The sequence below is a fragment of the Nyctibius grandis genome, chromosome 5 (assembly GCF_013368605.1).
Source record: "Nyctibius grandis isolate bNycGra1 chromosome 5, bNycGra1.pri, whole genome shotgun sequence".
NCBI lineage: Eukaryota > Metazoa > Chordata > Aves > Nyctibiiformes > Nyctibiidae > Nyctibius > Nyctibius grandis.
Genome location: NC_090662.1, coordinates 90,615,291 through 90,678,147, shown reverse-complemented (window position 1 = coordinate 90,678,147; position 62,857 = coordinate 90,615,291). Strand labels below are relative to the sequence as shown.

Sequence of the window (62,857 nt, the reverse complement as noted above, 5' to 3'; positions counted from 1 at the left end):
GCCAGCGAGGCTGGAGGTGCACAAGAAGCTGGGAGGGGACATGGCCAGGACAGCTGACCCCAAAGGGCTATTCCATGCCATGTGACATCATGCTGAACTTGCTGAACGATAAAACTGGGAGGAATTGGCCAGGGGGCTGTGGCAGCTGCTCAGAGACTGGCTGGGCATCAGTCAGCGGATGCTGCGCAATTGCATTGTGCATCACCAGTTTTGTATATTCTTTTTATCATTATTATTATTTTCCTTTCCTTTTCTGTCCTATTAAACTGTCTTTATCTCAACCCACGAGTTTTAACTTTTTTTCAGATTCTCTCCCCCATCCCACTGCGGGGGGGAGTGAGCGAACAGCTGTGTGGTGTTTAGCTGCCCGCTGGGTTAAACCACACCTGAAAACAGGAGTATTCTGGTCTACCTCCCCGTCTCAGCGACCTGCGCTGACTGCAGAAGACCTGAGACTTGTGTTTCCCAAACCAGAGCTACCCGGAGCAGAGTTACTCCTGCACAGTAAGCAGCACCTGAACCATCTTGTTTCCTGGTTTGGTGTGCGACACGCCCCTGCCCGCTCACACTGCTTTCATATTACACCACATGCATTTATAAGCTACTTATTATCCTTCATCAGTAGTGGCTTCATTACAAGGCCACCACTTCAAACACCTCTCTAGCCCACAGTTCCTAGAGAGCTTGCTGCTAATGGCGGCCATTACCATCCAGCGTCCTAATCCATCAAAACCAAACCACTTAGCGGAGTGTTTGCATCCTTTGTCACCCTTGCATTGTGCCCAAAGCCCCTTTTCAAGTTCAGACCACATCCTCCATTTGTTCTGTTAGTTGAGCACCCAGCTGATATCTGGATAAACCCCAGCTGAAGAAATTTGTTCTCCTGACACAGCCTTCTCACCCACTGGATGATGGCACAGCGTCTCCTGTTACAGAGTCCGTACCAGACACACAACCAGCGTCTTCCAGAATTTACTTCCTCTGTGTTTAATGAGGGAAGCCCTGGGAACATCGTCTAAGATAATCTGGGGATTGAGATCCAGACTGTGGCATTGGTACCACAAACCATCTGAGCCATAGTCAGGGTAAGAACTTACCTCTGTTTTTTTCTGTGAAAAATGGGAACCCGAGCACCCCTTCCCATAGAAAAGCAAAGACTTACTCAATGCTAACTCACTTGAACAGAAGACTTAACACCAGTTTCTGTGCTGATGGCTTTGACAGGGTCCCCGTACAATTACGAGGTGAGAATGGCATTGCTCTTCACCCACACAGTCCTCTGAATGGTTTTAATAATGAACCCCTAGAAGAGCTTTGGCTTCATAACTACAAGAACAAAAATGCTCCATCGGTCCTCATACAAGTTATCTATGTGAGGAAAACATTTCATGTTTCAGGTGAAAAGCTTAAACACTCCTGAACAGCAGAGAACAAGCCAGAAGAGACTCAAGCTCATCAATCTCCAGGCCGTGCCAATGGAGTTGATAAAGGGGAGCTTCAGTATGGATCATCTCCTCACAGTTACCTGTGGACACTACAAAGTGTAGTAATTGTTTTGGAGTCTAACATTATTTTGGTAATAGCAGCTGGAGTTTCTGGCAACAAGGTGATCCAAGGTGAAAGTGACCCACCGCGGGGCAACTTATCAGGATATCTGGAGAACTGTATGGGGTTTGCGTGGCAAGCTTTTGGTAGCGGGAAGGGCTACAGGGGTGGCTTCTGTGAGAAGATGCTAGAAGCTTCCCCCATATCTGAAAGAGCCAATTCCAGCCAGCGACAAGACGGACCCACTGCTGGCCAAGGCCAAGCCCATCAGTGACGGTGGTAGCACCTCTGTGATAACATAGTTGAGGAGAAAAAACCTGTGCAACAGCAGCTTGGAGAGAAGAGTGAAAATATGTGAGAGAAACAACTCTGCAGCCACCAAGGTCAGAGAAGAAGGAGTGGAGGAGCTGCTCCAAGTGCCGGAGCAGAGGTTCCCCTGCAGCCTGTGGTGCAGACCATGGTGAGGCAGGTTGTTCCCCTGCAGCCCATGGAAGTTAATGGTGGAGCAGATATCCACATGCAGCCCATGGAGGACCCCATGCTGGAGCAGGTGGGGATGTCCGAAGAAGGCTGTGACCCCATGGAAAGCCCACTCTGTAGCAGATTGCTGGCAGGACTTGTGACCCCGTGGAGCAGCCTGTTCCTGAAGGACTGCAACCCACGGAAGGGACCCACGCTGGAGCAGTTTGTGAAGAACTGCAGCCTGTGGGAAGGACTCACATTGGAGAAGTTTGTGGTGGATGTCTCCCGTGGGAGGGACCCCACACTGGAGCAGGAGAAGAGTGTGATGAGTCCTCCCCTTGAGAAGGAAGGAGCGGCAGAAACAACGTGTGATGAACTGACCACAACTCCCATTCCCCGTCCCCCTGCGCTGCTCAGGGGGAGGAGGTAGAGAACTTGGGAGTAAAGCTGAGCCCAGGAAGAAGGGAGGGGTGGGGGGAAGGTGTTTTAAGATTTAATTTTTATTTCTCATTATCCTACTCTGATTTGATTGGCAATAAATTAAATTAATTTTTCCTTAAGTCGAGTCTATTTTGCTCACGACATTAACTGCTGAGTGATCTCCCTGTCCTTATCTTGACCCACGAGCCTTTTGTTATATTTTCTCTCCCATGTCCAGCTGAGGAGGGGAGTGACAGAGCGGCTTTCCTGGGCAGCTGGCGTCCAGCCAGGGTCAGCCCACCGCAAAAACCGATCCACTTTCTTGGATGCACGTGGTTTGTCCTGATGACTTATTTTCTCAGCCGTGCTGCCCAACAGCCACAGTGAGAGTTCGCCTTCTATAACCTCCACCTCTCCTCATTTAGAAGACAACTGATGAAGTAAATGATGCAACAAATTGTGAATAAATGTCCACCCTCTTGTGAGGGCATGACCAAAGGGGCAGATATTTTTCACAGCCACTAGAAAGCTTAGTAACCCTTTGCAAGTATATTAGGTACATTTCAAGCCTGACTTAGGCAGAATGTCACTTATCAACACTGTTCAGGATTGTTACGTGAAAAAGCTGTACTGCATTCGTCATTTAGAATAAAAGCAGAGCTGAGAGAGAAAGAATAACTAAAGAGACCAACTGCTGCAGTTTACTTTGGAGGTGGCAGCAAGGCAAAGAGTATTTGTTTCAATGACCTTTATTTAATTCCATATCATACAAGTGGGACCTGAATCCCCAAACTTCCCATCATCAACATAATGGAGAAGCCCCACTGCACAAAAGGAAGGGAGAATTTTGGAGCCAGAAGACAGGCTAGATCAAGCCATTTCTCTCCATGTGGTCAGAAATTCTTCCTCCTTCACACAATGTGCTTCCCAGACCAGCAGGTTTACCCCGGGAATAAGAGAGACAAAGCTAGCTCTAAACACTCCTCCCTCCTCCTCCTCTCCCCAGTAAAAGAGGCTGCTCAATGCCAGTAGTGGAATGGTTAAAGATAGGGAGTACAATAGGTTTTCAGTCTCTCAACCAGCCCACTAGATTAAGATGTGGCCTGGTTACTCCCTCTCTCCTGAAAAAGATCCAGGAAAATCAAAGACCTAGAATGCCGAAGACTTACCTCCTTTCCTTCCCCCATCCCACAGCCTTGTTCTCTAAGCAGAGAGGAGGCAATGAACTCTGAGGAGGCTGAAGGAAAGCCAAGGAAAATCAGGGGCTACCTGAATCCCTGGGAATCTGGTGGCTACCCTGGTGCCCTCACTCATTCCCTTTGAGGTTCAGAGACCTGTTTGGAATAGTACACAGAGAGGGCCTCCCTTAGGGATTCGGAAGCCACCAGGGATACAGAACACACAGGAACCGCCGTGAAGGTACACACCATTCAGGGATGGCCCAAACCACAAACAGGGCAAGACTCCCCCCAGCCAAGGCCCCAAGGGCTGGGGGAGCTGGGACGAGGCCCTGGCAGGGGGAAGAGAGCTCCTGCAGCAGTACTGAGGGCTCACGGGATTTTACTTCTTCTTCCTCTCCTGGGAACAGCGAGGGCAGAACCTGGTAGAAAGTGAAGTAAAAAGCCAGCATTTAGGGCATGACACGAACCCCAAACATACAGTCCCAAATGACCTTTTCCAAGGTCTCTGACAAAGCCTTAATTCAAATTTTCCTTTTTAAGAGGTCTTCTAAGTGTGTACAGTACTCTCCCTTCTGCCACCCAGGACCTCCCCTTTCCAAAGACCAATGGGCCCTCCGCGTTGCTTGTTCACTCACCATTTTCCTCTTGGTTTGGTTGTCAGACCCACACAGGCAAAATGAAACCATTCAATGGAACACTGTGGGGATGGAGAGCAGTCAGTTAAAGAGTTCTCTTTTGAAATCATTGCTTCTGGGCTACCGGAGTTTCCCAACATTTTATCACGAACTCCTAAACCCCTACCAGCCATCAGGGAATGGAGGCTCACACCCAACCTACACATTGTTAGCAAGGAGAACTCCCCTTCTCCCTTGCTAAGTGCGGTGGCAAGAGAACAACCTGTCATTTTAAGGAAAACCCTAAAGAAAGAGGCACTTAACAGGTCATGGCAAGCCACCCTCTGCCCTTCCAAACTTCCTGAGGTAAGCCCTCTTCTTGTCACTGTTTGCTGCATCAGACCCCACCCAAGCAGGACAAGACTTTCCATGCAAGACACTCTCCACTCCCTTCTCCCCCACTTCCATCAAGTGCTGGCTCTTACGTCTGGGTTGTCGCAGCCGATCATCTCGCCATAGGAGACTTGGTGGCAGAGGCAGTAAGTAGGCTCATTGGGGTCCACGGGCATATCCAATACATCCGAAGGGTGCACGTTTCCAAAGGTGACTGAAGGCATCCCATACTCTGTGCTACTGCAGGACAGGAATAAAGTAGGTCAGCAAAATAACTGGCTTCAAGTCCCTTCACGTCTCCCAAGACAATGCCCTTGTTTGCCAGAGACGGCCTCTTCTCTTTTTTCAAGCACACACCTCCAGCTCCACTGAAGTGACCTGCTTTCCCTTTCATACCACACTCCCTTGAAAGAATTAAAAGGTCTCCTTCCTCTTGCTTGCCAAGAAGGGACAGTGGACACACTGTCTAGTCTGGGTGGGGATCAGATCCTTCGCAGGGAAGTCTGGCTAGGCCTCCCTTGGTCTGATTTGTCGCGCTGTTCCTCATTCCCGCAAATTTCTTAAACACTTACGTGCGGACAAGCTTCAATTTCTTTTGGGCAGTTTTTGGTGCTTCCTCATCAGAATTCTTCCCTTTAGAGCGAGCACGGGCAGCTTTCTTCTCTTTTTGGGCTCGGCCCTCTGGTAAAAAGAGAAAAAGGTGTTGCATCTGCCACCCCATCAAAATAGACACCTGATACTAACAACCTCTCCAGCACTAAAATAGACTTCTACTTAGGAGTGTATATTGGCTTTGGGCCACACACCCCATCTTAATTTTATCTAGCGTCCTTGAATATGCTCACACAAGAAGAGCCCAGGTCACCATCTTTTTACCTGTCCTTCAGATTCCAGCGTAACAGTCTTTGATCTGTACCACTCCAGTGCCTGCCTTCATCCCCACCACTGCCATAGTCACTTGGCTGCCTCCTGCATCAATCTGCAGCCCAGTGGTGGTACTCACTCTTCTTGCCCTTGCTGGAAGAACTGTCATAGTCACTCGACTCTATCTGCTTCTCCTTCAGGTCTGCTTCAAAGCGAGCAAGGTCTGTGTCCAGCCGACGGATGTGCTTATCAACCTGCAAAGACGACAGAGACCAGGAGTTACCACAGAACAGAGCCCAAGAGGGCAAAGAGGAGAAGGCACGGGGCTTGCACTAAGAGCTGAGAAGCAAGAGTGGGTAGGGCCTAAAAAGAGATCAGGGCCTTCCAAGGTTGGGGGCTTTAGTACAGTCTTTCATACAATAAGCACTGGACACTTCCCTTCATACCATCTCGTAGGTCTGCATAGCCAGCTGAACCTTGTCATCCCCAAACTCCTTGCATTTCCCATAGGCCTCCTGGATTTGCTTGAGAAGCCGCAGTTTTTCCTCCGAAGACAAAGTCCGTGCATTGCTGATATACTCTGTGGCCAACTTATCAATCTCCGCCTTGAGGTCTGAAACAAGTTTACCGTTAGATACATAAATACACATACATACACACACACGAGTGCCCTCCATTAAGAGAGGCTGAAGGATCAGTGCAGCTGTAGGCTTCCTCCCCTGCCCCGAGATCCCCGTGATAAAGGCAAAGGAAAGACAAGCTGATCAAGCTGCATATTCCCTGTCTCATCAACAAAACCATCTCTAATCCTCACCTTCCGTCCTCTGATCCAGATCTCGCATGAGCTGGAAGTTTCTCTGCAATTCAAACGGCAGGTTCTCAATACCTGCAGGGAAAGGAGGATACATGGAGAAGTCAGGTTCCTGCCCGTGATGCCAAGGCAGGAGCAAAGCTAACTGAGAGCACACGTGCACCCCTCCAGCGATTCCCAAGGCCCTTTCCTGGTGCACGTTAGCGTGCTTGCATTTGTTGTCAACTCCAAAGGAGACAGACTATAAAAACATGATAGATTCAATCCAGGAGCATGGTTCTATAATACATACTAGTTAACAGAAAACTGCTGCCATGCAGATAGGCCTACATTAAGAAAGCAGAAAACCAAAATTTGTAATGAAGTCGGTCATTATAATACAACATATCCATCTAAGAACTCCATTCAGTAATGAAAAAATAGTACAAGAGCTGCTAAATAATGCCATTTAGTTATTTCTATACAAGGATGTAAAAATTAAAGCTGATCAGATGCTAATTCACTGAAAACTAAGTCCGTTTTAGTGCATCCATTTTACATATAGGGGAGAGGAGACACACTGGGCAGAGCCAAAGATCAAGTCTGACACAGGACGGGGAGCAGTGAACAGCAGTCTTAACCCCTGTCACGTGTTCCTTGTTCTGCCTTCTGCACTGTAATCTCAGTGTGGTCTGTCCACTATACATTGTGAATAATAAATATTTGTAGGGCTCTGAATCAGCAATGTGAAGCTGATAGTCAATTAATTTCCAATGCACTCTGCTACTCATCCCCTAGGCATCACCAGATGCTCAACTGACAAAGCTGATAAAAACAATTCCCATTTTTCCATGCCTGTCTAATCAAACTGAGATCTAGCGTCACTGCATTAACCTGAATTCCAGGCTTGATTATTGTCACCTTTATACCCAATTTTAATAAAAATGCCAACTCTCTTGCAGTTAAAAAACAAAAACAAAAAAAAAAAGGTGGGGGGAAAAGCTCTTCAAAACCACACCATAAGCATGTCTGCTTCCTGAACCCACTCTCCAACACATAGGGAGTGTAAATGAAGCTGTGTCTACCCATCACCAACACTGTCTAACACGTCAGTCCCGGCAGCTGTCTCTATTTTCACTGCCACATGTGTCTACAGCAGAGACATCTCCCCGAAAAGCAATCAGCCGGCACGGGAGGTCTGTATGCAACGGGCAGGTTTTAACAAGTGCTACACACGGGCCATGAAATTAATTCCTGTATGAGGTAAAAACAGCTGTGGGCCTCACGGTGCTCAGATGATGTTCCTTTAACTTATTTTTTCGCACAAACAGAATTTTTTCACACAAACAAACAGTAAGTTACATACAGAATCCTTAGAAGTAATCAAGCTGTTGCTTCAATGGATTTCTGTGGCCATTTCTAATTTAAATCTCTGAGAAATGCTCAGACAGGAGGTGTCCTTAAGTGCCCCGATACGAAATCACACTGCACATACACATCACCCCCTGCATTCACGGACAGTTAACAGTGCAAAATCAGATTCTCAATAAATTACTAAGCAGCAAAATTAAGGCTGTCTGCACATTCCTAAATTTGATACTTCCACGTTTGTCCGGCATGACAGACTTCACACAAGGTTCAAGCAGCCGCTACCAGATTACATCCCTACAGCTCAACAAAGCATCTCAGATGACAATGGGGACACAATGCTGAAAATTATCATTGCTTACAAAGGGAATTTATGGCAGGGATGAAATCCAGAATGGGAATCTCAAGACTACGCCATTTTCCTTCCCGCAATCCCCAGCCTCGTCAACTCCAAACCTTTCTATTTGAACAGCAAATGAAACCTGGGTCACGCTGCAGCACGCTACTTTTCATTCCTCTCTAAAGCATCCCCTGCAGAAGACAAGACACATCCTCCAGAGGAAAACAGTGTCTGTCCTTGCACTGCACACAATATGTCAAATTTACACCGAGTTTATTAATCCTGGAAGATCACGACTTCTAAATTCTTGACTTTGTAGTTTTAAAAAACATTAATGTAATTTCTTTTTCTCTTCCAAAACCGCAAGTTGGTAAAAGCCCAAATTCCACCGCATACAGTCAGTTTTCCCTCAGCAGGGCTAGACACCTTTAGAGAGAGCGAGCACCTGAGCTAGCACAAAAACCAGCAGGACGCTGTTCTCTGGGCAGAACAACCCCACATGAGGTTATGGCCACATTTCACAGCGATGTTCTTGCACCAGGAGAAACTCAGGCAGGAGTTTGCTTCTGCTACAGAACCTGAAAGGGGCTGTGCTCTAGTTTTTACAGCCGTTACTGTAAAAATCTGCCACCACCCATCACTAATGCCCGTGCATGCCCTCATCTGGAAAGGCCTCTGTCCTCCCTGTAAGAGACTCTCTCTCCCCAGGGCCTCCTCCCCTCCCTGCCAGCCCCTCAGCCAGGCCAGTGGCTCCCCTGCCTCGTTACTCTCGGAGCTCTCTGCTCCCAGCGGCTCTCAGCAGAGCGGAGAGAGGCGTGATCCAGCTCCGGCCCTGGCCCAGCAGACGCTCAGCACAGACACAATCGGCGGATCATTTACCAGTGAAGCACGTACAAGCAATGATCTTCCAGAGGCTCATTAGCTGGGCAGGTTTCCACGGGGACTGACGAGACAAATCCCCGTCATTTGAATTCCTTCCCTGCTAAAACCGGCAAAATAATTTCCCAAACCCCCAGCAAAATGTTTCACTCTGCAAATCTATTATTGGACCAATGTTCTGTAATTGTTTTGTCAATAAATTGGGAGAAAATTGAACAATTGACAGTACAGTGACTTAATCAGAACTGTTATACAGATGCTTTATCTATTCAACTGAAAGTGGAAGGAAGCTGAGTACACCACTACGAATTACCATCCAGAGAGAGTCTGGCAAGAACAAAAAGCCTAACAAGATAAAGCTGCACCTAAGCAAGTTTTAGCTGAGCAACAAACCATTTGTATGGTATATACTATAATCTAACCACGGGGAAGTTTGCTACTGACTGCAGCTTAACTCAGAAGGTCTTGCTTACCTTTAAAAAAAAGTTATGCTCTTCACCACAGACTTTATCACAGTGGTCAGAACGCTCACTGGAATTGCTTGGTCTGTGCTGTGCTGGCTATCAGACATCACCCTAACAGTTCCATAAAAAAAAGTTTAAGGTATAAGTTTCCATTTCCTCATTCCTACTAATGCAACACACCTTTCCTCAGTCCTTCTAAAAACATTCACATTATTTATGTAATTTCTTTTCCTCCTGAATGTCTCCTTTTTCCTTCACAATTCATTTGCTCTTTCTTCTCATTGTAAGATGCACCTAAACTTTCCATGACTAAACACTGTATGTTGTAAAATATACCCAAATAATTCTCAGATTCTGAAATGAATGGATCATAGCAAAGAAAAAACACCCTACAGGCATCCTTGATCACTAGAGAAGAGGGCAGTGAAGGGCAGTCACTCTGTCTCAGACGGGCAACAATCTGAGAAAAATACAGAAAAGTGAGGGCCTCTTTCAACATCAACGGCATAGCAGCAAGAGGGGAAAGAGGAGGGTGATGAAGATGTGCAGTGAAGAAAGCGCTAGCAAGGCCAGCAGCTTGGCCCGAAGCGTGGGCTGGCAGTAGTGCAACTGTGTCCGTACCTGCTCAGAGCCACGCACAGCCCCCCTGTGCCCTGCTCATTCCTGTCGCGGTACGATTACCCCGTACAGCGTCGGCGCAGGTCTCTCGCTGAGGTTCATAGAATCATATAGAACGTTAGGGGTTGGAAGGGACCTCTGGAGATCATAGAGTCCAACCCCCAAAAAGTTTTTCCCACCCCTTCCATTTCCGAGCTTGTTTTCATTTCTTATCACAAGATAAATGTCTCAACCCTACCTTTGTCTTTCCTTTCCTCAGTTTTTATCCCTTTACTACCCCCATTCTTCTTTCATCTCTTTTCTTCTCCTCTTTCCTTGTCATTCCTTCCCCCGCTCACTCTTCTGCAGGCACCCACAACCACGCCGTCTCGTCCCTTAAGAACCACGCACTCTCACTCTCCAAAAGTCAGAATCCATCACCACCCTCCTTCCCCTCCAATCATTATTATTTTATTTATTTCTTTTTTAGAACCACAGGTGGGGTGTCAAGTGTAGGAAACTGGTATTTAAACTTCAGCTACTTAACTCCGCCATGAACTCTGACGTAGGCACACAGACAGCAAGCCTCCACAACCCAGTAACTTTCGCTACGCTTCACTCCTCCGTCGCACGGCTTTTATCCGTGCCGAACCACGAGTCTGTACCGTGACAGTGTCCGAACTCCTAACAAGACATCCACTGCACCACGCACTACACAAATACACGGTGCCTTTCCTGAGGCATCTGTTCACCTGCCATGTTCAGATGCATGTTTAAATTTATTAAAAAATGTGAAAATACATTTTGAAACATAACCACGGTTGCTTTATTGAACAGTACAGATTTCAGCAAACACTTTAAACACCACATTGCTGAAGGTAATAAAAAAAAAACCTGCTTGTGCCAGGGACTGCCACAATGAGAGGGTAGGTTCTTTGCCCCCTCGCTGAGATCGTGCAGGGAAGCACACAGGACTTTCCGGTACTTTGTGATTCTCATAATTTTGTAGCATTTGAAGTATACTGCAGGACAACTGGCTTGTAGCAATCGTCACGAGCTTCCTTGCTTCCTCATCAGGGGGAAGAATGTCTTTTATATCCCTCCATCCCTCCTTTGAGAGGGCATAATCCTTTTAAACTGCTGCTTCTACTCCGTCCTGTGTTCTCAGCTAATTATTTATCTCCCTATGCAGTTTATTGAAGATGCTGCATGAGCATAATACATACCTTTCTCTCTGTACCTATATGGCTCTGCTCTACTGCAATATATACATCCTAACCTGTAACATTATCCTCATGACAGCCCTGTAAGGGATAATACTACCTCCATGTTTACAAACGGGGTACTCAGGTGTGTGGTAGACTGACTGAGCCACAAGAACCCAGGAATTCTGTGGCCACGTGTCCTGGTTTGGACTAGGACAGATTTTTCAGTTAAGTTTAAGTGACTGTACTTTCTGAAGTTGACCATGAGCGCCTGCTGCCATGGAAAACAGGGTCCCCGTTGGGTCTCTTTGTTCTACAAAGGAAAGGACCTGTAGGGGATGGGAGGAGAGGACAGGACAGGTGACCCAAACCTGGCTAGCAGGGTACTCCCACCCACGTGATACTCAGTTTAAAGCTGAGGGACCACGAGGGTCTCTTCCCCTGTAGCCGACATCCTAGGAGGACCCTGCCTGCGCTCCTGCCCTCGCTCCTGAACCCAGTTCCCTTGTGCTGCCGCGTGTGCTCCGGGACTGCCCAGCGCCTGCCCTGCAGCGTCAGTGGTGACGTGTGATTGTCATCGGGGGGAGCTCAGCAGTGGTTTTGTAATAGTTCATTATTTATTACACTCTTTTCCCTCGTTATTGTTTATTAAAACGGTTTTAACTTTCCAACCCATAAGTCTCTCTCCCTTTTCTCTTTTCCCCTCTGGGGAAGGAGAAGGTTAATAGAGAGCGTCTGTTGTCTGCTTAACAGCCCGCCCAGCCTTAAATGGTGACACTATGTCACATACCCCAAGCTCTGGGCCAGTGCACTGCACACTAGTCCACCCAGGCACATCTACTTCAGGCACTGTCCAAAGAAACAGGTACCAGTCAGCAACGACAGCCAATGTAACAGTCACAGAAACCTAATGCTCCTCCAGAGCGGACCCTTTTCTCAGAGGGCGAGGGGCTCTTTTTTGCCTTTTTCTTATTACATTATTTCAGTGCTACAGCATTCACAGCCAAGACAGCAGGCAGTGTTAAGTCTCAGAAAAGGGATCTTTATTGCTGCGTTAAAGATCAATCTTGATTTCAGAAGCTTGGAGTACTTGGAAGACTGACATGTCAAATGAGACTCGCACCACTCCAGGCATTTCCAGCCTGTCACAGATCTCCAAAGGCAGGGACTACCACCACAGAGATCACAGGGCTGTTTGCCCAAATGGTCATATCAGACTTGCTGTTGGGTAAGGCAAGAAATGCAGAGAAAATACAGTATGCTTTGTCTTGTAAAGCCATCTTGTATCACCAGTCAACAACAAAATCAATTCTAAATAAACTGGTCATTACCAATAATAAATGTATTAGCTTAGGGTGGGCTGTGCCGGTAGCTTTCGCACAGAAACAAATGATGCCTATGAATCACCAAATCCTCTCCCCTGCATGAGATCTTTTGTAATTTTCCATAGATTGTGTGCGCTGCATCACAGATGCAACTCATCCAATGCCTCAGTAAGGTGAAAGGCATCTTTCGCTACACTAAAACGATGCTGAATATAGAAACGATTTATTAAGAGATTTGCATATCTGAAGTACGATGTGAGAAACTTTAGAGGTAAGAACAGGAGGGTATGGTTACATGTTAAATTGGGGAGGGGATAAAAGTAATGATGGCAGGTAAAGTGAGAGATAAAAGAACTGCTGGGGAACTTGGAATGCAGCCAGGACTGGGAAGGAATCAAGGGCTCGCCTAGAGCAAGTTCTGACATCATACCCATGCCCTCTAAGAGTATTAAGATGACGATACACATCATACCCTCATTTGATGAAGCTATACAGAGGAAAATCCAGACAGATGTAGCTATTCTGAAAGAATCACAGAATCACAGAATGTTAGGGATTGAAAGGGACCTCGAAAGATCATCTAGTCCAATCCCCCTGCCGGGGCAGGATTGCCTAGACCATATCACACAGGAACGCGTCCAGGCGGGTTTTGAATGTCTCCAGAGAAGGAGACTCCACAACCTCTCTGGGCAGCCTGTTCCAGTGTTCGGTCACCCTCACCGTAAAGAAGTTTTTCCTTAAATTTAAGTGGAACCTCCTGTGCTCCAGCTTGCACCCATTGCCCCTTGTCCTGTCAAGGGATGTCACTGAGAAGAGCCTGGCTCCATCCTCTTGACACTTGCCCTTTACATATTTATAAACATTAATGAGGTCACCCCTCAGTCTCCTCTTCTCCAAGCTAAAGAGACCCAGCTCCCTCAGCCTCTCCTCATAAGGGAGATGTTCCACTCCCTTAATCATCTTCGTGGCTCTGCGCTGGACTCTCTCTAGCAGTTCCCTGTCCTTCTTGAACTGAGGGGCCCAGAACTGGACACAATACTCCAGATGCGGCCTCACCAGGGCAGAGTAGAGGGGGAGGAGAACCTCTCTCGACCTGCTGACCACACCCCGTCTAATACACCCCAGGATGCCATTGGCCTTCTTGGCCACAAGGGCACACTGCTGGCTCATGGTCATCCTGTTGTCCACTAGGACCCCCAGGTCCCTTTCCCCTACGCTGGTCTCCAACAGCTCTGTCCCCAACTTGTACTGGTACATGGGGTTGTTCTTGCCCAGATGCAGGACTCTACACTTGCCCTTGTTATATTTCATTAAATTTCTCCCCGCCCAACTCTCCAGCCTGTCCAGGTCTCTCTGAATGGCTGCGCAGCCTTCCGGCACATCAGCCACTCCTCCCAGTTTTGTGTCATCAGCGAACTTGCTGACAGTGCACTCTAATCCCTCATCCAAGTCATTAATGAATATATTGAATAGAACTGGTCCCAGAACGTCGGTTCTTTGATAATTCCTTTCGCTGGAGATCTCACTATCGCCAGGAGGCCTGTTTTCGTGGTGGCCTGAGACGGGTAGGGACTGTACCTCTGGCCCGAAGTATCAAGTCCGTTCACAGTACGGCGTATGTGTTTCCTCTGGGGAACCTTGACACTGTTTGGAAAAATTTTTATAGTCAGGGGATTGTTGGTGACCTTCTTAGCATAAGCATCCAATTCTGCTGGGGTAGGATACTGTGCAGATCTCATTTTCTGTGTAGTGTCCCTCTCGGTGCCCCTGCCCGGGCCTTGCGGAACTCCGCTAGACACAGACCTCCAACTGGACTCTGTCCCGCTGACCACTACTCTCTGGCTTCTTTCCTTCAGCCAGTTCACAATCCATCTCACTACCCGATCATCCAGACCACACTTCCTCAGTTTAGCTGCGAGGATGCTGTGGGAGACCGTGTCAAACGCTTTACTGAAATCGAGATAGACCACATCCACAGCTTTACCATCATCTATCCACTGGGTAACATCCTCATAAAAGGCTATCAAGTTGGTTGAGCAAGACTTCCCGTTGGTGAAGCCATGCTGAGTGCCCCTAATGATCCCCCTATCCTTGATGTGCCTAGAGACAGCACCAAGAACAAGTTGCTCCATCACCTTTCCGGGGATGGAGGTGAGGCTGACCGGTCTATAGTTCCCCGGGTCCTCCTTCTTGCCCTTTTTGAAGACTGGAGTGACATTCGCTTTCCTCCCGTCCTCAGGCACCTCTCCCGTTGCCCACGACTTAGCAAAGATGATGGAGAGTGGCCTAGCAATGACTTCCGCCAGCTCCCTCAGCACCCGCGGGTGCATCCCATCAGGGCCCATGGATTTATGGACGTCCAGGTTGCTTAATTGGTCCCTGACCCAGCCCTCATCAACCAAGACAGATTCCTCCTCTATCCTGACTTCTTCTGAGGCCTCAGGGGTCCGGGGCTCCTCAGGACAGCCTCCAACAGTATAGACAGAGGCAAAGAAGGCATTCAGTAACTCCGCCTTCTTTTTATCCTCTGTCTCCAGGGCCCCCACCTCATTCATCAGTGGGCCTACATTGCCTCTAGTGTTGGCTTTACCTGCAATGTATTTGAAGAAGCCCTTTCTGTTGTCCTTGACCTCTCTTGCAAGGTTTAATTCCAAGGAGGCCTTAGCTTTCCTAGTTGCCTCCCTACATCCTCTGACAACAGACTTATATTCCTCCCAAGTGGCCAGCCCCTCCTTCCACGATCTGTACACCCTTTTCTTCCACTTGAGTTTGCCCAGCAGTTCCCTGTTCAACCATGCAGGTCTCCTGGTACCCTTCCTTGACTTCCTACCTGTTGGGATGCTCTGATCTTGAGCTCGGAAGAAGCAGTCCTTGAATGCTAACCAACTATCTTGGGCCCCCTTACCTTCTAGTACCCTGTCCCATGGGATTTCCCCTAGCAATTGCTTGAAAAGGCCAAAGTTGGCCCTCCTGAAGTTCAGGGTTGCGATTCTGCTAGCTATTCTGTTCCTGCCACATGAGATCCTGAACTCTTCCATCTCATGGTCGCTACAACCAAGGCTGCCCTCAACCTTCACCTCTTCAACCAGACCCTCCTTGTTAGTGAGGATAAGATCCAGCAGCGCTCCTCTCCTAGTTGGCTCATCCACCATTTGCATCAGAAAGTTATCATCAATGCACTGGAGGAACCTCCTGGACTGGGGATGGCTGGCTGAGTAGGCCTCCCAGCAAATATCAGGGTAGTTGAAATCCCCCACAACAACCAGGCCCTGTAATTGCGAGACTGCTCTCAGCTGCCTGTAGAAGGCCTCATCACCCTCCTCATCCTGATCCGGTGGCCTGTAATAGACACCCACAACAGCATCACCCCTGCCAGCCTGCCCCTTCGTTCGCACCCACAAACTCTCAACTCGCTCCTGATCCGCCTCTGGACAGAACTCAATACATTCTAGCTGCTCACTCACATAAAGAGCAACTCCACCACCTCTCCTTAGCGGCCTGTCTTTCCTGAACAGGACATAGCCATCCATGACCACATTCCAGTCATGTGAGGCGTCCCACCAAGTGTCTGTGATTGCCACTAGATCATAGCCCCCCGACCGAACACGGATTTCTAACTCCTCCTGCTTATTCCCCATGCTGCGTGCATTGGTGTACAGGCATTTCAGGGAGCGAGCTGGGCACACCGATTTCATCCCAGATTCACCCCCTGATTTCACCCCAGGGGGATGGGAGGCCTCCTGGTCTACCTCAACACTAGAGCATTGCCCCAGTGGTGCAAGCCCAGCTACCACCCCATCCCCCTTCGAATCTAGTTTAAAGCTCTCCGAATGAGCCCTGCTAATTCCTGTCCCAGAACCCTTTTGCCCCTACGACATAAACCTTTCCCATGTATCACTGTCACGCCTGTTGTCTTATAAAACCAGCCATTATCAAAGAACCCAAAGCCCTGCCTCTAGCACCAGTCTCGTAGCCAGGCGTTAATAGAGAGAATCCTACTATTCCAAACAACGTCATCACCTGAAAATGGAAGGAGGGAGGAGAAAACAACTTGTGCTCCAGACTCTTTCACCAACCGCCCTAGGGCCTTGTAGTCTTTCTTCATCCCCTTCAGACTACGGGATGCTGCTTCTTCCCCACCTGTCTGGAAGATCAGCAGGGGGTAGTAGTCTGTGGCCTTCACCAGGTTGGGGAGTTGCCTGGTGATATCCCTGATTCGGGCTCCAGGCAGGCTGCAGACCTCCCTGTGATGGGGGTCAGCTCTGCATATTGGGCCCTCAGATCCCTTTAGGAAGGAGTCTCCAACCACTAAAACTCTTCTCTTCTTCCTTGTGGAGGAGGTAGCTATACGCCTGTCAGGTTTTTCTGACTGTGGTGGGACCTCTGATATAGGTTGCCTCTCCACCACATCCCCATTGGACCGGCTGTATTCCACTAGGGCTTCATATCTATTGCTCAGAGGCACCTGTGGAGGCGAGGTAGGCAAGGAGGGCACTCGCCTTTTGCCACGGCCATAGACTTGCCTCCACTCATTCCTTTCCTCTAGGTTATCGTTTTCCACCTGAGAGGGGCAGAGTACAGGGGTCCCTCGATCCTGGGAGCTCTCCGGCAGGTGCTCCCATTTTTGTTGCAGGGAGGGCAGAGCCTGGCTCCACCAGTCTATCTCCATTTCAGCCTCCCGAATGCTCCTAAGCCTTTCTACTTCGGCTTGAAGCCTTTCAACCTGACTTTGCAGCTGTGCCGCTCGACCGAGCAGATCATCTACTTGCTCACAGCGCACACAGCCCCCTGACACCACAGAGATGCTGTAGCATTCCCTGCAGCCCGCAACCTGCACCATCGCCTCCTTCTGTGGGAGCTCTGTCTGGGTTCCCACATCCATTTTGGTCTTCTTCCACCGGGTAGATACCATTGTTCTTTCACTGAGCTGGGAAATACCTGTTGGTGCCACCCCTGGTTCACAGCTCCTTGGCACCTTCCTCGCCTTGTGCACTGAGAGGGAGTCAGTGCCCTCCCCAACGAGCTGCAAACAACTGCAGCCTCTCCTGCCCTGGGACACACCCAGTCACTGCAGATTCACACAGGCACTGCTGAGTCTCCCTCTCCCTCTTCCCTCTGGGCAGGGTCCCTGCCCTCCAGGAGGCTCTTTATCAACGATAACAGGGGGTGGAGCGTTTAAATCGCCCGCGGTGCCTCCGCGGTGCCTCCGGCTACGCCCCCTCCTCTCCTGATTCGTTGCCGGGAACCTCCGGGTCCGGGTCCGGGGTCAGAGGGAAGCAGCTCGGGGCTGATGCTCGCGGGCGTAAAATCCTATTTTACTGGGTTAGCTAATGTTATTAAGGAATGAAAGGACATTCCCATGTCAGCTGCAGGAGAAAGACGACGACTTTCAAAAGGGCATATGCTGCTCCTGTTGCGCTGTCCTTGTGCTGGCGTCAGTTTTCTAGCACTGACAAGCCCTGAACCAGTGCAACTCTCTGTGCCCATTGACACATGCAAATAGAAGGAGCAAAGGAAACTTGATGCCTCCCTCATCAGTATGAAAAAGGGGAAAAACCCAAAATAAAATGACTACACAGTACCATGTTAACTTACCAGCTGAGGACTCCTCATCTAAGTCTGCTGTCTCCATCATCCTCTTCACTGAGGCAGATATGTCCTAGTGTCTGCTCCTGGAACAGGTCCTGACTGGTGGCCTCCAAGACAACGGAATGAGTATCAAGCAGCCATCTGAGTAGACAGGCCAGCGACATCCTTCTACCTCTCAAGCTCACCACGGTTACTAGCCTTCTGCTGATGACTCTCACAAGCACTAAGATTTAATTCAGATCAAACGTTGGCAGAATTTAGTTCCTCAGAGGTTTGGGGTGGGGGAAGATGGAAACATTTTTTATTGTTTTGTTACCATTCCTTACCAACATTTTACACTGACATTTATTCAGTAACAGACCAGTTCAGCCATATGGAAATTTGAACTTCCTTCCAGTCTGGCACACACTTCCCAATTGTAACAACATGTCCAGGCAGGAACTTACGTGGTGGACAGTGATGGCTGGAACCAGCAAGGAAGGTGCTGTGTGATTGCTTCAGAAAGCACACTCACGAACATGACCTTTCCATTCACCTCAGCTAGCTGAGCAACCGGGCGGACGTGTCCTCAGCAGTAGAGCATAGGCAGGTGAGCAGAGAGGTCATTTCATCATAAATTCATGCACCAGGCAGTTGAGGAGAGGTACATGTCTTGGTTCTGTTGCCATAAAAGATAAACTTGTGTGTTGTCACTAAGTATACTTACTTTATTCTGATACCCACTAGGTGGGTAAACAGGGAAGCACTGATGGTAGAAAATACATGTGGTTGTACAGCAGCTCCCTCTACTATAAAGATAATCCCTACATTCATGGCACGTTCACATATAAACAGAGACTTGTAGAAAACTATTTGGGACTGGGTTCTGAATATATGTGCTTCAATGATGCCTATTACAAAGAAGCTCTGTGATCCTCTCGAAAATTCCAAACGTGAAGAAAACTCAGTGTTTGCATCTCATCTTCTGGAAAATCTGTATTAGTCACCCTTCCTTTCTCCCCCTCAAATCATTTCTCTCCCTCTACAGTATTTCTAACCTAGTATGAGAGCAAATACTGAGCCAAGCACAGTAACTCAAGTCCAAGCAAGCATAAACTCCTCTAATGAGTCTTCATACACATTCATTCTTCTCATCACAGGACACTCTTTTCTTCCTCCTTATTCCTCCTCCATCCCTTTCTACTTCTCTAACTCCTCTGCACCCATAGTTTTTCCCCTACTAAAGCTGCACTGCTTTCTTGACATGAGGGAAAGCACTTCAGTATCTTGCTTTCTCCCCTCAGAAGCAGGCACAAAACGGTTTAGAGACCAGAAGGAGGACAGTATTTGAAGAACTGGACATCTTTTCATGCTTAACTTCAGCACTGAAGAGAACTGAGGAAAGAGTCACGCCCAAAGAAAAACACTTGGGAAGAAGAGAACTGGAACAAGAAACATTCCTCCTCTTCCCCTTCCCTGAATCCTTTGACTCGGTACAGTCACTGAAGGGGCAGCTTCAGTAGGATGAAGGAAGGAAGGTGATCAAGTAGAGAAGACACGGAGTTCCTCTGTCAGGATGTTCAGCACAGAAGGAATGTGCATATTTTTCTGCTGCCAAAACATCTGCCAGGAGCATAACACATTTCAGACAGATAAGCTTTGCAACTAACAGCTTAGAGCAAAGGCAAGGGCATGTCTAATCCTAGGTCTAAACCCAGTTTCAAATTACAGCAAGGACTTGAAAGCTACCGAAATACCAGATTTAAGAAACTGCCAGACTCCTTTTACTAAGAGAACTGTTGTTAACTTGGCTGTTCCACAAAAATCTCCTGGGAAAGAACTTTAAATGTCCAAAGTAGAGGACTCAAAATTTATTAACTGAAACAACTGAGGCTGCATGCATAGCTTTGTCAGACCGCTCCTGCACTTTAATGTACAGTTTTTAATTACCTAACCGCATGAGATTTTCACACAAGGCATTTCTCACTCTCAGTGACTGAGCGGTGACTCAAAGTTTTATTTTATTCTCTTTGCTCAATACAGAGTCACACATACACGATCTAAACCTTAATCTGAAAATTGCCTTGATAATCAGCTTTTCAAGGTGTTCATTATTGTGACATTAGAATGTTTTCTCACAGCGCTGCTGTGGAGTAGCCCACTTCCCTCACCAATAAAGTGAAGGTCAAGGGATTTACTGAGCTAAGGAGACCAAAGCCAAGAAGGCCAGCTAATTACAAACACACCTCTTTAAATGTCTAAAAATGCTACATCGCCTGACTTTTCAGAATTATCTGTTCAAAGCAGACTTTAGTTGCAGCTATGAGCATTCTGCACATCTGCTCCTCTGACTACACATTTTCACTCATAATTTGAGCAAAGCACAGTCCGTGCAAGGAGAACCTGTAAAAAGTGTGACCCCCAAAATAAACACATACATCAAACTCACTTTGTCAGAGTAGCATTCAACTGCCTCAAACGTGAGGCCACCTTTTCTCTTCCTACAGTCTTCACTTAATTCATTATACTACCTTCCTTTCTTCAAGGATTTGAAGAGGTCCTACAAACAACTGCCCTCTTCCATCACAGACTCCTCATTCACTCCCTGAGCAGATCCAGCCAGCAAACCATATGAAAGAGCAACTCTGTGGGAGGGAAAAAAAATTCAGCTGAAAACTCTGTCTACATTAGCACTATAATACTAAAAGAATTCCATTCCAAGAAGTAAATGTAAATATTAGACATTTTTAAAAGAGCTGACCGAAGGTTCTGGACTATTTATTTGTACCAATTTTCAGGAAGTTTTGGAACATCAGTGAACAACTTTAAAACTGAACTGAATATTTTTAAAATACTGAAATAATGCAAAAAAAAAGGAGGAAGGAAGGAGCGAAGGGGAAACTGAATGCTGCCAGGTAGGCATGAAAAGAAATGCAACCGCTGATCTGAGATCATCTCAAAGAATTAAACGAGGGTGAAAATACAGATTTAGTGTTAAAACAAACTTGCCTGACTGGACATTTTTTGGTAAGAGTATACATTCCACTAGTGAAAATAATTTTTTGAAGTGATTAAACTACAACTTGCATTAAATGTTTGATATAGTATCAGAAAGTATCTTGCCTAACAAGCTAGAATATGAAAAAAACAAAACATAAGCCATATTAAAATTTCTTTAAACAGCTACAGAAGACTTCAGAACGCATTACAGAGAACTATCAGCAGTGGCTGCACCGCTCACGCAAATCACATAGGAAGCAGTTCTTGATCCAACAAAAGAAAAGTTAGTCACTTGGAAGCGAGATACAGACTGGAAGAAGAACGGAAGGAGCAGACCAGTGGGACAGCAAGAGACAGCCCGACTGCAAACAGATACTTTCCATCAAGTCTTACGGAGGATAATACATTTTGGAACGAGCAATCTAAGTGATGGATAAGGGATGCTGGACCATATTTCTAAGAAACAGAAAGACTGTACGTATCATGTCAATACCATGGTAGATAGTTACCTGAACATGAGCTCCCAGCTGAAACGCAGTGGTGAACAGGGATAAGGGCACACCCGACAGAAGAACGATAACCTGACTTCTTTAGTTAGTACCATGAAGACAACTGGTTACTAAAGGACTGTATGCATTTTCAGAGAGTCAGAAGTTCAAGTAGGATGTCAAAAGAGTAGAGCAGGCTTGGAGAAGAACAATACAGCTAATTAGAAAACTGAGTAATACGTTATCACAGGTAATTTTTTTTTGCCAAGTTATCAAAATGGAGGTTAAGATTTAACCAATTACAATCTACACAGGGAAGAAACTTTTAATAAGGGGACACTCATCATTGCAGCTAAAAGGTGTTATAGGTGCAATGACTAAATAATGGAACTGTGAAAATTAACTACAGACAAATGTCACAGAACCACAACAGGGAAGTCTATCAGCAAACTCACTTACTGAGGACCGAGATGGATGCTCTTTGACTGGAAGGATTAAAATTCGTATGATGTGCTTTTCTGAAAGCAACTCTAGATTAAGCACAGCAACTATCTTACAATCAGCTAGCAAAGGGAAGTAATATTGCATACACTATACAGGGCACCAAACAAAACCGAAAAAGGCCTTACGAGCTCTGGGAGTATGTAAAAAAGGCTAAACCATTGCAGCAAAGATTGCTTTGTTCTTCCTAACATCTTTGTAGTCAGATTTTTTTAAGGTACTTTTAGATTGTGCACTTTACCATTTTTTAAGCAAACACCTTAAAAGTGACAGTCTACACCACCATATTAATATTTGCTTTCAACAAGACGAGACTCTCTAATTCAATTGCAGGACCACGCATCTCAGCTGAGAGAGAAAATAAGAGTTTGCAATTTTCTCTGCAAGCTTGTACTAGAGGGGAACAGAGGGATTTCCAGGGGGTTCGTCGAATTTTAGCTGACAGTGACAACAAGATCCAGGAGTGTTTGGCTTTGGAGGGAGAGCTCTTGAGCCACCAAGACTTTCCACAGCCTCCTTTCTCTCCAACTTGGTATCTACCAAACCTCTCCACACGTAGCGCTGCATCTTTCTCATCTCTGCCTACCATCTGCAAACCCCAGTCTTCACTCCTTTATCTTTGCACTGCAGCTCTTACTCAAAATACAATCGTGTTCTCCCAGTAGGAAAACCCTGCATCCTCCCCACGCACTTACTCCTTGTCCATCTGCTTCTTTCCCTGCTTGTCTAGCCTCCATCCTCCCAACTCCTGGCCATCTTTGCGGAGGAGCTTCAGTCAACTGCAGTCTTCCACAACAGAAGAAGAGCAGAAGAACATATATCTTTGCTCAGCAATCCCCGCTCCTCTCTAACAATCTGCCTCCTCATCCAACTCTTCTTCCTGGCTTTTGCATCCTTCTTCCTCACAGCTCCTAGATCCTTGCCTGTCCAATTCCAGCTTCTTTTCAGCTTTCACTGAAATTTATTATGGTGCTTGAACTTTCTTAATTTAATTCACAAGAGGTTTCTTTTCCTAATGTCAAAAGAAGCACTGCAGACACAGGGAGTGAGACCCTTTGTCTCCATAGCGCCACTGTATCAGCTCTGTGCCAGTGGAAACTTAGCGTAGCAAAACTTCTGAAGAACCAAGCTCCAATGTTTCCAAGAATACGCAAACAGATGGCAAAAGATTGAACTTGGCCAGGTACAGCAAAGTGAAAGACACATTGCCAGTACTACCATGCTTTAAACACACCACCCCATCAACATGCTCCCCCACTTCTAGTGCTGACACCAGATCAAAAGGAAAACGTGAAATAGCGTTCATCAAAGAACAGGTTACCAAATCTTAACCCGTTAGTACATTCCTTCAAAAACAACTCCTTTGATTAGTCTACTGACTATTTTAGGAACATGGGGGGAACACGCATTTAAAATCTTACCCCCAAGCGTCTGAGTTTGACAAAGCTATAAGCGCCTTAAAGCAGGATGATATCACAGGAGGGCTCAGATAACGTTACCGACTCCGGTAGCATTTACAGAGCTCTTCTTTGACAGCAAAGCAGGACGACAGCGAAGGAAACTATAGAAACTGCCTCCCTAGAGGTACAGAAGTTATCTTCGGCTGGATTTCACCAGCCCTGCGGTTTATCCCGGGAAAGCCACTGACCGCCAAGCTGCCGCTCCCGAAAGGCGGCTGGAGCAGCACCGGGCTCCTTCCTCCGGGGCCAAGCCAAGCGCTCGCCGCCGGGCTCAGCGCGGCGCGCTCACGGAGGCAGCGGGGCCGGGCTCCCGCAGGAGCCCCCGCCGAGCCCTGCCCCACGGCGGATGGGCAGCCCTTACCGGCGCTCCGGGCGGGCCGCCGGGGCCGTTTTTAAGCGGCCCCGAGACGCCTCTGCGCGCCGGGCAGCGGACAGGGCCTCTCCGCACGGCCCCAGGACCGGGCGGCGGCGGGGCCCTCACGGCCGGGCCGGGGACAGCCGGGCAGGGCTGCCGCCAGAGAGGCTCGGAGCAGGCCGCGGGCGCTCCGGGGACCGGTCAACCCCCAGGCAGAGCTCGGCCCGCGCGGGGCCCCGCCCCGAGCCGCGGTCCGTCCGTGCCCGGGCGGCCCCAGCCGCGGCCCTCGGCCCCGCCCCCGGCGGCTCTTACTATCCAGGTAGTGCTCCAGGTACATCCCCGCCGCCATCTTGGGCCCCGCACACACGGGCGCTTCCGGCGGCACCCGGAGGCCGGCGCCCCCCGCACCCCCCGCCCGGAAACGGCGCTGCCCGGCTCCGAAGCCGCTTCCGCCCGCCTTCCGCCGCGCTTCCGCTCCTGCCGCCATGTTGGGCTCGGCGGGGCTGCCCCCGCGCTGCCCCCGTTCCCGGCGGCGGGGGAGGACGGCGGGCGGGGCTTCTTCTTCGCCCAGCCGGGTGTTTCTTGCCTGCCCGCCGCGTCAGGGCTCCGCCGGCGGTCCTTCAGCAGCACCGGTCCCGGAGCCCCGCCGGGGGTGAGGGAGGGAGGGAGGGAGGGAGGGAGGGGGCCCCGCGGGGTCAGCCGGGGCCGCTCCGTTGCTGGTTGCGGGAGAAGGCCGCTATGGGGAGCGGCGGCGGGAGGAGTGGGGCGAGGCGGGCCCGGCCGCAGGGAGCGGGGCAGGCCCGGGGCTGCCTTGATCCGACTCCCCTGAGCTGCGGCAGTGAAATACCTGCTGCCTTCAGCTCCGCGCCAAAGGAAACGGGCTTCGTCCTTCGGAGGCTGCGGAGGCCTCTGCTGCCTTCAGATGGTTTTCAACGGCCTGGCCGCGCGCTCCTGCTGGGGGATCTGTTGGTTTGTCACGGCGCTGGATCTTTCCATTCACCGTATAACTCACCAGAGACAAGTAGCTGCCCCTATATTGTAAGCAGAGACCGTCTTTCCTGTAAACTGATTGTGGTACAAACATAACATACCTCACAAACCAAAACGGCAACTAAATGAAGTTAAATGTGACCAGGGTCTCTCTTCTCCATCTTGCCACACCACGTGCCATGAATCACTTGTAGGTTACAGCTATTGCTAGAGCTCAGGAACCCTTCCCCAGACTGTCCTTTGCTAGCGGTCGCACATGACATGGGGTGGTACTGATACCAAAGACTGATACCAAAGACTTAAACAATTTAGTAAAGAACAGGCCCCTTTTGTGTAACTTAAACGAGTGCTAAAGATGGGCTGGTCTGCGTGCCAAAGATAAGCAAGTCTATCAAGCGCTAAAGAACAATACATTCGGGATGATTCTCACCATGGTTCTGCTGACAGGGTTACTCTTGCGCAGAGGCAGTTTCACAATATATTAGCATATACGTTAGATTCCTTGGAAATTATGATTTTTTTTTTTTTGGGGGTGTTTATAATGAGTGCTTTTGTCTCTCAGGGTGCATGCTAAGGAGGAGAGATCCCCCATGCGCCCAGCGCTGCAATAAACGAATCTCGGCTTTCTAAACTATCATTCCGTTTGGAGAGTTTTCTTGGTTACGATTTTTGGTAACAGTACTGTGCTAGGTCAAGAGGGTGAGGTCACACATGCGGTTACAGAGGAAAGGAGAGAAAATAATCTTATTTCTTTTGGTCCTTAGAATCTATAACATTCAGAATTGTTGTTTCAAGAGGTCAGCATTAATTTAGCATCCTATACGGTTTAGGAGGCACTGGGTTTGTTTGGCAAATGTTACATTTCATCTGCCTTTCTCCTGCCCACTCACCCATGTAGTTCTTTTTTTCCCTGATAAGACTGTATAATGACAGTCATTGCTCAGGACTGCTTGCTGCTAGATTCTGGCCACGAGGAGACGTGCCTAGACTTGTTTCTTCTCTTTCCTCCTAAAGATCTTCCAAGGCACCAACGCCTTTATTTATATGGATATACCGGGATTCAGTCTTCCAGCAGCCTGCAATGCAAGACTGAGAGGCTGTTATAAAATTAATTACAGCTGTTTGAGCTGTCAACCATCTTGCTGTTACACTATTTGGTTAATTCAGAGATCCACTGTGTTCTGAAGATGCAGTGTTTTCCAGTCCTATTCCTATAGTCATTTGAGTTATTTATGACATATCTTTAATTATTCAAAACACATTTCTTATTCTTTTCAGTTCCCGTGTGAAGCAGCTGGCTTCAGTTAGCTGAACATTATTGTTGAGCCTCACTTTGTTTTTAAAAAGTACTTCAAAATTTTTGTATAAATTGCCTTACACTCTTAATTAAGAAGAAGGATGGGGCTGTTACATTAAAAAAATCTGCTCCCTATACCCTGTCACAGTATTAAACCAGAATCCCCCAAATGCCTCCTGCTTGGAGCTACCAGGCTTAATGGAGCTGATGTTAAGAAACAGGCGTTCTTAGACATCGCCAGTTTGGTCAAGAGACCACCTGGGAATCCCAACTTTTCCTCCAAGCCAAGGCTAGGGAGATGTCAAAATACCAGACCACTGAAACGCAAAGACAAGCTCCCCCTGGCTTTGTTGCCACTGCTGATAAAAAAAAAGACAGGGAAGAGACACTTGCCTATAATCTAAATGCTAAATCTTAGTAAAGTGTACAAATGTATCTTTAACTTAATTAGCTGCCACTGCGGAGTTGGAAAACAAAGGGGAGTGGCAGTTTTGTGCACCCTGTGGTCTCATGGCAGTAGACACTCTTCCAACCCAGCAAAAACTAGTTCCTGAGCTCTGAATCTAGAAAAGGCTGCCGTCTCTCTGTTTTTGCTTTCTTCAGAAAGCTGAGGCACTGAGGTTCATGGAGAAGTGCATCGCTCAGGGTTCCAGAAGCATCCTCACCCACCGATGGATATTTTTTAGAGTGTGACATTTTTTAGAGTAAACACTTCCACAAATGAAAGTCCTAGCAAGGGGACAGATGATTTCACAGGAAGGTGCCTCCCAAACTGGAATATGCTGTAGAGGTACATGGCTATTTACGTCTACCCGCCACCCAGCCTCATATATTGATACGCAGGTAACTACTGTAGTAACAAAGCCACATACACTAACCCCAATGGTTACCACACGTCCCCCCCCACCCACGAGTTTGCTTCTTCAATTACATCCTATTGTTAAACTGGTAAATACCTCCTAGTTAGATGAAGGACCTGACTGATGAGCTGGGGGTACTGCCCAGAAGGCCTATGCATCTCACAAAGGGAAGCTAAACAGCCTACTGAAGTAGTCTAGAGTAGTGGTTCGAAACCTTTATTGATCTACAGATGTCTGTGTATTTTCCCTTGGAAATGTAAACATCTGCATACCAAATTTAAGCCTCCAGCTTTTCAGTTACCTTACAGACCTCTTAAATGTTGTCCAAGCACCACAAGGTGAAGGCCAGTGTTTGAGAGGGATCCTTACGCACACCCCAGCAGGAGGCCTACAACTTCAGAGTCTTGTTTGGTTCCCTTTTTGCTGTACAGGTACACATTCAGCTCTTCTCACTCTTTTAACATTCTCAGTTCAGAGGTCCCTGCTCTGCATTTCCTTCTCTTCAGGAAAGACTACATGTACCCACACTTCATTCTCACAAACATCAAACAATTGATCTGCAGCACTTGCCCCCAAGGTGGTTCATCAGCTTTACAAATGAAAGAGGATGCCAAAGGCCCCAGATTATAGCTGGATCCACATTCCAAAAACATATCCTAATTCAGTAGCAAAACTAGGCATAGACTCTAGTTCTTTGGTGTCACGATTTCTTTTCTTGCAGGTTTTTTTTCCATTCATTACATAGACACTACATGAAATTGAAATGTTTGTTGGACCAAGCTACTACATCTCTCTAGTACTTTGGTGTTCTACTATACAGAAACAAGAAACCATGCACACAAATTTAATCTGTTGTACCTGAAACGACAATTGAACAGGTACCTATCTTGTAGTTAAGGAAATGTACAGAGCAATTTCATTCTATGTTCTGAAACTGCACTAGTAAACTTGGGCAGCTTTCGGGTACATTACCTGCAAAATATTAGAAGAAAATTCTAAACATGATATATATCCTTTACTTGATATAAAGATGATAAAATAATCAATAAAAATATAGAAGACAGGCAGAATCTCATAATTATATTCTATATTAGGAAGAAAGTTTGATGATGTAGACAAATCTGTGAAGTAATGAAATATTACCTATTGACAATGAGATTTAGGAAGATGTTTAGTTCTACCCATTAAATAAAACCTCCTAGAAGTTGCATAGCTAGAAACTCACAATCAATAATTTTAAAAGAATTATCTGGCAAGCAGATGGAAGCAACGGGCTTTCTCTTCCAAACAACTTTGGAGCTCTGAAGGTGTTCCAGAAGACCAGCGAATACTTTTACTTAAAAAGTATTTGAAAAGTGAATGGGATCATCCAGGTTGCTGTAAGACAGTTAACCTAACACTGATTTGGCAAAATCACAATGTAATTGATAGGGGTTGCACTCAGCTAAGAAAAGAAACATAATGCTATTTGTTTTAATTTAAAGAAAAAGATCTCATTAAAAGAACTACATATCCTTTTATGGCACTGTAAGTTTGGTAGCTCAAGAAAACTGTCTAGGCCTCATGTAGCAAGACTTAAAACTGAACACTACACAGCCTGGTCATTCCGAAAGGAAAAAGAAAGGCAATAGATAAGTACTACATGATGGAACCAAGCCTTAGTGTGAGACACCTAAGACAGCTCGATTTAATTTAGCTGTTTGGAAAGATGAATACAGTGACTTGACCACGGTCTGTAATTCATTACAAAAGAAAAAAAGACTTCTTGGAAGACTTTAATGTACTGAACAAAGGCATAACAAGACCCTATGGATTAAAAAAAAAAAAAGTAGTATAATAGAATGGCAGTTTTAATGGCAGTGATAACCAACAAAAAACTCTAATAAGGGACATGGTTTGTTAACCATAAGGCTTTAAATTATGGAAGTCTTAAATCTTTCTTGAAGATTTAACTGAATTATAGACAGCAATACTATCATTAGTCACGGATGAGATTCAGTTACTGTTTGTGGGTGACTCTTCTAAATGATTTCCAGCCTACATGATGTTTCCTTTTAAAGCAACGATAATTTGCAAAATCCAGCTAAGAACAGACAACCAATTCAGTAAAGGACAAGAAGAAAAAGTGCTCCCGCCTTCCAGCAAAGATACAAGATGCAACCTAATACAGAACTCCAGAGTCATTGTCAAGTCTTCTAGGGTACAGGCATACAGAAACAAATGGATTGGCATCACACAGAAAATGCAGGGTCAAAGAATTCAGGGAGCTGAAGAGGAAGGACCATGGGATCTTGTTAGAGAATCTTCCACTCTTGTGAGTGGGAGTTAAATAATTGAACCGTTGTGGACTTGAGTGCACAAAGCTGAAAAGCTGCAGACTGTGGAACCTCAGGCTTCATCTCAACAGGGAAGAATTTTGTATAGATGTTACATTTTGCATCCCACAGGTAGCAACTATACTTTTTAAACCACCTGAAGCACCTTGAATATGTTGAACAGCCTCGGGAATCCAAAGAGGAAAATCTAATCCAAACTCAAATAAGTGACAAAGATACCGAGAGTAAGGTATCTTCAATTATTTCTGCACCAGTAACAGGACTCTGGGTAAACAGAGAAATAAGAAATTCTCATTGATGAGGGAAAAAAGAGACATGGAATAAAGTAGCATTTCTGAAACTCGATGGGAAAGTCACTTAGTAAGAAATCATTAGTTTCTTCCTGGGTGACAGTAAAAGCTGTAGTAGCAGCAGCAAACTGCACAAACACAAGCAATAATACCTTTGAAATAACTGGTAACACAGGAATTGTACAGCCTTAAATACATATGGATCCCCATGCTAAGGAACAGATTCCAAGAAGGGGAAGGATAGCAGACATTAGAAAACAACACATCAAACCAGGGACCAGGAAAGGTGATTTCAAGCACCTTGAATATATAAAATGAAAAACCACTGCAAGGAATTTCAACTTGTGAGACATTCCCCAGGGAATTCAACCAGCTGGCAAAACATCTCTCGAACTTTTAAAACTGTAGCTTTCTGAATACAAGACACTGCACCCAAAACAAGTCCATTTTTCAGACTTCAAGGTGATGCACACAAGACAGTAACTTGAGTGAAATTCGCAATTTTGTCCCGTTCATATATAATATGGACATGCAGAGGAGAGCCACAAGCAGCAATAAACCTGTGCTGACTCTGTGCTAATTTCCAAGGTGAGCAAAACTATAAACTGAGCTGTCCATGAGAAAAAAGAAATATGGCAGAAAAATGTGAACAAAACTCCGCTGTAAGAAAAATTTATTATGTGGCCAAAAAAGCCCTAATTCCACAATCAAGAAAGAGGAAAACTTTTGGTAAAAGCTCATCCTGGGGTCAGTGAGAAAGTCCGTGAGCAAGAAGAAACAATTTTAAAAAAAAACAACCCTGAAACATAACACACGGAAAAGAGGAAGGCCAGACAGCAACTGACATAGATTAGACATTATAAAATAGAGAAAACTGGTAAGGAAAGCTTTGTGGCTAGCAAAACCACTGGTAATGGGAAAGGGATTTTGCATCTTTCATTCCTTTCTTTAAATAAAAAATAAACAAAGAAATCTTATTAATAGTACTGATCCATGCTAGATAAAAACAGTGAAAATGCCAGTGACACAGAACAGGGGAAATCAGTCAACAAACACTTCCAATTCCATATTCGGAAAGAAACAGGATGTGGCAGTCGTACGAAAATAGCAACTTCTATCCAGTACCTTAGTATCAAAGTAGGAGATTAGACAACATCTAGTAAAGATGTATATTTTCAAGTCAGCAAAGAAACAGGAGTCCTAAAAGAGTTCAACTAACAAGCTCTCTAGCCCATTGATGCAGATTTTAATTAAACTTGGGATATTAGAGGAATACCTTAAGACATTCGTGTCAGTATTCCCAAAAGGCAAGTGAAATGACTCAAAATTATGGAAAAGCTGTTGAGATGAAGAATTAATGGATGAAAAATAAAACCTATAATCCAAAGGTTTTACGAAATATAGATTTTGTAGAAAAAAGAAGAGAAAAAACCCAAACCTTACTTTCATTCTTAGATGACATCATCATACATTTGGTTTAACAAAGGGGACTGCATAGGTGCAACATACTTAAATTTTTGTAAGGCATTGACCTAGCACCATAAGTCAAAAAGATTTACTGTACATGATCACATACTTAGAGGATTAATGCCTAGCCTGCAAGTCTCAAAAAGAAGCTAATAAAAAGTTGCACTGAGCGATGCTTTTCAAGTTAGTGTAGGTCAGATGCAATATAGCATTTTCAACCTGGATCCGAAAGTAAAAAGTAACAACTGATAGAGTTTGTGGGTGACAGAAGTGGGAAAGCAGCGAGTAACCCGGACGATCAGTAAGCCAGGTCCATTCACACAAACTGGGCTTCGACACAGCCTCATGTGAAGTACCTAGGAAATAAGAACTCAGACCATACCTGTAGGAAGGGGGAAACACTATCATGGAAAGCCGAGACTTCGGATGATCTAGGGGTCAACACCAGACAAGCGGCGAACGTGAGCTCCCGTATAACGCTGCGAGAAGAGGGCAAACGCAATCCTCTGCAGACTTAAGGCAAAGGGCAGGGGGACCTTGTCCATGGCACTGGGGCTTGAACACTCAATTCTGAAATGAACGCTTTTACAAGATACTGAAAAATTTGACAAGATGTAGAAAGAAAAGACAAGAATAATTCATGGGCTGGAGGAAATCCCTTGCAGTGGAAGATTTAAGGAGTTCCATCTATTTAGCTTGTCAAAAAGTGGACTGAGAAGTGATATTACAGTGTTTAAATACCAGTCCAGGGGAAAAAGCCCCACTGTACTCTAAGGCTCTCTGAATCAGTGGGATGGATGTATCCAGAACCAGTAACTGGAAGCCAAAGCCAAACAGATTCAAAGGAGAAATTTTGCTTAAATATTTAAACAGTGAGAACAGGAAGCCCTTGCAGCAGGCTACCAATGGAAGGGATTCTCTGTGTCCCAGTGTCTCAAAACCGAGCCAATGCATTTTGTCAACACGTACTTCAAATACACATTAGTTCTTGGGGCTCAACACAGGATAAACGGGTTGAAATGTCACCTGTAAAATGCAGGAGTCAAATCAGACAGCTTCTTCTAGCCTAACCTATGGATCTACAAAACACTCCAACTGTTCGCAGCCAACCCTGGTGACTAAACGCAGAGAAAAAGGTTTCTGCCACAGGCTCCACAGGTGCAGAGCACAGAGGGCAGACAGAGCTCCTTGCTTTCCTTGTGCAAACCGCAAGGCTGCCCAAAGGCAGCGATGTGCTGCCCTCGCGTCTGCCCGCACCGCCGCTCGTGCAATGGTCTGGTGCAGGGGGAAGGAACACACGTCACAGGGGCAGGGTGCTCACAGCAGCACCTTCAAGGAGCCTTTTACACCAATTTATTTCTATACAAGGTGGTTAAAAAAAAAAAAGAAGCCCCTATTGGTTGTTCATACAGAAGTCTGGGATTCTATAGGCTTTGGGTGGGTGATTGATTTTAAATCCCAACAACACATGCTTTTTCCCTTGCCTTCTCATTCTCTTCCGAGTCAGCCTCCATGATCCAAAGAAACTAACAAGTGACACACAAGACTAGTAGTCATGTGGACCAATTAAAAAAAAAAGGGGGGAAGGAGAATTGAAGACGAAGAGAAAGGGAAAAACAAACGAAGATTGAAAATAAAAATTCACCAGGATAATGCGTTTTATAAACACAGAGATAGAAACAGTTACAGCAAGGACAGAGCGGGCCAGGGGTGGGGAATAGATATTTATATATATATATATATATATAAATTCAAGGGGCCTTCAGTTTATTCTTGTTGGCTCCCCCTTCTCATTAGATTGGTCTCTCTGTGGGGATCTTCATCCCCTTCTCTCCACTGTCCACCTTTTGGGGATTCTCTCCCATGACCAGGGTCCAGAAGAGGCCACCACTGCCATGTGAGTCCAGCCCGTCTTGGCAAGAGGGAGCCCGGGAGAGCACTTTGATGGGAGGTGAGCAGGAGAAGCTAGCCTTTCCCTGTCTCCTGCCGGCTCCTTGAAAAGACTGGTCTATTCCTCCTCCTCCTTCCCTTTGGGAAACTGGGGGCAGGACAGGCATGTGAGAGTCAGAACTGCTGTTGTTCCGCCTTTCAGGAAAGGGAGTAGAGAGAAAGGTGATGATTATTTTGGCAGTCTCTTACCCTCCCTCCAGTTGCTTTTTGGTTTGTTGTTGATGCCTGCAGGCTTTTCTGAGGAGGTGGGGGGAAGCAGGAGGGAGAGGAGGAGGAGTACAAGCTGCTAGGACATCATCCACAACGGGCAGGAAGAGCAATGAGCAGGAACCCACATTCCTACGGGGCCTTGGCCATCGTGCTGCTCAGACAGCTGGGAGAGAGAGGCAGCAGCCAGTTCAGACAGACTCCTCTCTATTGCTCTCCACCAGGGGAGGAGAAAGAGTGCAATACTCCACAGCCCTCGGGCAGTGTAGGCACCTGTCCGGCCCAGAGAACATGCCTCACCTCTCCCTCCCCGGCACTGGTCTCACCTTCCACTGGGGAGAAGGAGGTTTCTCCCATCCAGTCCTCGGGGCAGGACGAGCGACCCCTCCTCCCTTTCACAAGCAGGAGGGACAGGAATGGGTATTTCTCTCTTAGACACTCAAGGAAATCCTCAAAGAACCCCATCCAGCTGCGAGCCCTGCCACATTCTTCCGTGGCCTGCTGAAAACATGTGTCCGAGCCCCTGTACGTACAAGGACCGTCTCTCCATCCCGTCCACCACGCATGTCTCAACACGCACCCCCCCTTCATACGCATCCTACAGTGAGAGAGAAGGCAAAACGGGGGCCTTTCTTTGGGTTTGAAAGGAGGGACTCTTGCATGAGGAAGTGATCCCAGCACAGGAAAGGGGCTCTTGCACAAGGAAGCATCCTCCTACCAGTCAGGCTGTTGCACAGAAGGAGCACCCCCTCGAGACAGGCTGTTGTTCAAGGGGCTGCTGTGAACAGGGTTACACGGCCAGAAGAGGCTGTTGCAGGAGGAGAGGCCGGAGACTGTTGCACAAGGAGGGCCGCTGCACAAGCGGTGCCCCTGGGCGCAGGCTATGCACAAGAGGCTTTCTGCTCCCTGGGTTGAGGTCTCTCTAGGAGCTGGAGAGGTGCTCCACTTGGATGGCGCTGGTGCTGACAGTGAGGCAGATGTCCTTGTGATGCTCCGAAGTCTTGTAAGGAGTCAGGTCAAAGGAGCACTGCGGGGGAGGGTTGGGTTGGTTAGTGTCTCCAGAAGGGCCCCCTGCTGCCCCTCCACCCTGCGGCTGGAAGTGCTGCTGCTGCTGAGAGGCCTGGGCTTGTGCCTGAACCACCTGCTGCTGTGGGTCAGGGATGTTGTGTTTCCGCATGTGCTTCATCAGGTACGTCTCCTGCAAAGGGAAGAATGGCATGAGAGGAGGGGACGGCGTTCACAAAGGCCAAAGCCAACGAGGAGGGACACGACAGCTCAGGGCGCTGCTCCCGACGGACCTGAAGGAGCTACTCCCTGGGAAGTGTGTCCACTTCTGCTACCCTCAGAGCAAACACTCACCGAGGTGTAGGCCCGGCTGCAGATGGAGCAGGTGTAGACCTTGGCGTGTTTCACCGTGTGCGTAGCCAGGTGTACCTCCAACGAGGCGGCATCCGTGTATGCACGGTGGCAGTTGTGGCACTTGAAAGGTTTGTCTTTGTTGTGCTGCCGTCTGTGGGACTGGGGGGTGACAGCAGGGTGAAGGGAGGAGAAAGCAAGCGCAGGGAAGGAAGTGAGTATTAATGCTGGAGAAGGCTTTGCCTCTGACACCCCCTTCCAGCCAGGCCCCAAGCTCCCTAGGCCCCCGTCTGCCAAGGGAGCCTGGCTCCTGGCGTAAGGGACAGAGCTTCTCCCTCCAGCTCACCACATCTTCCCACAGATGCCCTTTTTTCTCAGGCATACTAGGCGTTTGAAGAGCAGAGTCTCCTAACTCTCCACAACCCCCATCTTCTCAGTCTCCACGCAACTCCTTCTCAGTCTTTGCCTTTTCTTTTTCTCTCCTCTTCTGCCTCACTACACATTTGCTCCCCACATCTGTCACTGCCCTTCAGGGCAGGATCTGCTTTAACTGCTCGCAGGCATTTAAGACTCTTTGCCATTTGGCATGCCCTACAGTTCCCCTCCTCCAGGATACTGCAACAGGACACACCTCCTCTGCTTCCCTAAATCCCTACTCTTATGCCCTTCCTTTCACTGTAAAACAAATTAAAAAACGAGTCAGATACCTAGATTTTATTCTGTGTGACATTTAGCACAAGTCTTGCCCCAGCTAAGTTAGAAAACTGCAGAACAGATGGGAGGAACCTTACCAAGGTCTCACTGCTTTCAAACTTACAATTTTACAGCATGTGACTGTTTATGTGACTTCTTTGGGTCACTAGTGCCACAAAAGCCAGGAATCACCCCCCGCCCAGGGCTTCAACAGCTTTTCTGTATTCTCTTTCTCCCCTCAGCTGTCCCAATCTCTCCATCTCCTCCACCCCAGGCAAGTATTCTCTCCTCCCACTTGACAGCCACCCTTGCTACCCCCACTGGTGAGTAGGACAAGCCCAGCCCCTTACCTGCAGGTTGGAAAGCTGGGTGAAAGCCTTTTCACACCCAGGGTGAGCGCATTTGTAGGGTCGGTCCCCGGTGTGGATACTGTTGAGGAGGAAGAGCACAAATGGAAGACAGTGAGCAGGCAGGCAGGGCAGATTGCCAGGGCCTAATGCTGTGATCAGATCTCACAGCCACTCAGGAGAGGAGGGAAGGGAATGATGTTGCCTCCAGATGCTGTTCTATCTGGACAAAGAGAGCTCTGCCCAGCTCCTGTGTCCAGCTAGAAGTTAGAGAAGATAGGCAGTCAAGCAGATTTCAGAGTGACTAGGACTGAGGAGCAAGAGATTATCAATGCCTGGCCAGTGTGGCATGTGGGCCACCTGAAAATGGGTTGGGAAGGGGTCTGGAAGTCCAGGCTCCCTGCTCCAAGCTCAGGAGTCCCATATGACCAAGAGGAGTCTGTTCTCCTGCTTTCGCAGTTCCAAGAAAACAGTTCCTTCTCAGGGTAGACACTCCAACGCTTTTCCCTTTACACTATCAGGCTGAGATCACCTGCAGTGTTCATCTGTCCCTGTCCCCCTGCAATGCCAGGAGAAGCTTCCACACACTCAGTCCAACCCCCGTGGTGCCAGGCTGGGATCCCCTACGGCCAATGCCTCTCTCTCTATTGCTCGCTCTCTCTGTGTCCCCCGCGGTGCAAGACCAAGGATCCCCGGGGACAGCATGTGCCCACCTCAGCCCTGACGTGGTCAGTGTCTCCTGCGCAGCCTCCACTCCGTCCACTCTGGTGGGCCACCTCCTTCTGTGGGTGCAGCCGGCCACGTTCCCCGCCCGCCCCCCGCATGCTTGGCGCGCGTGCTCCACAGGTGCATGCCGGCAGCGCGGGGGGGCCAGGGCCAGGCCCCCAGCCTCCTCTGGCCCTTACCGTGTGTGCTGCTGCAGGTGGGAGAGCTGGCGGAAGGCCTTCTGGCAGTAGCGGCAGGTGTAGGGCTTGGCCCCCGAGTGGATGCGGAGGTGCTGGGCCAGGTAGGATGTGTTGGCGAAGCTCTTGGAGCAGTGAGGACACTTGTGCGGCTTGACAATCGCCGTGTGGAGCTTGGAGTGGATCCTGCCGAAGAGGAGGAGGAGCAGCAGCAGTTGGACACGACCGCCATCTGGCTAGTGCTGATGGAATGAGGGCACAAAGGGGGTGGGACAGCACCACGCTATCTGCTACATGGAGGAACTCCAAACACAGCATGAGCTCGCTCGGTCTCAAACCGTGCTCCCCTTGGATTCAAGAGACCATGGTCTGTCTGCACCGGGGGAGGATCCAGAGAGAGGAACTATAGAGTTTGCACCGAGGGGCATTGGCAGAGCTGTGTGTGGGAAGCCTACAGCTGAAATAGCAGGGGGGCTGCAAGCCTGGTCTGAGATGTTTGGCAGAACTACACTGGGGTGACAGGGAACAGTCCTCCTATGCCCACTCTACTCTCACTCTGACACAACCAGCCTTCAGGAGGCACCACTCCATTGCAGACACCCCTTAGGGTGAGCAGCGCTAACCTCTCTGCACACCCAGCCCCTCACAGCAAGTGACAAGTCTCACGTGTCGGATACCACTACTGCCAGTTTGTCACGTACAAGACCTGACCAGCCTGCGGAAAACAGCAAGGTCTCCCCAGGCAGTCGCCCACTGAGGGTGCTCACAGCATGCTGGGATGACGGCAACATGCAGTGTGGAGGGCCCCCAGCCTCCTCTGGCCCTTACCGTGTGTGCTGCTGCAGGTGGGAGAGCTGGCGGAAGGCCTTCTGGCAGTAGCTGCACGTGTAGGGCTTGGCCCCTGAGTGGATGCGAATGTGCTGGGCCAGGTAGGAGCTGTTGGCGAAGCTCTTGGAGCAGTGAGGACACTTGTGTGGCTTTGTCTCCGTGTGGGACTTGGAGTGGATCTGCATCTCCGACTTGGAGTAGAAGGTCAGCGAACACATCCGGCACCTGGGACCGGGGCGAGGGGAAGAGACAGTGTCACACGGGGGCAAGCCCCAAGATGTATCAACTCTAACTGGACAGGGTCTTCCACACTGAGTGAAGAAGGGACGTTTTCTTGCTATGTGGTTCTGGAGAGGTTTCACGTGGGACACCGTGCTTGGCTGCAAGTACTCCAGTTCCAGGGGGACAAACTTAAGCTAGGAACTGGCAGAAGAGACCAAATGAGAACTTGCAGCCAGACAAGTAAAGGTCTTGGAAGAATCAAAGAGGTTAATTTATTAGGCTTACAAGGGAGACAGGGCAGCACTTTGGATATTTGCCAACAGCAATCAGAAGGGGACCGGAATAATTCCCAGACAAAAAATGACTTTGTTCATCTATGATTTATTTCAGTCAAAAAAAGGCTGGAAAACCTGGATATCCCAGGTTAAGGTTCATCTTCATAATAAAAGTTAATTCCGTGTACTGCTGTCCTGGTTTCATTGGGATTTGGTTTCAGTTTGTGGCCAGCCATGGTGATCAAGGCCCTTAGCAGTTAAATCCAGGGCAGCTGACCCAGGCTGGCCCACAGGTGTATTCTGTATCACTGACATCAAGCTCACTGTAAAAGGGAGGGCTTGCTGAGGAGAGGGGGGATTCTTCCTGCTCTCCTCCCTCATTTCCAACAATTGCGATTCCTGGAGCAACTTGCCAGTGCTCTGTAGATAAGTACAATTTTTCTCTTTTGTGCTGTCATTTATATTGATTTCTTTATTTCATTAAATCTGTTTAACTTCAACCCCCAAGTCTCCCTCCTTTTCCCAATTCCCTTCCTCATTTGGGGAAAGGACACTGGGTGATAGAAAAACTGTTTATTGTTTAGCCCTGGGTGCAGGCTAAATGTAGACAACTGCAAAGTCTGCAAAAGCACTTATGACCAAACCCACTTAACTCTGCTCCCATTTTTGGAGAAGACACTCGAGTACTTAGAATACAAAATGCTGAAAATAACAACAGTGCTGCTTTCCTAGTGGGTCTCACAAAGATACTCCGGATATCAAATGTGATATTTCACTAGTCTAATGGGCTTTCATCATTTCTACCTTACCAATGTGATGCAAAATGTTTTGTCTAGGAGTTTAGACCCATCTGTTCCCACAATGATCAGAAACATATTTGGTAACACACAGACTCTTTGAACAGGAAGAAGCAGTTGGCATCTATCTGCTCTGGATGCTGCTGTTAAAAACTGTTCCTCCATCATGACACCAGATTGTTAAGAGAAGCTTGCACTGTTATACAATTTAAGATGGTAAAAGCTTTTGTGGTTGATAACTTCAGAGAGATAGAGGCTGCATCCAAGTTACTTTTCTTTTTTTTTCAAATGTGTGCCAACCAAGGGGCAGAGTTAAGGTTTCTCTGAACTTAGTTTTTCCATTTGCAGACTTTTCAATTAAACAGGACAAAACTGAACCTGCACTTGGAACTTCCAGGGTCACATGTGAGAGAAAAAATGCCACCCAGAAGAAGTCCGGCTAACATGAATTCAACATTTGCAGAAGGCTGACTTATGTTTTTGTCTGGGAATTTCCTTAAGTTTTACAAGTGTTTACAAAACTGCTCAGTGACAAAAGTCTCTGCAGGTATTACAAGCCACAGAGAGTTGATCCTGCTCTTCCCCATACCCATCTCCTCCCAGGAGGATACTTCATTACATCTACTATTGTGACTACTGACGCTGGAGCCAGAGGCTTTATGAAGTGTGCAGTCTGGTTAGCGTATGTAATGTAGGCAGCATTTATCCAGAACCTACCTTAACTTCCACAGGCCCTTCCAAGCCACAGCTTGATTTTAAGCCATTTAACTGGAAGCAATGCCTCCCTAGCAAGCACTCTACCACACACCTGCCATAACATTTTTTCCTCTCCATCACTGTTCTTTTACATTCGTTATCATCTCTAACAGTTGTTCCTACATTTCCTGCCTTCATCTTTCTCTTAATCCACTTTAATTGCAAACTCTAACAGAACACACAAGCTAAACACATCCTTACATAAATCCCCCCTCACATACACAACAATCCCTTCTGGAATCAACAAACAGAAGCACTTTGGCTGTTTATCCCTAGGTCTGTTGGAGATATGAGGAGTAAAAAGGAACATTAGAATCATCTTTTTTAAAAAGTAGCTCTTGGTTTATAAACCCAACTATCTCCAAACACTTGTGCAGTTTGTTCCAGGCTTTCCAAAATGTTTAAAGCTAGACTTGAATATAGCATATGCGTTTTGCTGTTATCGAGTCATACTTACAGGATGAGGATTGTATCCTTGAAAGCAGCAACGCTACAAAGAACTTTGAGGTGAATACTGAACTGAAATATACCTCTGAGTCGCCAAGTACAGTTCCTCGCCTATGCAAGAAATTATGGCATAATCCCATGCACGACTTCTATCAAACTCCTTCTCAGCAGATGCTTACTTCCATTATCTCAGTTAAACTCTCCTTCACAATATCAGTCCCCTGATAAGGAACCATTCAATTGAGAAAAAGCTCCCAGTGCGATGCTGTGCTAATATGGCTAACGGGAACAAAGGGGAAGAGCAGATATCATTTTTGTAAACGGGAATGGTGCAACTATTCTTGCAACAGCACGTCTAATTCTGAAGTCCACGTAGTCAACAATTATTGAAAAACTCAGACAAGTTCAGTGAACTTAAAGAATGATGGCATGTGGAAAATCGGCTTCGCAGTGAAGCTTCACTGAGCCCAGTCTATCTAGGTTTGGAGAAGAGCTTGAAAGACAGCTTGGTCAATACCCATGTAAATCTATGTAGAGAGAAAAATATCAATTACTAAGAGCTTGTTTTATGAGCCAAGAAAGGCATAATGAGAAACAATAACTGACAGCAGAGTTTAAAAATCCAAGAGGAAATAGGATCTTTCCAACCATGAGAATAATACATCTTTGGAACAACGCTCAGAGACTATAGTATGGTCTCAATCTCTTGGCCCCTACGATCAATGTTTTGAGAATCCAGCTATCTTTCTGAGAGTAATACCATTCTAAAAGTTTTGCTCTAGCTTAAACACAATGCTGGGCACTAATCTCTTCTGTGCTGTACACATTACTATATTTTAAGCAGTCTGTTCTGAAAAATTCATGAACTTTACTATGTCAAGTCTAAGTAGTCCCATACATTAAATCTGTAGTGCCATAAAGCCATCTACTTTATTTTCCGTAACTTCTGTGCATCCTTTCCTTTACTTATTTGCTTTGTCAGGTATCTGCCTTCACGTCAGAAATTCCCTACAATAAACTTAATGAAGAGAAACAGACTGAACGTCCTTTTCAATTTTCAAAATAAAATTATAAAGAAGGTATTTCAATACCTCTCCAGCACTTGCATAAAAATGGAAGATGAATCTGACTGTTAGCAAAAACACCTCCCCCCCCTCAAAAAAACCCCAAGCCCCTCTCGTCTGAATTTAGCAGCTATAGACATTCCACTATCGTTTCACAGACGTTTAAAAAGAAAGTCTTGCAAGGACTCATTTTCCAATCATCTAATTAGCATCAGCCCTGAAAGGGCAAGAATGTTATGTAGCATTAACAAATTGATGAGCCTTAACAGTTAAAAAAAGCCCTGGAATATAGCAGAAAGCTGCATTTCAGAGTTTTGTATTGTGTGGTATGAGGCATTTTCAAGGGAACAAATGATCCATTTAATTAAGGGCTTCGCATTCTGCCTCAGACAACATCAAATATTAAAGGGGAAGATGCAATCAGCCCTCTAGTGGGCAAATATGGATTAAAAAAATATTAAATCTATATGGATAATGAGAGCATCGCATCTGACTCTAGCAGCGTCTCAGTATTCTGCTTCAGTGAAATTCTCCTGGCTGGGGAGAGGAAAAGTTGGGAGTGCTCCTTGCTAAGCACGAACAAAACACTATATGAAATAATTGATTATTTTTTTCCTCTGTTTAATATCAATTTTTAATCTTTTCTCCCCACTGTGCTTCTAAACTACCACTGCTTCCACTGTATTCTTTCTGAGAGCAACTAACAGAAATGACTGCAGCATTGCCACTGACAGCATGACACAACATCCCTACAGCTGCTTGTCATGGCTCTGCAAATGTAGATAGCCTGGGAGAACACATTCTTAATAACACAGAGGTGTATTTCTTCATATAAATAGTTAATTTAGTACCCAGACACAGGCCAGAGATCAAAAGTAACGCCTTTCAGTGTTTATAAACCTTTCTTTTTATAGGGAATCTGCAGGGAAATAAAGTGAGACATTCAGAGAATGTTCGCGTTAGACAGAAACGCCCTCAAAAATCATGAAATGCCAGTAAAAGGTGGATGTACAATTCTAATTCTGCTCCCATATGAAAGTCATCATGATGAGTCATAAACAAAATGATGCTTATAGCAACTAGACTACAACTCTGTGGCACACAGTGCCATATTTTTTTCCACTTTTCATGGAATGTTCCGCCTCATTCATCAGATGCTGTTATGAGATAAAATACTATCTGAACTAACAGCTCATAGTAAAATTTGCCTAACATGAATTAACAGCATTTTTCAATCAAGTGCTTAATTAATCAGTATCACAGTTGTGAAAACTGTGTAAGCTTTTACATGACACTGAGAATTCAAATTCCTAGTATCTACTGAGAGATTAGTCTTAGAAGTTAACTGAGCCCTTGGCTCCTTCTGTTAGGCTACAAATACAAGTTAGACCACAAGTTATAGAAAATGAAATCAGGAAGGTCTGAAGTTAAACTAGATGTTAGGAGTAAGTTCAGGCTGTCAGAGTCAGCAGTTCATTTAGCAAGGAAAGAAATGTACTGCCTTTGCAATGCGGAGTTAATGAAGTAACTAATGCAAGCATAGCATAATAATGGATGCACAGTTCATGACAAATGCTCATTTAACCCTAGCATTCCCTGATTTTTTTAAAAAGCTGAAGTTAAACACTTTCTTGCTAACATTTTGTAAGAGGCAGGGAAAAGGACACAGACCTAACATCCAAGATACATAGCTAGAAAACTCAGCTAAGACCTAAATAAAGCCAGCAAGTATGAAGATGACAAATGAAAGCATATGAATTATACTTCTGCTTCCACACGTCTATACCCAGCATCAACTCCCATTCCAAAGTTAACATTACGCTTCCATTTACCAATTTACACTACTGGCATGTATGCTATCGAATCTATCAGCTACGCTCAGAGATCTCGGTCAACTTATTTCCACAGTCCTTCAGTCACCTGGTGGCTTGATAAGGCTACAGAAAATCGTCCTCTCCTGGCAAGGCAGCAAGTGTTTTTAAACGCTCTCCCCATATAGCACTTTTCCAGTTCTCAGATTTGAGGGCATTCCTGCATTTTGTCCATTTTTCCAAATGATCTTTTAAAAATACCAGACCCAGAATTTTGTGGTATTTCAGCGTGCTTCACAAGTTTCCCGTCTTCTTTTAATGACTCCAGCATTTATGCTTTCAACAACTGCATTCACCCTCGTCTGTCACAGCCTCGCACTGGGAGCTTACACGATGCCACTTAATTCCTAAAAATCTTTTTCGCAGTCATTGCTTTCCAGGATACTGTTTCCCCATATTCCTTATCTTTAGATCAAAGACATTCAATACTACCCAACAGAACACTTCTATCCAATACTGTTTTCCACTGTGTCCAAACACCTAAGCCTCGATCCCTGACTGTTTGAGAAGCCACACAGTATTACCCAAAAGGCTGTCTTCCATTGGGCTGTATTAAAATACACTTTGCTTGAATAGTTCCAGTTTAACAACCACATAAAGCTTCCCATTTTTTTTAGCTATCCACAGCATCTGTAAATTATCAGCCATGACTTTCTGTTGACCTCCAAATCACTGAACAACATCAGGCATAAGACCTTGTCTACCAATTTTTGAAACCACTCACCATTAGCAAAAAGTCCAGCAAAACAATAAAACATAACAAGGGGTTTCCTAGGATAGTGATAACATGCAAAAGTTAAAATTGAAAGAATACAAAAGGCCCACGAGAAAGCACTAGCAAATTTGGAAATGCCAGAACTAAGGTCATCTGTGTCACCATAATTTGGCTCTGCAATGCAGGTGCGTTCTGATACAGCTTATTGACTGTTTCCACAGAACTGCATCCTTATTATGTTGCACAGACAGATACTTAACAAGCAAGTGTTCAGTTTTTTTCATCACCACTCTGTGTACAGCCTCAAGCCTCATTGACCACATGCAATTCCAATCTCATGAAGCAGAATCACTCATCTGTCGTACCCACCACAGAAGTATCAGTGCTCCATAAGCACTCATCTATCCCCACAATGTCCCTGTTATAGTTTTTCTAAGGGAAGGGAGTGAAACACAGTAAGACAGACATACCCACTAACTCCAAGCAGCCAAACCGATACCTGTGACCACTTTTTTTTTCTTTAAAGGAAAATTCATGTTATATACATTCAAATCACAGCTCCTATAGATTTCTGTGCTACAGCTATGAGATGCAACGCTTCTGCAAAGCAAAACAGCGTCTCACATGTAACAGAGGACTATTCAGTGATACTTGAGAAGAGATTACGGTTTTGGGAACATCAAATGTTAATTATTTCAGGACAACTGTCTGTGGTCAGTTTTAGCTTGCAGCAAATGCAAATCCACTGAAGACTACACCTAACTCATATTTGGACACGCTTCAAGGCAAGATTATCTGCAGGCCTGAACCATACGGCTGTAGGATACCATAGCAAATCTGTGGCAGAGGCAAGCATAATCTACAATTCTTCAGACTAGCAGTCAAATGCCTTTCCCAAATAATCCTTCTCAATTTCGCAACCCCATCGCATGATTTTTTTTTTTTAAACACTCCTTTCAGGTTCTGTAAGTAAACACGCAGGACTCTGACAGGCCATCATGTACCTAATGACTATAATCACATAATCAGGGATAGTATCAAAGTGCATTGACTCAATAGGGCCGAATTAAGGTGTGATCAGATAAAATGTGTGACAGAATAGCTTCGAAGTTCTCTCTCCCCAGCTGAAACTGTGACTGCCCCACTCATTCCCTTGCACACACTCATTCCACTGACATGCAAGTAACGTGCTAAAATTAAAATTCATGACTGCAGAACCTTTACTGTTAATTCCTTTTGCTTGGCACTGTGATGAACTGAGAGCACACACATGCACACACCCATACACACACAGTTACAACATGTCAGCAGAAGGGAGAGAACTTACCATAATGCAAGTTTTTATCTTATTATATCCTGAGGCATGTGGTCAGTCGTAATTCTGACATTTTCTAACCTCCAGGCACAGCGTTCATATACAAAGCAAAGCTTAGGCGTACAAACTGCGTGTGTGTGTATGGATGTGCATGTGCACCTGTCCTCCTTAGAGGTTTGAGATCATAAGCCAATTTCAGCCAAATCTCAAAAAGGTGTAAGGGTCTTAAAGTCACCACAAATCTCATAAAAATATGCAGCTGGGGAAATAAGAGAGACCCTCTTGGAGCCCCCTGCTGAGGGAAAGGCTAGTAAGCTCACCCTTGATTAGACATCAGAGAATCCACACAGGAGAGAGCCGCTGGAAACCAGGCTTCATTAGTTCCGCTGCTCACGGAACTACTTGTTAAAAAAAGCAAACAGAAATTCCAACATGTGGCATCACACTGACACCCACGTTGGTCATCAGCAATCTTAAGATCCACTGCACAGACCTCTGCCGCTGCAGCTAGGATGATAAATGATAGCAATGGTCGCTTGTCACCTTTTTCTAGCCTTAGAGGGGGATGAGGTTCTTTGCCAGAGGAGGCCACATTCTTGTGCTGACATGAGAGACACGGCAAAATTTAGGAATATTGGGTTGAATATTTCTAGGTGTTGGAGGGAATGTGGTCAAACTTTCTGCCTAACACTTCAAACTTCATTCGGCCTTTGCCCTTTGCCTTCTAGCCTGTTGCAATCCCCTCTCTCCTGCACCAAGACCCAGGCCCAAGCTCTTTACCCACGTGCCCCAGCCTCCTTATCCTCTACTGCAGTGGCTCTTCCCTATGCCATTCTCCCAGTTACCTCATGTCTGGCTCCTCTCCCCCACAATTCTGTTTGTCTGTCCGAATACCATGCTCTTGTCCCCATCTGTTCTGCTAATTCTAGGATCTCCTCATTTTCCAGCCCCTAGCAGATCTGCCTCTTTCCTCCTCCTCTCAGTCTTGTTCCTTCATAGCTTATCTCTGCGCCATCTCTCCCTTGCAAATAGACTCCCCATCAAATCCTCTGCTGCATTCCCTAGTTTGTTGGCTCTAGTCTTTTCTCTCTTCTCCTTTTCGATTCCCATCCCTGCTCTACCAAGTTTCCAGACTTCCTGGACAAAATCAGCTCCAGGCCCTGCACATGTCTCATTCTTATCCCTACTACATTTCAACTAATCAGTGCCTTCTCAGCACTTTGCCTTTGTGCCCATCAGAGGGGGGAGGTTACTGTCCACACTGGGCACAAGACTCCCTTTTGAAGCAGAAGGAGCAGTTGTGACTGAAGGAAAAGCATGCTTGGCCCTTCAGTGCTGGTCTAGAAGATGCTTATCGCGGCCGAGAGGATACACATGTAGTCCAGCCTCATACAGAAACTGGGAGAGGTTAGAGTGTATTTATCTCTTCTGGAGATAGACAGTCTGGTCAGTGCCTGGAGTCCATGCAAGCATCAAGAAAAACGTCAGAGGATAGAATTTTCGCATATTTCCACTACCAAGCTGTAAAGCATCTCAGAGCATGCTTGACAGATTTTTTCCAAGCTTAGAACTCGGTCAAATTTGACCTTATTTTCACAGATATACGTGGCTTACAAAAGCCATGGCCGCTAGATTTCAAATCTATTCAAAACCCTGGGAAGTTCACCAAACAGCAATGCTAAACCCAGCATAGGGCAGAAAGAAAGGCTTAAAATGAGATGTGTCTCAGAACATACCCACCTGCTCTATTCAAACCACTGGCTCCTCTTGTGACCCTAATTTGCTCACTAAAGGGGGCCTCCATCCAGCTTCTTCACACTCTACAGCTCAGCTCTGCTTCTTGCTAAGCCTTCTAAGGCTTCTGTGCACTTTTTCACCCTGGACTTACCTCAGAAGCTTCCTATGTCTCTCAGCTGCTTGTTTTCTCCCAAACCCCCTGCTGTTCCCATAACCTAGTGAAAGTGCGGAAACTCAGAACTAGCAGTGAGGAACAGAGAGCTTGTGGGTTATAGTAATATGGCAAGGCCCTTCTCAAACCTACAATTTTTCTGTTGGTGTCCAAGGCTCCAAAGCACAAAACCATTCCAGACTATAAACTGATATTCGTCCTAGACTCTGCAAACTTAATAGTGGAACCAAGCAACACCTATAAAGAGCTCTCTTCCTCTTGCAAAGAAAAAATTATTCAGAGAACCGTGTGTCAGAGAGAACTGATGACCTGGCCCAGATAGGCTGAACCACATCACCAGTCTTGTCCACTGATCACATCATACCACTGACTTCTAAAAGTGCACAAGTACAGGCACAAAAACAGCACTAAGAAACAATACTACTGTCTCCAGGACCTGTGCTCACTCTCTCTTCCTCAGCGCCTTTTAAAGTACTGAGAAACAGCTATGTGCTTCACACTGCCAGCATCTTACTAGAAAGACTCTTGATGCTGATCTCATCTTCCACAGAAAAAGTAAATTCTACAAAGATGTCAGGGAAGATTAACAAAGAGCTGACAATGAATCCAGACAAGACTGAAGTGACATTACTCATGAAGGAAAATGCTTCACAGGACTTGGGTTAGATGCTGTCCCCTGCAGGTACAAGCATTCTTCTAATAGCACAAAGCAAAGCACCAAGGACTCTGCCAGACTAATCCTAAGGCTAGATGCCCAAGATCTGCAAGGAACAGCATCATTAGCAAAAGCCTCACGCCTTTTCTTACAAAGAAAAACCTAGTCACAAAGGTTCTTGCACCACTTTCACAGCAGACTACTGATTCACTTCTAGAGATGATACAGCAGCAAACCAGCTCCCATTTGCTGGAACAGGAATCTCTACATTCAGTAGAGAATGGGATGAGCTGCAATGTGAGTATCACCTTTGTGCCCCAGTTCCTTCCAAGGCTGCCCTGCTGTGCTGCCCATTCAAGGCCTTACTCTGTCTTCACCAATACACAGGGATTCAGGAATCAGGGAAATCAGCCACCTGCCCAAGCAGTCAGGACAAGAGAGCTCACAGAGCTCAAAAAGAAACTTAAAACCAAAAAAGAATTAATTTTGACAAAATAATCCCAGGCTTTAGGAATTAGGTACTAAAATAAAAAAGTCACATTGATCAACATAGCACAACTCCTTTCAGGCATCTGACTAGGTTGTCCTCTGTGTATCATCGTAAGAATCACTGAAATCATATAGACATATGAATACCACAAGCAACTCCTCCTCCAGCCTCAGAAGGGAGCAGGAGTAGACGAACCTCACCCACAGTCTTAGTTTAGCTAGGATATGTCGGCACACTGCGGTAATGAGAACTACCCAAATCATCCTCTAGAATGCAGAAGGAACCCGGGAGTCCTCAACGTTTTACCTCGTAAGTCTATTCATATATATATATTCTGGAGAAACAATTTTACCGTATTTCACAAAAGTTTTCTCTCCCACAGCTCCAAGAGAAGATAGCATTTTCCTTTACTTTTTCAACAATTATTTTTAGTTCCCAACTTGCACATGGAAAGCATCAGCCAAAGAGAAGATCCCAAGGAGAGCAGAAACACTCCTTGGCGGTCTTCAGTAAATCTCAATTCAGCTATCTTAGACCTTAGCTGTGCTCAGAAGAAGGTCTGCTTGGGATGGAGGCTGGAGGAAGAGGCAGAGATATCACACTCGGATTAAACATGAAGACAGGAAATCTTCCTGATTACATGTTCCTACATATAAACTCATTCTTTTTTTTTTTTTTCCTGCAAAGTCTTTTTCATGAGCTGTTACACAGACTATGGGTGTTCCTAAAGTTTCTGCTGAGTCACTCCACCTGGTCTTGGGCATTTTCTTCCAAACTTACAAGTAAACAAGGAGCTATAATTAAAGCCTTGGTTCAGCTTTAATTCTAGCGTTCACTGCCAATTGTGTCCCCTGTAAATACATATTTAACAACCTAATTAGCAACCCAGACTGTAAGCAGCTTGAGTAGTGTGGAATTGTGGCTAAGGCCCAAAATAAATGGTGGGATTACAAATAGCAAGCTACCTAACACTCCCGCCCCTCTTCACCATACGCTGATTATATTTTCAAAGTTGAAGAATTAGGACATTGGGTAAGGGAATAAAAAGGCTGATCCAAGCTCTGGTTTAGTACCCTTTTAACTGTATTGATTTAAAAATGTAAATACTTTTTAAATGCTATAGTTAAAAATGAAACCGTGCCTGGGGTGGATGCACTGACTCTGTGTAGATGCTTTCCTATTGCTATGACTTAATGTCAGAAACATAACTAAATTTGTACAAAAAAAAAAAAAAAAGAGGTCTAGGATGGTTAAAGGGAAACTGAGACAGGATCATGGGCACACAGGAGGGAAGCGAGAAGAACTACGGACCATCTCCTATTTCTGTTTCCATCTGGCTACTACTTTGCCTCTTATTGATCTTAATCATCCCTGCTCCTCCTTCCCAACTCAGTCAGACCATCACGTTTCCTCCCTAACACTTGCCTGCTCTGTCCAGTTCCCACCTTTTCTAAAACACCCACATTCCTTATCCTCTGGTTTACGGATTCCCTCCTAGTTAATCTCTCACTTTCTCACCACTCACTTGTAAGCTCAAGCCACATTCCTCCAAGCTCAGAAATGCAACCTCAGGGCAAAGAACTCTTCCCCCTCTTATCTGATACCCTTAGGGCTCAGAAACACCCTTACACTTAATTCACAAATACTCTTTTTTCCCCTGTTTTGTTGGGAATGCTGAAATAGGAGGAGACCACAAGGGACAATGCACACAGGAGCAGACACTATCACCACAGTTCACTTCCTGCTCTGTGTGCCTCCAGTTTGTAGTCTTTACACTGGAGAGACTGGAGTCCTAATTTGGGGCACTCAGGTACACTAGGGCTCTCAACTACACCAGAAGTGCTCCAGTTGCACCAGACAGTACTGTGTTCTGCAGTACACCAGCCATACTACCTGGCTGTGGCATCAAGGATACGGTTCAACCTCCGTAACATTCCGGTCATTAACTAACTTAGTCATGTTAACATCTGTATATTTAGGAAATCAAGGTTATCCACTAAGAAGGAGATCCTTAATTTTGGGTCAACCCACCAGCTTGCAAACATTCCTGATTAGAGAGAAAAATCAACTCTTTCTGCAACTGAAAGATTCTTTACTCGGGGACTCTACAGGGAAAAGGCAGAGACCTCTTCCTCCCCATGTAACCCTCTGAAAGGTTAAATACACCCCCATCCCCATGCAATGTTACAGTCAAGGTTTAACCCCGCTCCCCACCTGTATGTCTTGCCATCCTTGTGCTGGTCCTCATCATCCTCGTTTGACAGCACAAAGGGGTCACTCATCTCTGGCAGCCCTGACTCCTGCAATCGTTTCTTCTTCCGGCCCCGGGGTGGTTTGGGGGCAACTCCCCCACCCCCGCCACCCCCACCACCTTCGGAGAGGGTGGTTGTCCCTTTCTTGGACAGGTCAGGAACCACCTGGAGGGCTGCCTGGGAGCCAGGGGGTAGCGCAGAGACAATCATGGGAGCTGAGATGGGAAAGGTTTGGGCAGAGGAAGCTGTGGTCACCAGGGAACCTGACGGGGAAGTTATCACCAGACCAGGACCTGCAAAGAAAGAAGATGGAGGAAGTCAGTTATCGCATCTCTAATTACGTCCAACCTCCTTATCCCACAGAAGTGAGCTTTATACACCTACTTTTGACTACAACCCAAACAGAAGAGTAGCCTACACATTCCCAGTCTCCACTGCTGGAAGTCAAACTTCCATAAAGAGGGTGAATGTATGGAGTGCCTAGAGACTGACAGTGAAACCATGCCAAAGCAGTCCACAGCATCAGTAAGGCTAGGAATAATCTACAGCCTGAAAAGGATTCTCCAGGACCCCCCCGCCCTCCCATCCCAGAGTCTCCTTCATATGTGGCCAAAGTCTTTGGAGTCCCCTACCTGCTGTCATGAGCCCAGCAGACTGCACTGGCACCACGGTGATGTTCTGAGTCACGGGGGCTTGGCTGTGTGGTGTCAGCTGCTCCGGCTTGGTGTCTGAGTCCATGGAGATACCAGTGGGTAGGGCCACAGAGGTGGGTACTGTCAGCAAGGCAGGGTAGTGGGGGGGAGCCAGGCTGCAGCCCTTCTCTGTGGGCAATAGCTGCTCCTTCATCTTGTTAATAAACATGGTGTTCTCAATCTAAATGGGTAGGAAGAACAGCTTTTAGAATACTCTGGCACAGCTTCTCTCAGCCGTTGGCTGAGCAAGAAATGCAACAGAAACACTTATCATGCATGAACTTCCAACAGGAAGCAAGACCAGCATAATAGGTTAGAAGACAAAGATCTCACCTGTCCCGAGACAGTGGGCACTGCTGGCCAGAAGTACGGGGAGGAGTTGAAATGAGATTCTTCCATCCTAGCTGGGCACAGGGGGGAAGAGGAAGGGGGAAGGGAAGAGGAATGGAGGAGAAGGAAGACAGACAGACAGACACACACACACAAAAAGAACATTAAACCCAAGGAGACTCCAACATGGAACTGACTCAGTCTAATGCTGTGACAGTTCCTTAATCTCCCCTGTCTCACTTGAGCAACTTCTCCCCACTTTTGAGCTATCTGCCCAAATACAAAAATTATTTTCAGGGAAAAAAGGTCTCTGCTATTCCCACAGGCTTGGGTCCATCTCAAATGCCTCTTGCCCAATAGTCCTCCATGCCAAAAAAGGACTGACTACAAACCCAGAACACCTCCAAAAATCCCGATTATCATCCACCCAAGTACATGGCATAAATGATGAAGTCTGTGCATCTGCAACCAGGCAAGTACAGCTGAAAACCATTTTTCACTGTCACAGACAGTCTGACCCCACAAGCAGTGAAAATTTTGGACTTTGCCTGTCCCTCCACCCCAGCTCAACACTAAGGACCCAGATGCAGCAAGGGGACATTAGCATTATGTTACACAGGAAGAAAGACAGGCAGAGAGAGGGAAACAGACTTGCCCAAGATAACAGACAGCCACAGCAGACCAAGAAGTCAAACTTAGGGCTCCTAACTTCCTGTTGCCCACTGCTCTGGCCACCCCAGTCCCACTCTTGAAAGAAACCCGGAAATACCACTCAATATTCCTGACAGACAAGATCCTCCACTCTCATCCAATGAGACTAGGCAGCGGGAAAATAACCTAACTACCCTGCTCCTGAGATACCCTGTTTCCAAGTGAGGTTATCTCACGGCTCTCTATTGCCCATTTCATTCCCATCTTTGGGATAAGATTCTGTAGGACTCTGTCCCCAGCCAGGAGCCCACTGCTCCATCTCAGCTCTCCATGCAGTCAGAGGACTGCTCAGACACCAAAAGATAGCCCTCTGAAGACAGATGCATAACCTCTTTAGGAACACCCGCCTGGAGAAGCCTTTCCATTCTAATCCTTCCATTCCTCTCTGTAATAGCATTAGCGAACAAAGTTTGTTATGCTCAGGAAAATGCTAAAAAACTAAAGAAATTCACAAAAGAATATTCCCTGAAGCAGAAGATGCACCTATTCCTGAACAAATATGGCAAAACTGGTAGGTAAAATACATGCGATAAAAACTATGCTCAGAGAACATCTGGCAGAGCAAGCTGCTTAGAGAAAGCAAGCACTGTAGGTTTCTCATGCAGCTACCTGCAAATTGTCCCACTCCTATTTCTGTTATGATGTGGCAGCTGTCTAATTAATGAGTAAATATTGTTTCTGAAGGGCCTATCTCAATCATCAGATAAGCTGAGGAGCGTGCCCTGAGTAGCATGAAACACTTACTTTCCAGACGTGTATTAGGGCAGAATAAATACATGTGGAATTGCTGCGTGTGAGCCAAAATGCAAAGATAATTTCCCTCTATGTAGAGAAGCAGTATTCAAATGAACCAAATTACCTGATAATTTTGTTTTTATGAATTGCTCACGCAACAGCAAAGCCAAGTATTCCTGCCTCACTCACTCACTACAAATCAACCAATAAACACACTTAAGGGTGAATTATTTACATTGCAGCGGTGGCATGCAGTCAGACTGCCAGCTGCCTGACTGAATTACTCTGGATTTACATTGCTGTGATTCAATCAGAATCTGATGGGGCAAGATTCTTACCTGCCTTCCTTTGCTTTCTTTTCTGAGCCAAATTAATTGTTAAGTACACTGCCCACAGCAAGGCCCTATGTATGTAACACTTAATTACATGACTTTTTTTATTCCCCAGGATGGGCACACATGAAGAGGTAACGCATCCTTGGCAACTGAGCACCACCTGAATCAAAGGGGGGTTTTCGTTTGGAATGTCACGTTTGGGTTGGTTGGTTTGTTTTTGTTTTTAAAATAAGTAAGCCTTTATTTCCTTAGCTTCCACATCAAAGACATCAAAGTGAATCTGATTCTGTAAAAATATAAGGTCTCATGTAATAATCAGATGCATTTTCCAAATAAACTTCGTAATTGTCCAAGTCTCCCCTGGATTCAACTGCAAACTTCAGGAGTTAAACAGAAAGACACCAATTTAAACAAAAATCTCACAAGATTAAATGTTATTTAATCTTTCTTATTTAAAGGGTACGAGGTATGAAAGGCAACTCCATTTCCAGATTCTAAAATCCAGACTAGCACAGGCGAGGGCACTCAGCAGTTGCCTGTCTCCACCTAGTCCCCTACCAGAACTTCACAGAGCACCTAACTTTTGTCTGCGTAGTTTACAAAGTGTGCAAGTCAAAACAAGGCTCTTAGTGATTCTCAAAAGATGACTACACTGTTTTCGTTAAACTCTCTTAGAATCCACCTCCCCATCCAAAAATCTTCATGCTTGAGCAGATATCAGGCCTCAAAACTTTTGGCTTGAAAGGCTGAAGTGTGATGAAGTTATAAGAATGTGGAGGAAAAGGAGAAATGGTGTAACAGTTGAAGCTTTCATGCAATCTCACTAGCAAGCCAGTCTTCCAAAGCGAGAAAACACAGATAAGATTCCTCCACCAAACTGCTGCCCTGATACCCCCAGCTGTCCCTCCCCTACCCCGCTTTTAGGCTAAAGGATATTTTGAAAACATGCACCCTTATTTGCAGCCCCCACTTTAATGCTGCTCACACTTACTTTACCAGAACTCTGCACGTAACCCTTCCAATTGCTCTATAACTACCAGACATGGGCTGGAGCTTCAACCCTGTACCACAGCAGTGCCTTCATCATCCCAGCTTCCACAACCAGGCCAGAGATGGGACCTTCTTCCTATTCACCAGTCTAGTATCAGACAGATGTCAACGTACCCTCCTGATATAAACCAAAAACACCTTCTATGTACAGACCACAAATGTACATACACCAAATAAACAACCGAGTGAACCAGAGAACTCACAAGGGACAAGGAATCTGGAGTTTAGATCTCAGAGAACTTCACAGAATCACATACTTAACGTGCTGGACTTATACTTCTTTGCAGGTCATCACTTTAATCATAAACAGAGAGATAAAAGCACGTGCAAGTACACGGTGAGGTAGAGGCTGTGTTTCTGGAAGGCACAATCAAGGTTGGATATGCAGGTATTTAGAGGTTGACTTTTAATATGCTTTCCGTTATTCTCCAGACACCTAGCTTTTATTTTCTACTCGGGGTAGAGTTTTCAGTTGACAAAAGGCCCTGCACACAACACTCGGGAATGATTTACAATGTCGTTTTACATCTGCCCAAGATCTCTGTTCAATAACAAGAGGCTTTTAGGCTTAATTGCTGCAAAATACTAAGGATGCTGAAGGCCACGCAGGCTGTTAGGTCAAATGCAAAAATGCCTCCACGAAGCTCATAAGCACCAAAAAGTTCAAGCGCTGCTACATCTTTTAGAACAAGCGCATCGGGATGCACATCAGGAACCGCCCAAACGTGCTGGACAAAGTCCCCAATCCCAGACCCGCACACCAGAGCTAGAACAACTTTGGTGCCTTTCCCTGACACACGTGCAGCCTCCACCCCAACCAACCGATCCTCTGCTGGAACAGGTGCCTGGCAGGGGACGTACCCCGGGCCTCAGCTCCGTCCAGGCAGTCAGTCCCCTCTCCCGCACCCCGGAGCACAAGTGCCTGCAAGCCCCCAGCGCCGGGACCTGCGGCCCATCCCATCCCGTCCCCCCCCATCGCGGCCGGAGGGAGCCCCCGGGGCGAGGGTCACTCACGCAGCTCCGGGAGCTCCTTACCCCTCTCACTCTCCCTCCTCTTGCATCTCTCCTCCTTCCAGGGCCGGCTCTGCAAACAAACCGCCAGCGTTACGGGGGCGCCCGGGGCCCTGCACAACAGCGGGCGGCGCAACGCGGGGCCCCCGGAGCCGCCGGCCACGTCCAGCCCCCGGGGGAGCGGCCATGGGCGCGGGAGGGCGCTCCCCGCGGGGACCGGCCGGGATCGGGGGGGGGGCCCGGACCCACCTCCCCCCGCGGGGCCCCGCGCGCACACGGCGGCGGCGGCCGAGAACGGGGCGCGGGGCGGGCGAAGCGGAGCCGGCCCGGAGCGCGGCTTCCCCGCGGCGGAGCCTCCGGGCGTGCTCCGCACCCGACACCGGGACGGAGGGACGGGCGGGCGAGCGGGCGGGCGAGCAGACAGCCAGACAGCTCTCCTCCGTTTCCGCTTCCGGATCGCTTCGGTCCCGGAAGTCCCGCTCCCCCGGGCCCCCTCCGCCCCCACACCCGCCACCCGGCAGATTACCGGGCACCACCCCCCAGCGGCGACCCCGACTCCGACTCCAGCGGCGGCAGCGGCCTCCTCACCGGAAAGAACAGCGGAGAGTCGCTTCCGGATCAGTGGGCGGAGCGCGCCTCAGCTCTTCCGGGGCGCCGAACGGAGCGGAACGGCGTCATCGGCGGCTTCGCTTGAAAAAGAGGCGGAGCGGCGGCAGCCGCTTTCCCGCGGCAGGTTTCCCCTCAGCGGGGGCACCGGCGGGCCGGGGCGGAAGCGGGGACCGGGTCGGCGGCGGGGGGCAGAAGCGGGCGCGCGCTTACCGGAAGTGCGGGGCGCCGGCGCGCGGGGAGCCTGGGCCGGAGGAAGGGCGGAAGTGGCTGTGCCGGCGGGGGCGGGCGCGCGGCGTCCCCGAGCCCGGCCGCGAGGCCGCTTCCGGCCGAGGCGCCCTTCCCGGCGTGACGTGCGCGGTGCGGGACGGCCGCCCTGATGAATATTCATGAGCCCTCATGAATAACTCGGCGGCGGCGGCGGATGCCGCCGCTGCCTCCGCGACTCACGGCCCGGCCCGAACCCCGGTCCCGGCCCGAACCCCGGTCCCGGCCCGCCGCCCTCGCCTACCTGCGGGCAGCTGTCGTTGGCCCCGCGCCGGCTCCCGGCTGAGGCGGCCCGGGGCAGGCGTGAGGGCCTGCCCGCGGTAGTGCCCGCCCGGCCTGCTCCTGCTGCCCCGCGGCCGCCCGCCGCCTCCCGCCCCGCCGGCGGCCCCCGCGCTGCCTCAGCGCGCCGAGAGCTCCGGCGTCGCCTCGGCCCCGCTTCCCGCCAGCCTGCGGTGCCCGGTGGCTTCTGCGCGGGCCCGGCTGGCGCCGTGTCCGGTGGCGGGGCAGGAGGGAGGCGCCGGGTCAGCTCGGGCGGCCGCGCCAGCCCGGCGGGACGGGGCCGCTTGGCTGTCACAGAGGAGCTGACCCAGAGGCCCGCTGCCACCACCTGGGGCGGTCCCTGCCGGCCCCGCCGCGTGTGCTGGCTCCGGCGCTCCCCGGGCCGAGTGCTAAACACCTTTGTCGTGCTGACCCAGCAGAAAGGGCCTTGAGCAAGCTGGTTTTCTGGCAGGTGGGCAGGCTGGACCGTCTCAGTCCCATAAGGGCTGCGGGGAACAGCAGAGCAAGGCCAGGGGTGGAGGGGAGCAGGGTAACCCTCTTGCCATAGTTGCACCTATGGAAAGTTGCACCTCCTATAAACACACCCAAATACTGACTTTTTTTTTTTTTATTTGTAACCATTCACAACTTGACCCCAGAGGGGGCTGCAACTCACCATCGTTCTCACTCATTGAGAATTCAGTTTCACAGATTCAACCCACCTAAGTTCTGGCTGGCAGTTTCCCGCTGTCTCCCGTGTGCTGGCACCGCCGGGCGCGTTGCTGTGCAGCGTGAGTGACTGCGCTCAGAGCAGCAGTCAGTCCCTTGAGCCTTGGTGATGGCACAGAGAAGGCATGAGGCTCTTCCTGGAGAAGGTGACACAGAGGCACTCCACAAGATCGCTGAGCTAGGCTGGCTGGTCACCCTCACACCAAATTGGAGACACTCCCCAGGATCACTAAGCCAGGCTGGCTGTGGCAGCTCTGTTCTGTCTTAGACTCTTAAAATTTTGGTGGAAAGAGCCTTTTAGCTATCATCTACTTCATTCCGCTGCTCATAGCAAGGCTAACTTTGGCACTGGGCCCACCTCCCAAGTCAGGTTAGGTTACCTTCCTCACCTGTGGTGTTGCTCACCGGGCACTTGGCTGAGCCAAAAAATTTTTTTTTTTTTTTTTTAATCGTTGCATGAGTTTTCTGCCAGCTTGGCATGCTGGAACAGCTTCTGCAAAGCCAGCATGAGTAAGAGGGTGGGACCAGGGAGAGCACAACTGTAGCAGCCAGCGGTTAGATTGGCTCAGGCCATCATGAAACCGCAACATCCGGAGCAGTGGGCAAAGGGAAATCTCCTGGCGGCTGAGAGGCAGGCGGCTGGAGCCGCAGCGCCCGCCCGTCCCCAGAAGGTGCTGGGGTATTGGTCGTCCCAGGCAGCACAAAACTTCCTCCTGGGAGGAGCCAGGATTAGCTCTGCGTTCTTCAGCAGGAGTCACATGAAGGCAATTGTTGATTTATTTAAATAAAAGGAGTTGGCAACCTAATCAGTTTGGAAATTAATTTCCTTGTTAATTTTGGGGTTTTGACTTGCTCATGAATATTCACAAATGCTCATCTCTTTTTTTTTCCCCCTCTATGTAATTTATTTTTGTGATTGTCAGATCACCTCTGAAGGTGACATTTCTCTCTTCATTCTGCAACGCGGCAAATGTATTCAATCTTATGCCTTGGAAGAGGAACGCTGGGCTGGCACTGATGTCTCTTTCGCCTCTTCTTTGCCCCAGAGTCCCCTGTAGCCTCTCGGCTCTCCTCCTTCCTCTCTGCATGCTGCCGAGAAAGAAATAAGACCAAGAGTCTCCTCCAAGAAGAGGGCTAGCCTAGGCTTGGTCACTGGGAGAGCTTGTCAAAACGCCCTGTACAGGACAAGGAAAAGTCATAATTCCAGCTGAGGAGTGGGACAAAGTGGTTAATTTTTTCTTACCATGCCTAGAGTTTTCTGCTCCCCCTCCCACACCGCGCTGCTGAGCACCCTTCAGTAGCACGTGAGGCAGCATGACTAACATCTGTCGCAGACACTTGATTTCTCTTATCTATCTCCTTTCCTTAGGAAGAGGCAAAATCAGAGAAACACGGGTGTGCATCTCTGGAGAGTACAGCTGATCTCTTCACCCTCTTTCCCAGCTCTCTGTTGCCCCCCTTTACTTATCCTGCCTGCCCTTGCTCCTTCTCTGCACCAAGGAAGAGCAGCCTGGTCGCTACCGCAGGTTTCTCCCTGATGAGGTGTGCCCGTATAGGTGCTTAGGGCTTCTGGCATTTCATAACGTCTAGCTGGGCTCGGCTGAGGACTGCGGTGGTTAAAATCCCGTGTGTAATCACTGATGCTGGGGATGGGAGGAGCAGTGTGGGCAGCAGGGGGGGTGTAGAGGTGCCATCGTGATCCTCTGCTCATGCACGGGGATGAGCTTGGCCGAGAGCTGTCCCCTGGGCAAGTAGCACGGTGCATGTAGCAGAGACCCCCAGGCCCAGTGGCTGCTTCCAGACCAGCTCATTTCTTTAGAAAACTCAGCTTTGGTACAGTCTCTGCCTATACGACTTCTTGCTGTTCAGAGCGTGCCATCTCAGGGCTTGGAGCTGTGCAAGGAAGGGCGGCCACGCTGCACCAGCTGTGGGGTTTGCCCAGCGGCACTGCCAGCCTGGGCTGGTAGCTGGAAAGGGGATGACTGAGAGAGGTTTACAATTGTATGGCAAGAAAATAAGCCAGCAGCAATGTAAAAGCAACTGCAGGAGGTAACTGAGCTCTGGAGGAGGTGGTAGGTGGAGGTTAGTGGGGCCTCCCTCCTGGGAGCAGAAGCATGCAAGTAGCACAGTCGGGTGCCCACCTCCCGCTGAGGGCACCAGCTCCTGACAAGCTCAGAAAAGAAAATGTGTGGAGAAAGCCAGCTGAACCCAAAGTTACCATGGCAGTTGCTCTCTCACAACCTTTGTAAGAAGCTCTTCTACACAGCTTTGACCCAGGAATGTGGCAAACACACACCTCCACTCTGGCCGCCTGCTCCATCTCCCATCCTTGTTACCTCCTCCACAGTCACATCTGACTGTCATGTTCCCACCTCAGCTCTTCCCTTCTTTTTCAGCTCGCCTGATTTCTTTATCTCTCTCCTTCCTCGCCACCCTAACACAAAGCACCCACCCCTAGACCTTCAATAATGACTACAGACCATCCGCTCGCGTTGCCACTGCGTGCTCTGTGCTTGAACACCTTTTGTCTGCTGTCTGTGTGTAAACTGCGCTGTTCACAGTGACCATATATATATATATGTGGTCATATATGTAAATATATGTGGTCATATATAAATATAGGTGGTACTTTGTGTCATGGGATCCTGCTTGGCTGGCTTCTAGGGCTGGTAGACCTGGCCTGGCATGTTCAATAATTTGCCTCCAGTGGCACCTGAATTAGTTGGGGGTACCTGAGCAGTAGGCAGAGATGGACAGAGAGGCTTGGAAGGTGTGATGATGTAGTGACACACATTTTAAGGAAGGAAGCTGTTTATTCTTGCCCAAATTTTCATCTGCTTGTGGGACAATATTAGGTTTATCCTGAAGCTGGTATTTTAATCTTGTGAGTACATTTCTCAGCAAGGCGTGTTGTCCTCACTCTTCCAGGGAACTGACATCTCTTTGGCAATCGGCTGATTAAATCCCTTGGCAGCACACAGCAGAGAGCATTTCAGCACGTCATTCCTGGCTTTTTTTCCACTGCATGGAAATAAATTGCACCTTCCCCTGCTTGGTAACTTCTTTGGTTAGTGTTGTTTAAGGTTTGAGAAATACACAGTAACGGAGAGTTATAGTGTGTGTTATCCTGCACGTGCATGCTTGCCTGAGTCATTGCATGTTAGTGGCATCTACTCTCTTACGGGCAAGGAGCAGAAACAACACACCTGGGATACACTTTGGAATTAGAAGCACATGCAACAACAATCCACTGCTTTTTCACTGAAAGAGGTAGGTTGCTCTGGAACTGGGGGCATGGGGGACCCTGTTGGGCAGGAACCTGGTAACCTGGGATTGATCAACCTTAGCTACAGACTTAGTTCATTTGGTCGCTGTAGTAAGGGCAATTAGTTACCGAACCTTCTGGCCAATGTGCCATGAATACAAATCCCATAATTTGGAAGGAGGAAAAAGTATTACTGGATGTGTCAAGACAGCCGCAGGGGCTGTGCATGAGAACCTTCAGCAGAGGGCAAAAATCACAGTCACATCAGAAGTGCCTGAGGGGGATCTCTTTTGCATGGTCACAGCCAAAGCACACCACATGTACACAGGCAAAACCTGTTCCAGTGGGGTGATAGCTTCTCTGTGGTGATAACCTCAACAGGCTTAAATAAAAATGGATTTTATTAGATCACCACAAAAAGTCTCAAGAAGCATTTTGAACGTGATTCAGCAGTGAGCCCTTCAAGCAAGGATGGATCCCTGCAGCTTAGGCTGCATTAGCAAAAGTGTAGCCAGCAGATCAAGGGAAATTATTATTCCCATCCACTTGAGAGTTGTGAGGCCCCACCTGGAAGATTATGCCCAGGGTTGGCTCCTCAGTAAAAGATAGATGTTGACAAACTGCAGCATGGCCAACAAAAGGGCCCCAGAGTGGAGAGCTGGAGTGCACAGTGCGCAAGGAGAAGGCTGGGGAAGCTGGGTTTGTTCAAGAGAGAGTGCCAAGGGGGCACCTAATCACTGTCTGCTCCTACCTAAAGGAAAGCTGTAGAGAAGATGGAGCCAGATGCTGAGAAGGGGGCACAGAAACAATGGACACAGGTTGCAACAAGGGATATTCTGAACATTTACAGGGGAAAATTTATTCCCCTAGAGAGCAGTTCAGCAGTAGAAGAGGTGCCTAGAAAGACTGGGGAATCTCCACCCTTGGAGATGTTCAGAAGCTGTGTGAGCAAGGCCTTGACCAACCTGGTCTAGCTTTGGAGTTACCCTGCTGTGAGCAGGGGATTGGACTAGAGACTCATGGATTGGACTAGAGACTTCTGGAGGTCCCTTCCCACATGAATTTTTCTGTGGATCAGTGATTTTGTGCTGCTGATCTGCCGTGAGCCAATGTTCGGTGTCTTCATAATGTTGGAAGCCAGAAGGGTAGTATGCTTGCTTGACCCTGTGGAAATGCATCTATGTTGACAGCAGTGTTAGCATCTGTAAAGCCCTTCTGCATGAACATCTCTTCTCCAGCTGGCTTGCCACCCTCTATACTCCTACTTGACCCATCTTACTTCTGTTCCAAGTACAGGTGAATCTCCTAACAGCAGGACCTGTTTGGTTTGGGAGTGACTCCCTAAGCTGTGACATCCATGTTCTTCTAAACAGCAGCAGTCATCAAAATGTCATTGAAAACTATATTGCAGGATCTAGGAGTTTTTCCCCCACCACTACCCTCACCTCTTCAGAAGCGGAGAAACTTTATTAAACTCCTTTGCATTCTTGGCTTAGGTGTTTGCATGTTACCGTACAGTTAGAGAATCTGTAATGAGTTTCAGGGGATCTCTGTTCTCATTCAGAAGTTATACAGTCCCTTCACAAGTTCCCCCTGTTTGAGAAATGCACCTGTCCGCTAGCATAAACGGTAGCATTTAATCCAGCAGGAGAGCACAGTGGTGGGTGCTTGGCTGATGCACTCCTCACGCCACCTTCAGTGCTCACCACAATGCTGCTAAAGCACCTCTGGGTCTTTACAGCTGCCTCGTATCATTTCTCAATAAGAAGGATGATGCTGAAAGAGGATAGACAAAAGGGTGGAGAACAGTAAATTATTGTATTAAGGCAGAAGCAAAACTCGAGAAGCTCTATTGCAGCATGACTGGAGCTCACCAGCTCACCTCCATATTTGTGTTTCTTCAAAACTCGTTGAGGAAACAGCAGTTTGGGGAGCAAAGATTTGCAGTATATCCATCAAATCCAGGATAAGCGTGCCAGGGCTGGAAAAAAGGGAGCTATATTTCAGGAAGAGAGAAAACAAAGTACTCTGGGCAGCTGCAAACCCATTAGTCTAGTCTCAATAGAGCATAAGGTTAAGAACAAATTACAGAAGGAAAACAAAATTAAAGCTACAGCAGTAAGCGGAAAATGGAATCAAATACAGAATGGGTTTATCAACCACAGCACTGTGTGCCCTTAAGTTGATCCTTTTCTTTACCTCCTTTCCTTTACCTGGATGAAAAAAAAGAAATTGGTAAATCTGATCGAGCTGGATTTCAGTAGGACATTTGATACAGTAAAGGCTGGAAGGCAGCTAGATAAGCTGAAGGGAAAGGAATTAGTAGGATAATTTTAGGTGGGTAAAATGCTGGGGAAAGGCAGATGACATGTAGAGTCAAAAGGGAACTGCCAACATGGAGGAATGTTACTGGCCTTGGGAATAATTCTGCTTGCAGTAATGGCTCTAGCTCAGCAAAAAAAGCAGCACGAAAAGGAAGTTTGCTGATTAAATGCATTTAGAAGAATTACTCACAGTCTGGAGCAGAGAAGTGTGAGGTCCTGCTCTTCACTCCTGCTAACAGGAATGTCTTTTACATACAGAGTTTCACTGGTTAGAAATGACAGAAGAAAAGGCAGATCTGGGTGCATTCATCTTTCACGAGGTGATTATGAAGCTCCAATGTGACGTGATCACAAAGACAACAGCCTTAAAGAGATCATTACGTTAATCTTATTTAGGATGCTATATACGATTTGTCACCCATCTTCAGAGGTGG

General features: G+C 47.3%; 2 protein-coding genes across 16 annotated transcripts; both read right to left on the bottom strand.

The window, feature by feature from the left end:
- Positions 1-3,160: 3,160 nt before the first annotated feature.
- ING4 (inhibitor of growth family member 4) lies at positions 3,161-24,201 on the bottom strand. Of its 4 annotated transcripts, none has more exons than XR_011048314.1 (9): positions 18,043-20,781; positions 6,294-6,365; positions 5,926-6,092; positions 5,619-5,733; positions 5,188-5,296; positions 4,708-4,855; positions 4,244-4,305; positions 3,855-4,027; positions 3,161-3,761 (listed from the first exon to the last, which is right to left on the bottom strand). XR_011048314.1 is itself a non-coding variant. In XM_068402500.1 (9 exons), exons 2-9 carry the CDS (start codon positions 18,080-18,082, stop codon positions 3,988-3,990), a joined length of 753 nt encoding a protein of 250 aa, XP_068258601.1. In that variant the 5' UTR covers positions 18,083-18,694; positions 20,465-20,781; the 3' UTR covers positions 3,161-3,987. The 4 variants fall into 4 exon arrangements, 3 of the variants coding, with proteins under 3 accessions (XP_068258601.1, XP_068258602.1, XP_068258603.1); XM_068402500.1 differs by having other exon boundaries at positions 3,161-4,027; positions 18,043-18,694; positions 20,465-20,781; XM_068402501.1 differs by lacking the exon at positions 18,043-20,781 and adding an exon at positions 24,132-24,201 and having other exon boundaries at positions 3,161-4,027.
- An 8,485-nt stretch (positions 24,202-32,686) lies between these two features.
- Positions 32,687-56,115, bottom strand: ZNF384 (zinc finger protein 384). 12 transcript variants are annotated; one of them, XM_068402493.1, is made up of 12 exons: positions 55,563-55,895; positions 54,999-55,047; positions 54,163-54,320; positions 53,905-54,081; positions 51,136-51,206; positions 50,743-50,983; positions 50,073-50,403; positions 37,343-37,567; positions 36,518-36,700; positions 35,616-35,694; positions 34,576-34,734; positions 32,687-34,414 (listed from the first exon to the last, which is right to left on the bottom strand). In XM_068402493.1, exons 5-12 carry the CDS (start codon positions 51,199-51,201, stop codon positions 34,139-34,141), a joined length of 1,560 nt encoding a protein of 519 aa, XP_068258594.1. In that variant the 5' UTR covers positions 51,202-51,206; positions 53,905-54,081; positions 54,163-54,320; positions 54,999-55,047; positions 55,563-55,895; the 3' UTR covers positions 32,687-34,138. The 12 variants fall into 12 exon arrangements, with proteins under 12 accessions (XP_068258594.1, XP_068258583.1, XP_068258584.1 ...); XM_068402482.1 differs by having other exon boundaries at positions 51,136-51,202; XM_068402483.1 differs by having other exon boundaries at positions 51,136-51,202; positions 54,167-54,320.
- Between the last annotated feature and the right edge of the window lie 6,742 nt (positions 56,116-62,857).

Coding starts and splice junctions, on each gene's coding strand:
- ING4 (XM_068402500.1), bottom strand. CDS start 18,082: ATGATGGAGACAGCAGACTTAGATGAGGAGTCCTCAGCTG. Junction 5,734..5,925: donor CTATGCAGACCTACGAGATG/GTATGAAGGGAA, acceptor TCGTCTTTGCAG/GTTGATAAGCACATCCGTCG. Junction 4,856..5,187: donor AAATTGAAGCTTGTCCGCAC/GTAAGTGTTTAA, acceptor CCTGTCCTGCAG/TAGCACAGAGTATGGGATGC.
- ZNF384 (XM_068402482.1), bottom strand. CDS start 53,957: ATGTCTGGTAGTTATAGAGCAATTGGAAGGGTTACGTGCAGAGTTCTG. Junction 51,203..53,904: donor ACGTGCAGAGTTCTGGTAAA/GTAAGTGTGAGC, acceptor GTGCCCAGCTAG/GATGGAAGAATCTCATTTCA. Junction 36,701..37,342: donor CACCTGCAGCAGCACACACG/GTAAGGGCCAGA, acceptor CCTCTTCGGCAG/GATCCACTCCAAGCTCCACA.